Below are 71,268 nucleotides of genomic sequence, written 5' to 3'. Positions count from 1 at the left end.
GAAATAAACACAGACTACATCAGGCTGCTGAATTCTCTTTGTCACAAGCCAGGCTCCCGCAGCTTTGCGTTCAGCGGCCTCAATACCCAGCTCCCTGTCTACCTCTGTGTGCAAGAGGCCCCCACTCCACACACACCCCCAAGAGAGCCCTCCACCTAGACTCCTCCGGGTTCAGATCACAGAGGGTGAGGCCCAGAGGGATGCAGATGCTGTCAAGGTCGAAGAGGAGAGGGTCAGGGAGACCAAGGATGCAGTTCAGGGAAATTCATCCCCAAGGACAAAGGTCATCCCCCAGGACCCAGGGCAGTCACTGACAACTTAAGAATGGCTATTTGTGACCTTTATTCCAGGATACGAGCCTTGCAACAGTCTCAATAGCATTGCTGTTACTTGTTCAGTCACTAAGTCGTGTCTGACTCTTTGCGACCCCATGGACTGCCCAGTGCCAGGCTTCCCTGTCCTTCACTATCTCCCGCAGTTTACTCAAACTCATGTCCATTGAGTCAAGGTTGCCGTCCAACCATCTCATCCTCTGTCACCCCCTTTCCCTGCCCTCAGTCTTTCCCAGCATCAGGGTCTTTTCCAATGAGTAGGCTCTTTGCATCAGGTGGCCAAAATATTGGAGCTTCAGCTTCAGCATCCGTCCTTCCAATGAATATTCAGAGTTGATTTCCCTTAGGATGGACTAGTTTGATCTCCTTGCTGTCCAAAGGGCTCTCAAGAGTCTTCCCTAGCACCACAGTTCGAAAGCATCAATTCTTTGGTGCTCAGCCTTCTTTATGGTCTAGCTCTCACATCTATACAGGACTACTGGAAAAACTATAGCTTTGACTAAACAGTCAAGCGTAACTTGACATAATTTTTAAGGGCTCAGAGCTTAGGTTGCTCCATGGGCTTGTATGATCTTGGACAACCCTCACTCTCTCTGAACCTCAGTCCCTAAATCTTTAACAGTTCTCATGGGGGCAATTCTGCCCCAGGGGCATTTGATAATGCCTGGAGACAATTTTGGTTGTCACAAGTCAGGAGTGGTGAGGTGCTTCTGGTATCTGGTGGGCTGAGGCCAGAGATGCTGCTAAACATTCTGCGATGCGCAGGACAGCTCCCCACAAGGAATTATCCATCCCTAAATATCAACTGATATCAACTGATATCAAATATCAGTATCATCCATAAATTCAATGAGAAACTCTGCCCTGTAATAAGAGGATAATAACCCATCTCATAGGATGGTGGTAGGGGTTAGATTCAATCATATGACAAGCAAGATTGTGTACTGCAAATTTAAAGTCACTTGTGTAGCTAGTTGGTGAAGGAAATGGCAACCCACTCCAGTACCCGTGCCTGGAAAATTCCATGGACTAAGGAGCCTGGTAGGCTACAGTCCATGGGGTTGAAAGTAGCTAGTTGGTCATAACTTACAGGGGACCAGGAGCCAATTGCCAATTGCAGTTTATCAGAATTTGTATCATTGTGGGGTTTTGTTGAATTTTGCTATCATTCCTATCTTAGGGATGCAAAGCCCAATTTCCCATGGGATACATCTCCTCCTGAGTGCCTCTTCATTCTTTATTTCCAGCTTGTGCCTTCTCATCTGAGAAAGGTGGGTTTCAAAACCATCATATGATGCTTGTTGGATTTGCTTGTAAACAAAGAGTTACTAGGTTAAAAATGAGGACCAGAGGTTACTTTCAGAAGAAAAGCCACAGGTATCAGCGCATGAACTTTATGCTGTCTGTTTCGTGTGTTCAGAGGTCTTTTTTTTTTTTTTTGCTTATTTCCTGATTCACAGATGAGGCTGCCTGATATGGAGTCTGAAGAGCATAGGTGCTATCATCACCTGAATAAATTCTATCTGCTTTGGAATGTACAGTATGGTATGATTTTGTGTGTGTGTGTGTGCGCCTGGAAACGACTTTCTTAGCTTAGACTTAGAAGAATTATTTTGACAAATATATATTAGGTGCCCTCGCTGTGCCAGCTGAGATCCAGAACTAAGTACGCCTCAGCGTGGTAAAGTGTTATCCAGCTGTTCATTCATTCATTCACTCATTCATCAAGAAATATTTAATAAGCACCCATGTGTGCCAAGCGTGACTCTAGGAATTTACTCACATTAAATCCCTTTATCTTTAAAATGACTAGGCAGGGTAGGTCTAATAATCCCCACTTGACAGATGAAAAAACTGAGAGTCAGAATGGTGAAGTCACCTGTGCGGGATCACACCTCCAGGAAGGGGTGGAGCGGGGCTTGAGCTCTCAACCCCTCCCCCACGCTCCCCCATCCTGGGTTCTGACTCCCCCAAGAAAGCTTTGCGTAACTGCTCTCTAAGAACCTTGAACGGGGAGCGCTTGGCTTTGCCTGGCTCCGGGAGCTGGGAGACGTGAACCGGGTATTACCTTAAGCTCTTTACAAACTTAGGTGGTTCCACCCTTGAGAGATGCCTAAGCGCCAGCCTCCCATGACAAGCCGGGGTGGGGGAAGTCAGTAGTCCTGGGGCCCTGGTGACGCTGGCTGAGTGCCAGCTCTCTTGGTCCCAGAGTAAAGCCTGACCCAGCGCTAGCAAACAGAAGAGTGGGTGAGGGGTCAGCCGTCAATCAGAAAGGAGGGGAGGTTTGCCTCCCGGGAGACGCCTGCGTTCTGCCTTTGTTTAGGGGACTCTGCGCCCCAGAATCTCCTCTGCCCCATGAGCTGAGTAAACGACTAGGCAAGCTATGTAACTTTTCTGTTCCTCGCTTTCCATATTTATAAGGAAATACAGATTTAAAAAAACACAGAAAATAAAATACAGATGATGAGCCCTACCTATGAGGATTAAAAGAAATCATGTGTTAACTGTATTCAACATGAATCGGCCAGACATATGGAAAGTGCAGCCCAGGAAATAACTCTAGTACTCCGCTCCGTACCCATGGCAGACATCGCTAATAGAGCACAGACCCCTTGCAGCATCTTAGTTCCCTGACCCGGGACTGAACCTAGGGCCCCAGCAGTGAGAGCTCCGAGTCCTAACCACTGGACCACCAGGAGGTTCCCCAAAGTTGGTGGTTTTAAACAAGCATTTTATGACATCTCGTGATTTTGTGGGTCAGGAATTCAGACAGGGGTCGGTGGAGCAACGCTTTGGCTCCACATGGCGTTACTGAGATTGCTTGATTCAGCTGGCAGCTGGGCTCATCTGAAGGGTCCATCCATTTTGCCCACATTCCTGGCGACTTGATGGGCATCGGCTGGGCCCAGGGGGGTGGCTCTCCCTTTCCACGGTCTTGGGACCTCAGTGTGTGACCTCTCCAGCCAGGACGAGGGCGGTAAGACGCTGCAGCCTCTCGAGGTCTGAGCCAGGGCCTAGAAGGGCACCGCTTTTGCTGAGTTCTGTTGGTCAAAGCAGTCGAGGCCCATCTAGGCCCACCTTGACCCCACCTCTCCACGGGAGGAACGTCAAAGAATTTGCAGCCATCTTTAATCTGCTACAGCAAGGGAGGTGAAGTTTGTCTGCCAAGCTCCAGAAATGACCAGCAAATCACAGGGCCCTTCTTACCCCTCCCTAGGTGCCCACTGTCCCCATCCGTATTTATTGTGCCAAGCTCACGGGGGATACAGAAATAAGCCTGTCCGGGTCCCTGCCCTCCAGCTCACAGTAAATCTGGAGAAATGGGCCATTTGCCATAAAGAAGTAACAGGGCCATGACTTCCTTAGAGGCCCACTGGCTAAGACTCTGTGCTCCCAATACAGGGGGCCCCAGTTTGATCCCTGCTCAAGGAACTAGATCCCACATAATGCAAGTAAGACCCATCACAGTCAAATAAATAAAGAATATTTTTTTTTAATAAAAAGAAAGTAATAGGGCCAAGTGATTCAGCCAAGGGAGAGAGACAGATCCTTCAGAGACTCAGAGGAGGGGAATACGGCTTCCACTGAGGGACGGGCTACAGGCAGGTGGCCTCTGGGCTGCATTTGAAAGATGATGAAATTTTACAACTGGATTCACGTATCCGTCGAGCATTTCTTGGATGCCTGCTGTGTGCCAGGTGCTGTCTCTGGCCCTGAGGATGCAACAGTGGACAGGACTCCTCTCCCAAGAAGCTGACCATTCTGGTTGGGGAGGACTATTAACAGGCAAGGTTGTAAATAAATAAAGAGCATACTTTCTGATCATGATAAAGACTGTGAAGAGAATGAAGTGGGATAAAGGGACCAAGTGTAACTGGGGGCGGGGAAGGTTGCTGTAGGTGGGGACTCAAGCAAGGTCCCCAGACTGCACTGGAGGCGGGACAGGATGGGTGTGAAGGTGCCAGCCAGTAAGCACTGAGGCCTGCGTGCCAAGCAGAGAGTCCACCAGTGTGAGGGCCTTGGTGAGACAGCCGTGGTCACAATGCTGTCTGAGAAACAGGAAAAGGCCAGGGAGGATGCTGTCCGCTGGGCAAGGGGTGGGAAGGCAGGGCCAGGCAGGAGGCTCTAGAGGTCCTGGTATGGAGTTTGAGGTTAACTAGAGTTTGACTCGAGTTTGTTGTAAGAAGAACCCTCTGGCTGCTGTGTGGACTGTGGACTAGACAGCGTAGAATCTGGAGGCTGGCAGGGAGGCTGCCGTGATGCCCACAGTGGAGACTTGGGGTGAGTGAAGTGGAAGTTGGTAGAAGGGCTGGATTGGGACTGGTTTGGGAGGTGCTCAAAGCTTTCACAAATGAACAGATGTAGAAATCAAAGGTAGAAATCAAAGAAGACTCCAGAGTTTGGGGCCTGACAGTACTTAGGTAGAAGGCCAGGGGTTCATTTCCTGAAAAAAGGAGACAGGGGATGAATTTAGTCTGAGCAGAAGGCATGGTTGCTATTTGAATCTTTGCTTCACTTTTTCAAGCATCTATCAACATAATCTTACAACAGTTATCATTTTAAAATGTTGTCTGGAGACTTCCCTGGTGGTCCAGTGGTTGAGAATCCATGCATGGGGCATGCATGCTTCCACTGCAGGAAGCATGAGTTTGATCCCTGGTTGGGGAATTAGGGTCCCGCATGTCACACGACATGGCTTAAATAAATGAATAAAAATAGATTTAAAACACTGTCTATGAGACAGGATTTCTGGTGCCTGTTTTGCAGCTGAGCAAACCAAGACAAACCACCCATCCCCCAGCTAGCAGGAGCAGAGCAGGCTGTGAACCCAAGGTCTAGCCAACTCCAAATCCCTTGTCATACATTATATACCAGTGATTCTCAACCCCACCCCACCCCAGGGGACACTGAGCAATGTCTGGAGACATTTGGGGCTGTGACACCTAGAGAGGTGCAAGAGTGGGTAGGAGCGAGCAGTGATGCTAAACGCCCTGTGCACCGTGGGGCAGTCTCCGCAACAAAGAGTTATCTCGTCCCAAAGGTCAGGTGTGCTGAGGCTCAGAAACCATGATGCAGACCCTCCAAGAGAGGCGAAGAACAGTGCGAGTGGGATGGGGGTATGGTTTAGGTGCTGGGACTCGAATGAGCAAAGACACTGGGGCCAGAAAGCCCAAACGATGGGTGAGAAGACATCCAGGCTGGCCGAGGGGTCACAGGGGGCATGCACACTGAGAGGTGGGCTTGGACCAGATCCTGACGGGGTTTGCGGGGGGCCAGTGCAAGGAAACCGGACTCCCCTCAGGGGCAACAGGAGAGCCCAGGGCAGGGGGCATAATGGGTGAGCATGTTTTTCCTTCCCGTATCCCTCTCAGGAGAATCACTGATGAATGTCCTCACACTGAGGAATAAAAGACAGAATATAGAACTGGTGACCCTTTCCCTGGCTATCTGTGCTTTAATGATGGCAAAGCGTTCAGTCAAAGAAGTGAGGCAATAATGGTGGAATTTCAGGCATCAGCAAGATAAGTCTGGCCTGAGAAGTCTGCCAGGGAGTGATCTCAGCCTGGGCTGAGGAGGTCAGAGGCCTGGGCCAGATTTAGAAAGCCCAGATAAGAAAGTGCACTGATTTTCCATTAAGTCAACATCCACAGAGCACTGAGGATGCGTGTCAGGCACTGGTAAGGGCTCCGCCTGCAGCACTTGCACAGGCCCCCACCCCTGTGAGGACAGCTCTGCCCTAGACAAGACCCAAGGCACTCAGGGATTAAGTGGTAAGTTGTGGAGCTGGACCTGGAACTCAGGCAGTACCCCCTCTGGGGCCTGTGTTCTTTATCTTGACCTAATCCAGGGAGATCATAATTATCACCATTCTAGGCTTTACCTGTACTAACTCATGCACACCTCACAACAAACCTGACAAGTAGTACTATTATTGTCCCCATTTCACAGATTAGGAGACTGAGGCACAGAGAGGGAAGTAACTTGCCGAAGGTCACACAGCCACCATGCTAGGACTGAAATCCAAGCAGTCCCACTCCAGGGCCCACACTCCTTCCCGGCACTCCACTGGAAGCCCGGGCTTTGTGGGAGGGCAGAGGAGGGACCCAGGCCAGCTGTGCAGCTCCAAGCCATTTCTGAGATTTCCCAGTCTCGTGATGGGAGATTAACACTCTGGGAATTGCAGACACCAGGGATGGGGTGGGCGGTGGGGAGGGACCAAAGAAGAAAATACAGGACACATTCTTGGCTTGAGGCCAGATAAGAAAGCTAAAGAAAAGACCAAGAAAACTCTCCTTTGAGGGCCTGGTGCAATTTTGAAAGGTGTTGCCTTTCTCCTCGGCTGTATTTGCTCTGCCAACCTGGAACGCTTTTCTGAAATACAGCAGCCCAGGAGGCCCAGGGCTGTTTGCCAAGGGAATGGGGCCAGGGCAGGTGGGGGAAACGGTGGGCAGGGCTCTGTGTCACCCCAGAGACCCACCCCCACTGCCTGCTCCCAGGAGGATCTGCCAGGGAGCTGAGAGAGCAAGAAAGAGCCAGACGGAAAGAGAAACAGTGGAAAGAGCACTGGGCCAGGAGTCTAGACGCCACCCTGGTCCCATTTGTAAGCTGATGATTCCCAAGTGTGTACCTCTTCAGACCCCTGCCCTGGGCTGGGTTCATACTCTGTCTGCTCACTGTCTTGGATGTCTTGAGTTTAGCATCTCAAACTTAACATGCCCCCAGACTCTGATCATCACCCCACCCCTGTTCATTTCCCAGATTCTGCAACCCAGTAAAAGGTGCTCAGGGCAAAAGTCCAAGAGTCATTCTGGATTCCCCTTTTTTCCCTCACACCCCCCCCAACCCCCGCTACCCCCAGCCTATTTATCAGCACCTCCTGTAGGTCTGCTGTCAAAATATACCCACGTCCGACCCCTTCTTCCCCCCACCACCACCCTGGTCTGAATCACCCATCTTTTCTAACCTATGTCCCATCTACTCTTGCCCTTTCACAGTCCATCTGCACATGGGGGCCAGAACGGTATTTTAAGACTATAAATCAGATTGTATGACTCTGCTGCCCAGAACTTCCCACTGACTTCCCCTCACAGAAGGCCAGATGGAAGATCAGCAATAGATGCAAAATGAAAATGATAAAGGTGTAGTTTTCTGCAGAGAGTAAAGGAAAGATTGAGAGTCCAGGTGTGAGAAGTATCAGAACGGGAGGTGGGGTTCAAGTCCTGCACCCGGCCCATTTACTTGCTGAGGGATCTTAGTCAAAGCAGGTTCCTCTTCCAAACCTCAGTTTCTTCCTCTGTAAAATGGCTACAATACCGTTGTTTACCTTGCAAAGTCATAGGGAGAGTCAAACGAGAACATATCTTGGGACTTCCCTGGTGGTCCACTGGTTAAGAATCTGCCTGTCAATGCAGGGGACACGGGTTCAATCCTTGGTCTGGGAAGATCCCATGCCATGGAACAACTAAGCACGTATGCCACAACTACTGAGCCAGCAAGCCTAGAGCCTGTGCTCCACAACAAGAGATGCCACCGCAGTGAGAAGCCCAGGCACCGCAACGAAGAACAGCCCTCACTTGCCGCAACTGGAGAAAGCCCGCACACAGCAATGGAGAACCAGTGCAGCCAAAAAAATAAATAAATAAATAACACATTGTATGGGTTAGGGTTTTATGAACAAGCATGTGGTTTAGTCCATGGGGTCACAAAGAGTTGGACCTCGACTGAGCGACTCAACTGAACTGATGTGGTTAAAGAAAAAAATCCAATGAATCTTTACTGAATGTCTGGAAGCCAGACATTGTGCTGGAACCTGAGTTCCATGGGGAGGGGCCTTGGTCTTCAAAGGGGAGGATAATCACATAGACAACTGTGTGCTCAGCAATAGTGAGGAGTGTGCTGAAGTGGGGGTGGGGAGTCCTCTGAGACCCTAGTCTGGGGGTGCATCAGGGAGGGATTCCTTGAGAAAGTGCCATTGGGCTGGGAGATGAAGGATAAGCAGGAGTTAAATAGGTGAAAGGGTAAATTAAGGGCTGGAAAGGGTGTTCCAGGCAGAGGGTACAGCTCGTGCAAAGGCCCTGAGGTGGGAAAAAAACAGAGAATGCAGGGCACTCACAGGGAACCAGTGTGGCTGCCGAGATTGAAGGGTACATGCATCAGAAGCAGCTGGTGAGGTGGGCGGAGGCCAGATCCTACAGGCCTTCCAGGGCGTGGGAAGGACTCTGTCTTTAACCCAAGGGCAGTCTGACCTCAAAGGGGCTTTTTTGGAGGAGGCGACAAGTAATGACATGATCAGATCTGTGTTTTGAAAAGGCAACTCTGGCTATTGTGAGGAGAAAAACTGGAGGGTGGCAGGTGAATGTGGACAGGGAGTTGAGAGGCTCATGCTCATATCATAGCAGCACCTGATGATGCCGAGATGGGGCAGGGGCCTACATGTGCCCTGGAGGGTACTTTCTGAGGGCCACTGGCAACCTGAGCAAAACAGTAAATGAAGCAGCTCTGCTCTGGCCCATCAGTCCTACAGAGATGATGTCTCAAAAGTTTGAAGATACACCAGGTATATGAGATACCCATTTTATCTCTGCTTAAATAGTAAAAATTTGAAGCCACTCAAATGAACACTAGTACAGGGCTTGTTAAATAACTTGGACAGAACCATGCGAGATACTTTTAAGATGGTAAAAAGAATGAATTAAGTTCATTTGTATTGATGGAGAAAAAAAGGCCCAATACATTGCTAAGTAAAGGAAAAACAACAACAAAAAACAGGTTACAGGACAGCATATATTATCAAACCATCTATTTTTTTAAGTTTATATCCTCTTGCTGTTTTTTTTTTACAGAAAGGCTAGAAGATTGCACCCATTAAACTACTGGTAATCTCTGAAGTAAAAGAATGGAGGGATACTTTCACTTTCTATTGTTAAAATTATTTTTTATAATGGATATGTATTTTACATTAGTCACTCAGTTGTGTCCAACTCTTTGGGTCCATGGACTGTAGCCCACCAGTTCCTCTGTCCATGGATTTCTCCAGGCAAGAATACTGGAGTGGATTGCCATTCCCTTCTCTAGGGGATTTTCCCCACCCAGGGATCCAACCCAGGTTTCCTGCATTGCAGGCAGATTCTTTACCATCTGAGCCACTTGGAAAGCACTTTTATAATGGATATGTATTTTTTTTTTAAAAAACAGATGTTTCTTTTAAAATATTAGATGCTATAAATGAGATGGCTTCATCTATCACCACCCCACTAATGTTTCCTCCCTACTATCATTACCTCCTTCACCACCACCACCATGACCACCATGGACACCACCATCACCATCACCACTGTCACCACCACCACCACCACCACCACCATCACCATCACCACGATCACCACCACCACCATCACCACCACCACCACCATCACCTCTGTCACCACCACCACCACCTCCATCATCACCACCATCACCACTGTCACCTCCATCATCACCACCATCACCACCATCATTACCATCACCACCACCACCACCACCACCATCATTACCATCACCACCACCACCACCACCATCACCACCGCCATCATCACCACCACCATCATCATCATCACCATCATCACCACCACGTCACCAACAAATCACCACTATCACTGTGACTACCATTACCACTCTCATCACCTGCCCCACCTCCCTCCTCCCAAGAAGCAGACAACTTAACAAAGCGCCCATGAGCACAGAGTTTAGAACAGCACTGTCCAATAGAAATATAAAAGGGCCACATGTATAACTCTAAATTTTCAAGCAGTCACATCAAGAAGTAATAAGAAAAAGTGAAATTAACGTTAATGATCTATTTTATTTAATTCAATAAGTCTAAAATACCATTTCACTATACAAACAATGCAAAAAATACTAATGTGATATTTGACATCCTTTGTGTCATACCACGCCTTAAAACCTGTTGTGCATTGAATGCTTACAGTGCATCTCAGTTCACACTAACCATATGTCCAAGGCTCAATAGCCACATGTGGCTGGAGGAGGCTCCCTCATTGGACAACAAAGCCCTAACAGCCATACCAACTGGGTTTGCATCCCAGCTTCAACACATACTGGCTGTGTGTCTGTGGGCAGGTTACTGAATCACTCTGGTTCACTTTTCCCATCTGTAAATTGGGAATAAGTACAGAGGAGCTGCTGTGAAGATTAAATGAGTCAACATCCAGCGTTTAGTACAGTACCCGGCACATAAGCATGCTATATTGTATGAGCTGTTGTTAATCTTCCCGAAGCCTGGAGAAAGTTCAGAGGCTCTGGTTCCACAAGTGGAAACCATTGGAGAGAGTGAGGCTGGGATAGCCAGAAGGGCTCTAGACTTCTAGGAGGAGAAGCGAGTTTAGTCAGATCTTGCAGCTCTGAAAGAAGGGAAGTGCAGAGGAGAGAAAGAATGATGTCAGGGTAGACACAGCCCAGGATCTGGTTGAAAGAGAGGGTATCAGTTGAGAGGCAGTGGCAAGATTGGACCATGCTTGACTTTGGGGACAGGGCCAAAAAGCAATCATGTCTCTAGCGCCCCCATCAGACAGATGGGAAGGCTGAGGCCAGAGAGGAAAAGTGACTTATCCATGGAACCTTGCAGGTCCAGCAGTGCCTCAGCCGTACATACTGCCCGTGGTGCACTTCTGGGACCCCCAGGTCATCCACGCCTCCGCCTCTGAAGCCAGGTCACAGCTCAAGCCAACCAGACGGGCGGTACCACTTCTCTTCTCAACGTACAGAAAAAGCCCTGTGGCTCCCAGGGCTCAACACCCAGAGAACTGAACCAGATCCCTCTTGCGGGGTTAACGTTGAATGCACCCTCCTCATCACCCCAGAGATCCTTGCTCCTACACTCAAATCTTCCAGGTCTCCTCACAATCCAAAGAGTAAAGGGCGAATGTTTACTACGCAGGAATCTGAGATCTCTGATAAATTGATCAGTGCCATGTAGGTTGATAAGTATTTTGAATATCACTTCAGATAGTGCAGAATCCATAGTTTAGGAGATCGTCATGAATTAACCTACCAAATGACTCAGAAAATCCTCTTTACTTCCAAAATAATATTCATCTCACGAGTTGTTCTGAGAATTTGCTAAGATCTATCACATCAAGGTTTAGTACTGAGCCTGACAGGGAGTAAGCACTCAGTCCATGGAAGTATATTGTGTTGTTGATATAAGTTATTGCTCAGTTGTGTCAGCTCTTTCTAGAATATTCCATATCCCAATGTTCTCCAAAGGGTGCTCAGTAGCACGCTAGACATAAGATGCTCCACTATACAAAATTTCTAAGGTCAAGTAAATTTGGGAAACGGTTGACACTCGGAGATTCACAATGTGCATTAACTGTTAAAGGATCTGAGAAGGCCTGCAGTCCAGAAATCAGATTAGCATTGTTTAATCCCTAAATCTCAAGGCTCCAAGTCTCTCTGACCACAGGACTCTCTGTTCTGGTGGAAGAGTCAGGTGGGTGGATTAACATCGATGGACAGTCCAGAATTCACTTTGGAAACATCTGTTCCTGGCCAAAACCAAGATAGGACAATCAAGAAATGATAGAGGTACTTGTGTGCCTCTGTGTGTGTGTTATCTGCAAACTGGTTCAGAGGGTCATTTTCAAACATTTGTGCAAGAGATGGAAAGCAGACCAAGCCCTCTGAGATGTGTAAGCTCCCAGCTGTGAGTGTATGCAGTACTGGGTCTTAGTCTCACCTCCTTCCCTCACAGAAGATGCAAAGCGATGCCAGGCAGTGGGAGGTGGGGTCAACCCGGGAAGGCTTCCTGGAGGAAGGCAATGTTGAGCCAGCTCTTTAGGAGGGGTGAGGCCCAGATAGGCAGGGAGGAGGGTGGAGGTGAAAATGGCACTCCCCTTGAACACTTGGCACTTCCACACCATGCGGAACCCTGTCAAAGCCCAGCTGTTGGCCCTCTGCCCTGGCTTCCAGCCCTCCTTCCTTCCCCCTCCTCCCCTCCCAGGTCTGGAAGGTGTCCTGAGTCAGCTCTGGGCTTCCTGCTAGGGGGGTGGGGTCAGACCCCTTCCTGCTCAGGGAAGGGAGGGTCAGCTTTAGGACTGCAGGGGCCCCTCCTCCCCTCCTCTGGGGCAGGCACAATGCGTAGAGTGAATGGAACAGAGAGTGCAAGGCTCCCTGTCTGTTCCTCTCCACCGGGGAAGTTTGACCTCAGCCCTGGAGTCAGACCTGAAGCTCAACCCTCTCCCTGGGATCTCTCCCCCAAGGGAAAGGGCAGACGGATAGGGAGAGCCCCTACCCAGGCTGGAGGAAGGACCAGAGAGGGCCTGGGCCCCACAGGAGGCCCCAGAACCCAGCCTGGGAGTGAGAGGCGAGGCGGGGTGGGAGAGGCCCAGCAGCAGAGGCGCCAGCAGGGTTCCTCCGCCCCAAGCCCAGGGGAGCGGTCTCGATTCCTCCCTCCTTCCCTCCCAGCCGACAGGGCAGGGCCAGCGAGCGTGCAGGGACCTGGAACCGAAACTCAGCAGAGTGCGCACCCCAGGGACCCTCGCCCAGGCCGAGCCCCAGCAAGCCCCGAACTCTGGGGGAGCCGTCCACGCCTGCGGCCGTGCTTCCCAGGAAGAGGGGCTAAAGTGGAAATCACGGAGCCCCGGCAGCGGGCAGTGGGAGGGGGCTTGGGGCCGGCCAGAGGCACACGCTCGCCGAGCATCTGTTAGGCTTCAGGTCCCCAGCATGGTCCGGGAGCTCGGTGGGGACCCAAGCCAGGCCTGGCTTCTTCCGGGCTGTGTGGCCTTGGCCAAGTCACTCAACCTTTCTGAACCTCAGCTGTGTCATCTGTGACAAGGGGCCCCTAATCTCTCCCTCACCCTGGGTGGCTGAGAAGTTGAATGAGCTAAACCTTGTGCTCTAAGGTATGTGACTCCCTACAAAGAGCAGCTGATCAGTAAAGGCGCTGCGTCAACTGGCCTGAATCTGCCCCCGACCTGGCCCTAGGTGGGAAGGCCGGGGCTCTCCGTGTGCCCCCGGCAGGACCTGCCCTACCCCTCTCTGGTCCTTAGCTCCCTCCTCTCTGACATAGGTCACAGTGCCTCTACCAGCTACTCCTAGGATCAAAAGAGAAAGACTGTGAACCCATTAAAAAGGCCTCCCGCCAGGGGCAGAGAAGGGACTGAATAAGCAATGGTTCTCAAACTATGGGTCACGACCCCTTTTGAGCCCAAATGTAGTGGTTGCAGCCAGGATTTTTTTTTTTTTTTTAATGGAATAGAAAAACAACATTGAGAGCATCTCACATGGTACAGATATGATTTTAGCTCATGAAATTTGTATCCCAGTTAAATTTTGATATGTGTGTGTTTACCCAGTCAAGAGGTAAAGTGTCTGTCTTCCTATGGGTAAGGAAGCATTCAAAAGCAACCGGGGGTGGTTAAGAACACAGGTGTGGGGCTGACTGGATCTGGGGTTGAATTTGGACACTGACCCTTACTCATGGAATGACATTGGGCAAGTTTCTCTAGCTCTCCATGCCTCAGTTTCCTCACCTGTCAAAGCGGGCGATGAAAATAACCCAGGTTTTCTTAGGACTGTAGGGAGGATAAAAAGAAGTGCTTAGAATGACTCAGTGAACATGAGTGATTGCCGTCAGCCTCAGAACAAGGGTGAAGTAAGGCCTCAGAGTAGGTGACCTCTGTAAGTGGGGAAGGGGTCTGCAACCCCCTCCACATAGGGAAAGTCGTTCTGGCCCTGCTCCCCCGTTTCTCAGGTGAGAAGACTGAGGCCCTGAACCAGGGAGAAGATGAGCTGGAGCCTGGTCTCCCAATTCCCAGGCCAGCCTTCTGCCTATCTCTTAACTGCCTTTTAGGGTCAAAAGAGCACTTGACTCTGACTTTCTGACTCTGTAAAATGGGCCAGTAAATAATCTTACACAGTTGACTAAATGAAACTCCATATACAAAGTCCTTCCACTGCGCCTTACACAGAGTCAGTCTTCGCAAGTGTTAGCTATTTTCACTTATGATATATTGTTCCATTTTTCTTTAAAAAGACAGCTTCTACAGTAAGAGTTCATTGTGTTAAAGAAAAAAGAAGCGTGTGGTTTGTGTGAAATTCTCAGGAATTGATCAATTCTACATGGCATGTTTGGTGTTAGTTGCTCAGTCATGTCCATCTCTTTGCAGCCCCTCTTTGCAGCTCCTCTGCCTACGGGATTCTCCAGGCAAGAATACTGGAGTGGGTTAACATTTCTTTCTTCAGGGGATTTTCCCAGCCCAAGGATCAGACCCGGGTCTCCTGCATTCTGGTCAGATTCTTTACCATCTGAGCCACCAGGGAAGCCCCTACTGTATGGTTGGGGGGCCCATACGCCTTTATTTTTTGTTTGTTATACCAAAAATGTCTATTTCCTTAAAAAAGAAAAGAAAATGTCAAGTTCCTAGTTTCTCTAACATCTAATGTATATCTTTCTTTGTGAAGAAATAAAGAGATTATTTTGATTAATCTATAGAATAACTGCTACCCACTTCAACTCATGTGACATCCCAGCCAGCACCTACGCTGATGCCATGCCTCCTTCCACTGAAAACTAGTAGGCGTGTCATCGTGGTTTGGGGCACCAGAGTCCTGAGAAGCAGTCCACTTTTTGTTGTGTTTTTTTTTTTTTCTCGTTTGTTCATCTTGACAACCAATGACCTACTGGGAGCATTCTGTGTAGCAAACACATGCCAAAGATTGCAGATTTCATATTTGGAGGGCGGGGGGTGGGCAGGGGCGGGCGGCAGAGGCATGCTGTAGTTCATCAGGCCATAAGTCCTGGCATCTTTGTGTACAAACTGGGGTTACCAGAGGAGAGGGATAAAGGTTGGGGACAGATATCCTCTAGGCCTTGGATGCCAAACCGTGGAGGGGGCCCATGGAAAGGGATGGTGGGCAGGGAAGCAGGAGGGGAGGGAGAGAAATGGGGCAGTTTCAGAGGCTACTTCCCAAGCGACTGGCCCTCTTCCAGGGCTTTCCCATGAGGTCATCTTACTCTAAGCATCAGTGTGTGTGTGGTCCATATGTGTCTAATTGTGTTGGGGGTGCGGAAGACAGTGGGGAGGATGTGATATTTGGCCAAGAAAGGGATATGGAGGCTGAGGAAGGGTCCATTTTGGCCACAGAGTGTGAGAAAAGATGGATCCAGGAGGGACCCTTTAACATAGGCACACGCTCCACGGAATCTGCTGTTTAGACAGTCAGAGGTCACCCCCAGACCGCGCACTGGGGGCCCATCCTTCCACTGTAGCCCACTGGAGGGCTGTACCCATCTCCCCCACGCAGGACCGTGCCCCTTGAGGCCTGGCACACAGTCTTCCTCCATCTCCATTTGACCCAGCGCTGGGCACGGGGCCTGGCAAATCACAGGTGCTCAACTCAGGCCAAACGAGAGTCTGAGTCGGAAGATGAATGCGGTCTGGGTGGCAAGTGACTCACTCACGCCTGAGGCTGGGGAGACCCGGGTTCTGGTTTCCTCCTGAGCTCACCCACGACCGAGACTGGGCGGTTCAGGGAACACGTGTCTGGCTTCTGTCCCTACTAACCCACCTCTGTCTCTTTCCTGCCCCGAAGAGGAGGAATTGAGAAAAGGATTCCTACAGAGCTGGGGGGAAGAGAGAGGGCCCGAGACACATACCAAGTGGACACGATGTGCAAAGGGAAGGCCGCCGGCGTGCACTTGGTCGCCTTGGGAAACTGGACAGCGAGGCGAGGTTGGCAGGGGCCTGGGATGCCAGATTCAGTAGCTTGGATGGACCACAGCAGGAGGTGCCCAGGAAGTATACCGGGGAAGATAGAACAGATCCAGTGAGAAAGCTGAGACATTGTGGTTTGGGAAGAACCAAGAGCTGAGGGGAAAAAGGGTCTAGGCAGAGCCAGGACAGTCCTTGGAGGACGGTCCCCCACAGAAAAATTTTCCCCACTTCCTGAATCTCTGCAGGCATTAGAGCTGTAAGTGTCAACAGTGCCTCCTGCTGGAAGGATGCAGCATTACAACGTCTCTGGCCTGGAGGTCAGAAATACCAAGCAAGAAATCTTCTAGACTGGTTCAGCTGGAACAATACAGTCAATGACATTACTGCTGCCGCTGCTTATATGGATAAAGAACTGACTTCGTCCCTAGTGCTATGCTAAGAGCGTGCGTGCACGCTTATCGCTCAGTTGTGTCCGATTCTTCGTAACACTGTAAACTGTAGCCTGCCAGGCTGCTCTGTCCATGGGTATTCTCTAGGCAAGAAATACTGGAGTGGGTTTCCATTTCCTCCTCCAGAGGATCTTCCCAATCTAGGGATCAAACCCAGATCCCCCGCATTGCTGATGGATTCTTTAGCATCTGAACCACCAGGGAAGCTGTGCTAAGGAGGCCTCTTGTATCATCTCATTTAATCTTCACAACAAACCCATGAGATAAGATCTATTATTAGCCCCATTTTTCAAGTGAATAAACTGAGGCAGAAAGGATAAATTCTTTTTGCTGAGGTCTCAAATTAGTCTGTGGCAAGATTAGGTTTCTTGTCCAGGTCTTTCTGACTCAAAACCTATGGCTTTTGTGCTCACTTTGGCAGGACATATACTAAAATTGGAATGATACAGAGAAGATTGGCATGGCCCCTGTGCAAAGATAACATGTAAATTCATGAAGTGTTCCATGTTTTTAAAAAAGGGGGTATATGTGTATGGACAACTGATTCACTTTGTGGTACAGTAGAAGCTAATACTAAACTACCTAAACTAACACTAAATTAATTAACTAACTAAACTAACGCAAAGAGTCGGACACGACTGAGCAACTGAACTGAACTGAACTGAGAAATTAACACAACACTGTAAAGCAACTATACTCCAAAAAAAAATTTTTTTAATCTATGCTTTTAACTATTTTCTCAGTTGTTGTTTAGTCACTAAGTTGTGTCCAACTCTTTGCAACCCCATGGACTGCAGCGTGCCAAGCCTCCCTGTCCATCACCAACTCCCGGAGCCTACTCAAACTCATGTCCACTGAGTTGGTGATGCCATCCAACCATCTCATCCTCTGTCGTCCCCTTCTCCTCCTGCCCTCAATCTTTCCCAGCATCGGGGTCTCAAGCCCCCCATCAAGTCCAAGGATGATGGAGAGCGTTCCCCTTGGCATCGCCTCCACTTGGTTGATAAAACCCTGGGCTGAGAAGGATTCTGGGTGTCATGATGAGTCAATGAGTCTGCCAGGGAGGCTGGAAGGGATGTGACAGCGTGTATGTCAGGTGTGTTTTCATCTCTGATCTAGTCTAATCTACTATGTAGAGTGACTTTTCTCAGTATCCGAGGAAAGGGATCGGGGCTCAATCTTCTGATCTCTATCTTCTCTCAGTGACCGAAATGGCGTCTCAAACTTACCATGTCCAAATATGAACACTCGACATGCACCTCCAAGCCATCCCTGCACCATCCTCCCCATCTGAGTACCAGGCATCACTGGTCTCTGCTCAGGCCAAAAGCTCTGATATCACCTTTGACCCTGTCCTTTTCTCACACCCCATATCCAATATTTCAACAAATCTCATTGGTTCTACATTTGAAACATACCCGGAATCCAGCTGCTGCTTGCTCATCTCCTCCACAGCTCCCAGCATCCTCATCTGCCCTGCTCTGGTGGAGCAGCCATCTAACTAGTCCTCATACATGCACCCTTGCCCTCTACTGTTCACACTGCAGAGCCCGTATGCCTTGGTTCCAAAGTATCGGGTTGGCCAAAAAGTTAGCTCGGGTTTTCCGTACCGTGTTCTGAAAAACCCAAACAAGCTTTTTGGCCAACTGAATACTTTTGCATAACTTTTACACAGAATTTAAAAAAGAAAGAAAAGGGGAAGGGGGCAGGGAATTGTCACTCCCACTTGACAGATGAGAAAAACTGAGGCTCAGGGCAGTGGTGTGATTGGCCCAAAGACACACAGCGGGGAAACTGCAGACCTTGGCTCCCACCACCATCCTGCCCCCTGCCATGGTGCTCCCAGACATGCCCCTCCAGCTCCCAGAGCTTCCCATGGGCACATCTGAGGGTAATCCTCCCCAGAGGCTGCAGGAGGTCCCCTAAGGAGGATGTCAAGGAAGTCAGGAGAAGTGACCTTCTTTCTGCCTTGTGCTAAGTCACTCAGTCGTGTCCGACTCTTTGCGACCCCATGGATTGTAGCCCACCAGGCTCCTCTGTCCATGGGGATTTTCCAGGAGAGAACACTGGAGTGGGTTGCCATGCCCTCCTCCAGGGGATCTTCCCAACCCAGGGATCAAACCCAGGTCTCCCGCATTGCGGGCAGACTCTTTACTGTCTGAGCTATCAGGGAAGCTCTCCCTGCCTTAGAGTGGCCCAAGAAAGCTCTTGATCCAACACATCTCCCAGTCAAGGTTACTTTCCTTTGGTGTGTGGTGCCTCCTGGTGTTCACTATTGTGAAATGCAGTTGATTTTCTAAGAGTATTTGGGGGAAAGTCAGCAAAAACAAGATCAGGAGTTGACTGTGGCTCAGATCATGAACTCTTGATTGCCAAATTCAGACTTAAATTGACGAAAGTAGGGAAAACCGCCAGACCATTCAGATATGACCTAAATCAAATCCCTTACGATTATACAGTGGAAATGAGAGAGATTTAAGGGACTAAATCTGATAGAGTGCCTGATGAACTACGGCAGAGGTTCGTGATATTGTACAGGAGACAGGGAGCAAGACCATCCCCGAGAAAAAGAAATGCAAAAAAAAGCAAAATGGCTGTCTGAGGAGGCCTTACAAATAGCTGTGAAAGGAAGAGAAGCAAAAAGCAAAGGAGAAAAGGAAAGATATACCCATTTGAATGCAGAGGTCCGAAGAATAGCACAGAGAGATAAGAAAACCTTCCTCAAAGATCAATGCAAAGAAATAGAAGAAAACAATAAACTGGAAAAGACTAGAGATCTCTTCAAGAAAATTAGAGATACCAAGGGAACATTTCATGAAAAGATGGGCACAATAAAGGACAGAAATGGTATGGACCTAAAAGAAGCAGAAGATATTAAGAAGAGGTGGAAAGAATACACAGAAGAACTGTACAAAAAAGATCTTCAGAACCCAGATAATCATGATGGTGTGATCACTCACCGAGAGCCAGACATCCTAGAATGTGAAGTCAAGTGGGCCTTAGGAAGAATCACTACGAACTAAACTAGTGGAGGTGATGGAATTCCAGTTGAGCTATTTCAAATCCTAAAAGATGGTGCTGTGAAAGTGCTGCACTCAATATGCCAGCAAATTTGGAAAACTCAGCAGTGGCCTCAGGACTGGAAAAGGTCAGTTTTCATTCCAATCCCAAAGAAATGCAATGCCAAAGAACGTTCAAGCTACTGCACAATTGCACTCATCTCACATGCTAGTAAAGTAATGCTCAAAATTCCCCAAGCCAAGCTTCAACAATAGGTGAACCGTGAACTTCCTAATGTTCAAGCTGGTTTTAGAAAAGGCAAAGGAACCAGAGATCAAATTGCCAACATCTGCTGGATCATCGAAAAAGCAAGAGAGTTCCAGAAAACATCTATTTCTGCTTTATTGACTATGCCAAAGCCTTTAACTGTGTGGATCACAATCAACTGTGGAAAATTCTTAAAGAGATGGGCATACCAGTCCACCTGACCTGCCTCCTAAGAAATCTGTATACAGGTCAGGAAGCAACAGTTAGAACTGAACATGGAACAACAGACTGGTTCCAAATAGGAAAAGGAGTACGTCAAGGCTGTATATTGTCACCCTGCTTATTTAATTTATTTGCAGAGTACATAATGAGAAACACTGGGCTGGATGAAACACAAGCCGGAATCAAGATTGTCAGGAGAAATATCAATAACCTCAGATACGCAGATGACACCACCCTTATGGCAGAAAGTGAAGAAGAACTAAAGAGCCTCTTGATGAAAGTGAAAGAGGAGAGTGAAAAAGTTGACTTAAAGCTCAACATTCAGAAAACAAAAATCATGGCATCCAGTCCTATCACTTTATGGCAAATAGATGGAGAAACAGTGGAAACAGCAGCTGACTTTATTTTTTTGGGCTCCAAACTCACAGCAGATGGAGACTGCAGCCATGAAATTAAAAAACACTTACTTCTTGGAAGAAAAGTTATGACCAACCTTGATAGCATATTAAAAAGCAGAGACATTACTTTGCCAACAAAGGTCTGTCTAGTTAAGGCTATAGTTTTCCCAGTAGTCATGTATAGATGTGAGAATTGGACTATAAAGAAAGCTGAGCGCCAAAGAATTGATGCTTTTGAACTGTGGTGTTGGAGAAGACTCTTGAGAGTCCCTTGGACTGCAAGCAGATCCAACCAGTCAATCCTAAAGGAAATCAGTCCTGAATATTCTTTGGAAGGACTGATGCTGAAGCTGAAACTCTAATACTTTGGCCACCTGATGCCAAGAACTGACTCACTAGAAAAGACCCTGATGCTGGGAAAGATTGAAGTCAGGAGAAGGGGATGATAGGGGATGAGATGGTTGGATGGCATCACTGACTTGATGGACATGAGTTTGAGCAAGCTCTGGGAGTTGGTGATGGACAGGGAGGCTTGGCATGTTGCAGTCCATGGGGTCACAAAGAGTCAGACATAACTGAGCAACTGAACTGCACTGTGAGCTTGACCGGGCTTTCCCAGTGGCTTGTGAGCTTGAAGAGCCAGTGGATGTGGTACCTGGGCTCCTCTGACCACCCTCTCAAAGGAACTCTCTCCTAAATAGAGTCTTCCAATCCTTAGAGACCAGAGTGGATGAGGGTCATGCTGCTTCTTTCAAAGCTTACCCATCCAAACCTCCCCAGGGCAACCCAAACTGATATAACTTTTCTGAAAGCAGTTCAAAACAAAATCGAGATTTTAAAAACTATGGTTTTTCTTTTTAAATTTTACTGGGATATAGTTGATTTTTTAAAATGCTTTAAATGACATGCTCATCATATAATGGTAAGGGAAAAAATAGTATCAAAATGTATATTAAAATGCAATCTATGTACACATAAATCAAAGATAGACACATAAATGGCAGCAAGGAGTCTCTTTAGGGAGGGGGATTATATTTTTTAAATTTCCTTTCTAATTTTATACACTGAGCACATTCTAGTTTTTATAGTAAAGTCTTGCTCATAACTGGTGGCACTAGTGATGAAGAATCCACCTGCCAATGCAGGAAACATAAGAGAGGCCAGTTCGATCCCTGGGTTGGGAAGATCCCCTGCAGGAGGGCATGGCAACCCACTCCAGTATTCTGACCTGGAGAATCCCATGGACAGAGGAGCCTGGTGGGCTATAGTCCATGGGGTCCCAAAGAGTCAGACACGACTGAAGTGACTTACCAGACCGCCTTACCTGTCTCCTGAGAAACCTGTATGCAGGTTAAGAAGCAACAGTTATAACCGGACATGGAGCAATGAACTGGCTCAAAATTGGGAAAGGAGTACGTCAAGGCTGTATATTGTTAACCTATGTATTTTTTTAATAACTTATATGCAGAGTACATCATGAGAAATGCCAGGCTGGATGAATCACAAACTGGAATCAAGATTGCTGGGAGAAATGTCAATAACCTCAGATATGCAGATAACACCACTTTATGGCAGAAAGTGAAGAGGAAGTAAAGAGACCATTGGTGAGGGTGAAAGAGCAGAGTGAGAAAGCTAACTTAAAACTCAACATTCAAAAAACTAACATCATGGCATCTGGTTCCATCACTTCATGGCAAATAGGGGAAAAGTGAAAACAGAAACATGTTTTCTTTTCTTGGGCTCCAAAGTCACTACAGGTGGTGACTGCAGCCAAAAATTAAAAGATGTTTTCTCCTGGGAAGGATAGTTATGACAAACCTGTTAAGTGAAAGTCATTTAGTCGTGTCTGACTCTTTGCAACCCCATGGACTATATAGTCCCTGGAATTCTCCAGGCCAGAATACTGGGGTGGGTAGCCTTTCCCTTCTCCAGGGTGTCTTCCCAACCCAGGGATCGAACCCAGGTCTCCTGCATTGCAGGCAGATTCTCTACCAGCTGAGCCACAAGGGAAGCCCATGACAATCCTAGACAGCATATTAAAAAGCAGAGATACCACTTTGCAAACAAAGGTACATATACTCAAAACTACAGTTTTTTCAGTAGTCACATACAGTTGTGAGAGTTGGACCATAAAGAAGGCTGAGCACCAAAGAACTGATGCTTTTTTTTTCATTTATTTTTATTAGTTGGAGGCTAATTACTTCACAACATTGCAGTGGGTTTTGTCATACATTGACATGAATCAGCCACGGAGTTACGTGTATTCCCCATCCCGATCCCCCCTCCCACCTCCCTCTCCACCCGATTCCTCTGGGTCCTCCCAGTGCACCAGGCCCGAGCCCTTGTCTCATGCATCCCACCTGGGCTGGTGATCTGTTTCATCATAGATAGTATACATGCTATTCTCTTGAAACCTCCCACCCTCACCTTCTCCCACAGAGTTCAAAAGTCTGTTCTGTACTTCTGTGTCTCTTTTTCTGTTTTGCATATAGGGTTATTGTTACCATCTTTCTAAATTCCATATATATGTGTTAGTATGCTGTAATGTTCTTTATCTTTCTGGCTTACTTCACTCTGTATAATGGGCTCCAGTTTCATCCATCTCATTAGAACTGATTCAAATGAATTCTTTTTAACAGCTGAGTAATATTCCATGGTGTATATGTACCACAGCTTCCTTATCCATTCATCTGCTGATGGGCATCTAGGTTGCTTCCATGTCCTGGCTATTATAAACAGTGCTGTGATGAGCATTGGGGTGCATGTGTCTCTTTCAGATCTGGTTTCCTCAGTGTGTATGCCCAGAAGTGGTATTGCTGGGTCATATGGCAAGAACTGATGCTTTTGAACTGTGATGCTGGAGAAGACTCTTGAAAGTCCCTTGGACCTCAAGGAGGTCAAACTAGTCAATCCATAAAGGAAATCAACCCTGAATATTCATTGGAAGGACTCATGCTGAAGCGTCAATACTTTGGCCACCTGATGCAAAAAGCCAACTCATTGGAAAAGACCTCAACGCTGGGAAATGTTGAGGGCAAGAGGAGAAGCGGGTGACAGAGGATGAGATGGCATCACCAACTCAGTGGACATGAGTTTGAGCAAACTCCAAAAATAGTGAAGGATAGGGAAGTCTGGTGTGCTGCAGTCCATGGGGTCGCAGACACGACTTAGAGGCTGAAAAACAACAACACAGTGAAATTTTACAAAAGAAAAAAATAAAACCCTTTCTGTCTGGTGTCCCGCCCCTGTTGTCTGTTGTAAGCTGGTCAGAATTCAGTGAGCAATGGACAAGTTGAAGATTTGTCCACTGGTGGCACATATGTGCATTCTAACAAGAACTTCTGGACACTGTGCCTTACCCATGCATTTCAGAGTCCTGGTAGAGAGAAGAGAGGGAAGGATGGGCTCCTTGGGGACCAAGAAACCTTGGATCCCAGAGACAAAGAAACAGGGAACCCGAAAGAAAACTCATAACCAAGCTTCTGAGGCAGCAGGAGAAATACAGATGCAGAGCGATGGTGTATGTGAACACGCCTGGACCAGAGAGGTGACTGGCATGGTCAAGTCACACAGCAGATGCCTAGCATTCAGGCCACTGAATCCCGATTCCTGAGTTCTTCCCCCACACTGGCAACCTGGACTTTCAAAATAATCTCCATGCAAATGCAAATTAGCACTACAGTAAGGAAACACTATTGACAAAAAAAAAAATTGCTTGATGAAAGCAAAGGTTGACAAAGATGTTAGGGAGAGGATAATCTCATGTATACTCCAGGTAGGGAATAGATTGGCTCCGCCTTGTGAAGAGCAATTTGCCATGTCTGTTAAATTATGAAATGTACACGCCCTGCGACCCAGCAGATAACACGTGCCCAAGCATGTGTAGTGTACAAACGTGATTGTCAGGGCATTTTGTCAACACGAATAATTTAAAACACCCTAAATATCCAACAATTGGAGACCAGTTAAATAAAATATGGCACATCCAGACCATCAAATTCTTTGCTGTTGTTCAGTCGCTCAGTAGTGTCCGACTCTTTGCCACTCACGGACTGTAGCATGCTAGGCTTCCCTGTCGTTCACTGTCTCCCAGAGTTCACTCAAACTCACGTCCATTGAATCAGTGATGCCATCCAACCATCTCATCCTCTGTCACTCTCTTCTCCTCCTGCCCTCAATCTTTCCCAGCATCAAGGTTTTTTCCAGTGAGTCAGCTCTTTGCATCAGGTGGCCAAAGTATTGGAGCTTCAGCTTCAACAGCAGTCCTTCCAATGAATATTCAGGACTGATTTCCTTTAGGATGGACTGGTTTGGTCTCCTTGTTGTCCAAGGGCCTCTCAAGAGTCTTCTCCAGCACCACAAATCAAAAACATCAATTCTTATGGTTTAACTCTCACATCTGTACGTGACTCCTGGAAAAACCATAGCTTTGTTTATAGGTACTTTTGTCAGCAAAGTGATGTATCCGTTTTTCTAATATGTAGTCTAGGTTTGTCATAGCTTTTCTTCCAAGGAGCCAAGCATTTTTTAATTTTATGGTTGCAGTCGCCATGCGCCTGAAATATGAAATACTTTGAGCAGGGAGGGAAAAAAAGTCTCTGTGTTACAACGTGTAAAGTTCTCATCAAAGTCTTGTTGAGCGAAAAATGCCAGAAGCAGGCAGAGTAGGACAATTTATGGAAAACAATATATATTAAAAACCACACACAGAGACACACAATATCATATTTTCTATGGGTTCATGAAAAATCACCCCCAAACTGTTCAGTTACTCTGTCTATGTATGGAGGGGTAGGGAGGAGAGGAGAAAGGACAGAGGATTATGCATTAAAAGGAACACGTATTCATCTATTGCGGGTGTAATTAAAACATCATTATTAAGAAGAGATACAAGAAAGAGTTAAAAGGGAGGAAAGGAGTAAGTAATTAAGGATAAGAGAGGGAGGAGGCCCCAGGAAGATGGAGCGCACAATCTGTGGGCCAGGACAGGCAGACGGGAACGGGGTCGGAAGGAGGAAGCCGCTGGAAGCAGAGGTTCCGGGCCGAGATGCGCAGATCGGACCGCAGGTGCCGCCTGGCACTGCCGCCTGAAGGAGCGGGCAGGCCGCCGGTCTGGGCAGGCGCAGCGTTGGCCCCTGCACGCCCGGAGCCCAGCACACCTGGGAACCGCGGCCGGGAAAGAGCGCTACGGGCAGGTTTGGAAGGAGCCAGGCTGTTCTTACAGGAAAGGGAGGGGTTCTGGGCAGAGGGCTGTCCTGCCCCTTCTCCCCAACTCTCTCTGTGCCCGCAGCCGCTGGGGCAGTCCTATGAGGCAGCCCCACACTTGGAGTCCAAGGGACTGGACTGGACTCCTTTGGACAGCAAGGAGATCCAGCCAGTCATCCTAAAGGAAATCAGTCCTGAATATTCACTGGAAGGACTGATGCTGAAGCTGAAACTCCAATACTGTGGCCACCTGATGTGAAGAACTGACTCACTGGAAAAGACCTTGATGCTGGGAAAGATTGAAGTAGGGAGGAGAAGGGGACGACAGAGAGTGAGATGGTTGGATGGCATCACCGACTCAATGGACATGAGTCTGAGCAAGCTCCAGGAGTTGGTGATGGACAGGGAGGCCTGCCATGCTGCAGTCCATGGGGTCCCAAAGAGTCGGACACAACTGAGCGACAGAACTGAACTGACACTTGGAGTCTACTCACCTCAGGCCCTTGAGGGATCACACCCTCTCACCCTGTTGCAGAGGAGGCTGAGGTCAGAAGGGGTGAAGCAGGGGCCTTACCTAAGACTAACGTTTGATCCAAGATCCTTAGCCATGGGCTCCTTCCAGGCTGCTATAAACCCCTGCGTTCAATTCCCAACTTCACCTCTCTCTAACTGTGTACCCTTAGGAACCCCGCCCCCCTCTATATCTGAGTATAATTTGCCTACCTACTGTAAAATTCACCCTTTTAAAGTGTACAGTATTTAATATATTCACAAAGTCTTTGCAACCATCACCACTAATTCCAGAACATTTTCATTACCTGGGAAAGAAACCCCATACCCACTAAGAAAGTCACTCCTCTATTCTCCCGCCCTCCCCCAGCCCCTGGCAATCACTAATATACTTAATGTCTCTATAGATTTGCTTGTTCAAGACATTTCGTATAAATGGAGTATAGAAGTAGAATACAACATATGGCCTTTTGTGTCTGGCTTCCTTTGCTTAGCATAATGTTTTCAAAGTTCACCCTTGTTGTAGTTTGTATCAATATGCAATTCCTTGTATTACTGGATAGTATTCTGCTGTATGGATATAACACATTTTGTTTATACTTTCATCAGTTGTTGGAAAGTTGGGCTGCGTCCGCTTTTGGCCAACTATGAATAATGCTGTTCTGAACATTCGTGTGCAGTCTTTGAGTGGAAATGTTTTCAGTTCTCCTGGCTGTATACCCCGGAGTGGGATTGTTGAGTCATACCATCGCTCTATACAAACGTTTTGAGGAACCACCAGAATTTGTTCTACAGCGGCTGCACCTAACTACATACCCATTAGCTCAGATTCTTAACCTTTCTGAACCTTAGTTTCTCACTGGCAAAGCATCAGTATTGATACTTACTTTATAGACTGGCTGTAAGAGGTAGATTTGATAAAGTAGCGAAGGCAGTTGGTACACAGTAGGTGCTCAATAAGTGGAATTATCATACTTAGAAAACCTATAAGATTCTGAACATGTTCCTTTTGTTTCTCTTCAGATATGAGCATTAACTCCACATTATCCCCATTTGTTTACCTACTTCTTGAATTTCCCTCCAATTAATTTTATTGTGGAGCAAAATTCCTGCTGACTGTTCCCTCCTCCTCTCTCTCTCTCTCTCTCTCTCTCCCTCACACAGACACGCGCGCGCGCACACACACACACACACACACACACACACACGCACGCACACACACACACACACACACATGCCATTTTAAAAGGACTATGTGCGTCCTAAGCCGCTTCAGTCGTGTCCGACTCTTTGCGACCCCATGGACTATAGTCTGCCAGGCTCCTCTGTCCATGGCATTCTCCAGGCAAGAATACTGGAGTGGGTTGTCATGCCCTCCTCTATAGAAAGGACTAAGCTAAGCTAAATGGGAAGGAAAAAATTCTCCCCTCCTGTAACCTGCATGTTAGAGCTGGAATCCATTACTATGGTGGTTCTCAAAGTGTGGAACCTAGACTGGCAGCACCTGGGAACTTGTTAAAATGCAAATCCTGAGGCCCCACCCCAGAAACACGGAATCAGGGACTCTGGGGATGAGCCCCAGCAATCTGTGGTTTAACAAACCCTCGGAGTGATTCTATGGCACACTAGTGTTCCCAAATTACGATGGGAAAACTGAGGCCCAGAGAAAGGATGTAACTTGTGTGTAAGGCCATGGAGTGATTAAAACTAGAAGCTTTGGAATCATGTGGTCCTGGCTACAAATTGCAGCTTCCCCATTTCCAACTGCGGGAACTTGGGCCTGCCTCTCCCTACCTAAGTGTCTGTCTTAGTCAGTTCAGGCTGCTCTAACAGAATACCACAGACTGGATGACTGAAACAACATTTATTTCTCACAGTTCTGGAGGCTGGAAAGTTCCAAGTGAAAGTCGCTCAGTCGTGTCCAACTCTTTGCAACTCCATGGAATTCTCCAGGCCAGAATACTGGAGTGGGTAGCCGTTCCCTTCTCCAGCAGATCTTCCCGACCCAGGAATCGGACTGGGTCTCCTGCGTTGCAGGCGGATTCTTTACCAGTTGAGCTACCAGGGGTTAGTTCAAGATGTCAGCCAATTTGTCAGCTAATTCTGTTCCTGCTGAGAGTGCTCTTCACGGTCTGCTGACAGCAGAAGTCTTCTCCTCTTACCCCCACATGGCCAAGAGGAAAACGATCTCTCTTGTGTCTCTTCTTCTTAGGGTGCTAATCCCATTCACGAGGGCTCCACCCTCATGGCCTTATTACCTCCTAAAGGCCCCATCTCACAACTGCATCACTCTGGGTGTCAGTATTTCATCATATGAATTTGGGGTACAATCATCTGTAACATGGGAACAGTGTATACCCGCTCCCAAGATGGCCATGATTCTGCATTAAAGGCAGAATGAGGTCTGGAACTCAGGCCCCCAGATTTCCAGACTGGTGCTTTTACCCCTAGAAAACTAGCTGTCACCCCAACCATCCAATAAGAAGGTTCAAGAGATAACATTTGAAAAGCTGACATGGAAAGAAAGGCTTTGTTTTATTTTGAGAGACCCCAAAAGGAAGAGTCAGAGGACTAGTGAAAAATTACAAGGTGGTAGATCAAGTCAAGAGAGAATTTCCTACATGGAACTGTTCAGAAACAGAATTGGAAGCCCCAAAGTATTCATCACTGGAGAATTCCAAACCACATCTGGATGCCAACATTTCCAGGGTGGGAAGTTGCTGTGGATGATCTCTGAGGTCTCCTCACATGTAACCCTCTGTAGTGGATATGCGCTATCCCCTCCACATCCATTCTTTGGGAAACTGCCCATTCACCACCTCCTCGTGGTTGAATGGGCTGTCAATCAGGGCGTTCCATTCATGCCTCACACCCCAGAGGAGGGCGCACTACCCAGACTAGTCAATTAGACTTTCCCATGAATCCCTTGGACTGCAAGGAGATCCAACCAGTCCATCCTAAAAGGGAATCAGTCCAGAATATCCATCAGAAGGACTGATCCTGAAGCTGAAACTCCAATACTTTGGCCACCTGATGCGAAGAACTGACTCATTTGAAAAGACCCTGATGTTGGGAAAGACTGAAGACAGGAAGAGAAGGGGACGACAGAGGATGAGATGGTTGGATGGCATCACCGACTTGATGGACATGAGTTTGAGCAAGCTCTGGGAGTTGGTGATGGACAGGGAAGCCTGGTGTGCTGCAGTCCATGGGGTCACAAACAGTAGGACACGACTGATCAACTGAACTGATCCTGACCACACTGATTGGCTCAGGGAATGGCACCTGACCCAAGCAGAATCTTTTTCTGCCAGAGCCTTCTCAGAGCCACATCCATTCTTGAATTTCCCAATCTGGTGAGCCTGCAGAATTTCTTTTTGGCTTAAGACAGTTTGGGGTTTCTGTCCCTACCATTGGAAAAAGTTTTAAGTAATTCTATCATACAAAAATGGGCTTTCTGTCCTTGTTTTGAGGCCTGCTTGGAATTGCATTAAAATAGCAAGAGCAATAGAAACAGCAGACAAAACAACAATAGTTTCAAACCATTTAAAATCTTTACTCTCTTTAAGACACGTGCACCCCAATGTTCATCGCAGCACTGTTTATAATAGCCAGGACATGGAAGCAACCTAGATGCCCATCAGCAGACGAATGGATAAGGAAGCTGTGGTACATATACACCATGGAATATTACTCAGCCATTAAAAAGAATTCATTTGAAGCAGTTCTAATAAGATGGATGAAACTGGAACCCATTATACAGAGTGAAGTAAGCCAGAAAGATAAAGAACATTACAGCATACTAACACATATATACGGAATTTAGAAAGATGGTAATGATAACTCTATATGCAAAACAGAAAAAGAGACACAGATGTACAGAACAGACTTTTGAACTCTGTGGGAGAAGGTGAGGGTGGGATGTTTCGAAAGAACAGCATGTATGCTATCTATGATGAAACAGATCACCAGCCCAGGTGGGATGCATGAGACAAGTGCTCGGGCCTGGTGCACTGGGAGGACCCAGAGGGATTGGGTGGAGAGGGAGGTGGGAGGGGGGATCGGGATGGGAAATACGTGTCACTCTATGGCAGATTCATATCAATGTATGACAAAACCCACTGAAATGTTGTGAAGTAATTAGCCTCCAACTAATGAAAAAAATTTAAAAAAAAACATTAAAAAAAAAAGAAAAAAATAAAATAAAATCTTTAGTCTCTTTAAAAAATGCCAAAACAGATTCCAGTCCCAACACAGAACAAAAAGTTTTAAAATCTATTTTCTCCATCTCTCTCATCTCACCGTCACCGCAGCTGGCTCCTAAATTTGCTTCTTTCTTCTCCAAACACCTAAGCCCCAGTTGGCTCTTAGCTTTTTCCTTCTCATCAGCCTTTTTCAATGTTCACTGATCCTGATCCAACCTTGCTGGATCTTGGAAGCAGGAAGGAAAGAAGAAAGGTATAACTCCTTGTACAGTAATGTGGATTTATGCAGATCAGTCTCGGAGTCAATGGAAGAGGTGTGATTGTAAAATCCCATCTATGGAGTGAGGCATGACTGTGAAATCATACTTTCAGAAGAGATACTGAGGTCTTTCAAGCATGAGTCATAAGCCAAGTACAGCCTAATAAACATTTACAGAATAACTACCATGTGACAGCTAAGAGCCAGGAGTGGGGCTGAGTTGTCTCAGGCATCTGGAAATGTGGTTGCCTGAACTCCAGACAGTCTGTTAGTGAACTAATTTATGGTTGCTGAGTGGGGAAAATGGGGGGAAGGGATAGTTAGGGAGATTGAGATCGACATGAACACACTGCTCTATTTAAAATGGATAACTGGGACTTCCCTGGTGGTCCAGTAAGGTTAAGAATCTGCCTTGCAATGCAGGGGACACATGTTCAATCACTGGTTGGGAGCTAAGATCCCACATGCTGCAGAACAACTAAGCCCATGTGCCAAAAGTGGAGAAGCATGGGCTGCAACTGAGAGATCCTGAATGACACAATGAAGATGCCACGTCCCACAACAAAGACCTGATGCAGCCAGAATAGACAAGTTAAAGAAATAAATATATTAAAAAATAAAATAAAATAAAATGGACAACTAACAAGGACCTACTGTATAGCACAAGGAACTCCACCTAATGTTATCTGGCAGCCTGGATGGGAGCGAGATTTGGAGGGAAATGGATACACGTGTATGCATGGCTGAGTCCGTTTGCTGTCCACCTGAAATGATCACAACATTGTTATCAGCTGTAGGCCAATATAAAGTAAAAAGTTAAGGGGGAAAAAAGGCTGTTACTCACTCATCACTGAATAGCTACTATGTCCTAGGCTGTGAGGATATATCCAGGCAGAGAAATATTAAAGGCACAAAATGATTTCTATGAAATGGTGGTTAGTACTGCCGGAGGAGACATGTTTGGGGGCTGAGAACAAACCAAAGTCAGGGGTTAAGTTCCCTGAGAAAGTGACTCATGAGCTGAGACAGGAGGCAAGAATAGGAACTGGCTAAAAGACTACAAGACTCGGGGGGAGATAAGCTAGGGAAGGGAATCCTGGGCATAGGAAGGGAAGCCTGGGCACAGTATTTGAAAGATGAGAGAGCGTGAGAATGAAAGCGAGAGCAAGAGGAGGAGGAGAGAGAGAGAGAGAGACAGAGAGAGCCTCCAGGAGGACTCTCGGTGTGGGTGGAGAACAGAGAACTAGAGGAAGGTTCAAAAGGTCAGTGGAGGCCCCGCTGTAAAAGCCTTTGACTGCCATGTAAGGGATCACGAGCCAGGACCAGAGACTTCAACACGATCCCTATGGGCCACCTAGGTCTTGAGATAGTGGTTTGTTCGAAACAAGGAGAAGCTCAGTTCTGGTTCTTCCACCCTGTGTTGTGTTGAAGCAGGCTACCGCAGACTCAGGAGAGACCATGGTGTGCATTTCTTCCCAACTTTGCATTCAGTGACTTCAAACCGAAATTGATCATGATGGAGGTATGTATACCACTGAAACTGGCAAATGCTACCAAGCAGGGCTTTCCCCTGCCCCACGAGACCCAGTCCTTAAACACCAGCACCTCTGCTTTCGCCAAAGAGGAAGCTGGCACCCCAGCACTGGTGAGTTCAGTGCTAATGATCTTTGCAAATCAGGAAGTGATCAAGATCGGGGCATTTCATTTTCATCTGCCCTTAACCATCAGGAGACTGAGTAGAAGAAGTTTTAAACCCATAGGTCAGACTGAGACCCAGATGCCAGCCCCGTCACTAATCCTCTGTGTGACCTTGGGCAAGCAGCACCGTCTCTCAATTTCATCTGTTAGAAGAGATATTGATACCCACTCATGGGATTGATGTGTGTACTAAATACATGTAAACTGTAATGCCTGCTGAATAATAAGGACTATTATGGACTGAAGGACTAATGCTATTGAACGCTGTTTTAGGTAAAGAGCTCTTGATAGAGATACACTCATTTTATTCCAGAATGGACTTATAATCATTGTTTGAGATACTGGAAAGAAACGGAAGGAGCTCCCTGAGGACCTACATAGAGGTTAGGTCGTGGTAACTAGCTGAGATTTTCTCTTTCCTCTTTCTTTTTCCTCAAGATGACGTCTTTTAACACTTTGAGAGATGCAGCTTACCCGACTTCTGCGGTCACAAAAAGTCCTTTCGAACTGTTGCAGCAAGGCATTCAGACACACAACTTCCTACTTTGAAACTATGGGGTGGGGAGAAAGGGAACTAGGGAGAGCGAGTACGTGGCAGGTTTTGTCAAAAAGAACAGGTGCCAGATTCAGATGAGCCACGTATGTGGAACAGGTGGCAAAGGAAGACACTTCTGTGCCCCCTGCTAAACTGCTCCCAGTTCAGTGGGATGCTGGGTCTGAAAGAACTGCAGTTGGTCAGATGAAGCCACGGTTCCATAGACGATTCAAAGATACTTAAGTATGCTCCCAGATGAAACTGCTTCTATTTTCCTCGCCTTTGAGGTCTGGAGCCCATGTTCAGCTTCTGGGAGCCCATGTTAAGGAATGCTGATTGAATTCAATGCATGATGCAAATCCCAGAAGTCTCCTGAAATGTCTGAACATCTGCACCCAGGGACAAATTACAGGGCAACCAAGTCCCCAGAAGATGCATTCTCTCTCCCAAGAACTGCCGGAACCCAATCAGACGAGCCCCAGGATTCTCTCTGCAACTTCATTGGTCCTAGTTCATGGGCTTGGTCACAACTGATCAACAGTTACCAGGCCCATTACTGAGACCCAGAGAATGAACAAAGCAGTTACCCTGAGGCAGTGTAGCCATGAAGTCAGACAGGCCTGGAACTGAATCCGGAATTCAGCACCTGTGTGAGCTCTCTGGGTTCTCAGAATGGCAGATTCCTCATCTGTTAAGAGGAAGCAAAACCTCCTTTGAGAGTTGTGGAAGAACAGAAAACAATAGTGTTCATAAAGGAAAGGTATGATTATTCTTTAGAATACAAGTGACTTTTCTTGTTGGAAAACCAATATATATTAATTAGAAATTAGTTTTGGATTAATTTAATTACTTAACTTTAGAAGTTAGACGTAAACAGAAAGAAGAAAACTTAAAAATATCCTCATCATTGAGAGATAACAAACGCTAACGTATTGGTGTTCAGTACAGTTCAGTTCAGTTGCTCAGTCCTGTCCAACTCTTTGCAACCCCATGGACTGCAGCACACCAGGCTTCCCTGTCCTTCACCATCTCCCAGGGCTTGGTCAAACTCATGTCCATTGAGTCGGTGATGCCATCCAACATCTCATCCTCTTTCATCCCCTTCTCCTTCTGCCTTCAATCTTTCCCAGCATCAGGGTCTTTTCCAACAAGTCGGTTCTTTCCATCAGGTGGCCAAAGTATTGTAACTTCAGCTTCAGCATCAATCCTTGCAACAAATGTTCAGGATTGATTTCCTTTGGGATGGACTGGTTGGATCTCCCTGCAGTCCAAGGAACTCTCAAGAGTCTTCTCCAACACCACAGTTCAAAAGCATCAATTCTTCGGTGCTCAGCTTTCTTTATAGTCCAACTCTCACATTCACACATGACTACTGGAACATACTGGGGTTATACCCTTCCAAATCTCTCTATGCCTATGTGTGTGTGCCTGCTCAGTTGTATCCAATTCTTTGCAAACTCATGGACTGTAGCCCGCCAGCGTCCTCTGTCCATGGAATTTTCCAGGCAATAATATCAGAGCGGGCCATTATTTCCTACTCCAGGGGATCCTCCCGATCGGGTTGAACCTGAGTCTCTTGCATCTCCCGCGTGGGCAGATACTTTACCACCCGTGCCTCCTGGGACGCCCACAAATGCCTATAGGCACACATTTTTTTAATGCGCTTGTATTTCAGTACTTGCTTTTCTGCTACTGAGTAAATATCCCTGAGTGACTACGTATGTCTTGGCAGCATCTTTTTTTTAATGACTGTAGACTCTTCTGTGGTGAGGCTTGTTCCATTGTCTGGAAGCGATTACTGATCCGGTGACAGGCACCACGCCACAGGCTTTGGCATCAGAGGGACCAGTGTTCCCGGGAACATGCCCAGGAAGCTCTGGAGGCTGTCATTCCCACGTGAAGGGTGTAGAGAATAGCAGGACGGACCCCGCCCCCCCCCCCCCCCATTGTCGCTGGAATTAAAGTAAATAACGGGCCGAAGTGCCTGACCTGGAACCTGGCACTGGAACGCACCCGGAACACCCAGTGGTGTCTCAGACTACCTTCTTAAACTGGCCCTGAACTAGTTTGTCTTGTTTCAAGTCCCGTGTTGAAATTCCTGTGATTACTAACTATGAACAGTTTTCCTCTTCTCCCCTCCCTGCATACGCGGATTTACTGATCTCCCCCCACTCCATCCCCTCGCCGGGATCGGGCAGAAAAAAACGAAGCAGAGGCTCTGGGGAGCTCCTGCAGGGTTTGAGCGGGGCGGCCCCAGGGGAAGCCCCGGGCGCCTCCCTGGCCACGCCCCCGGAGGGGCGGGCCCGCGACTCGGCCTCCTATTGGCTGCCAGTCGCATCACCTGCCCGGTGTGAACCAGGAGGCCGGAGGTGCCGGAGGCCTGACCTGGTGCCCCCCGGGGCCGCGGGAGGGCCGGCATGACGGGGGCCCGACGCTGGGCCCCCCTGCTCCTGTGCCTGCTGCAGTCGGCTCCAGGTAAGGGCTCGGGGCCGCGGGGCGGGCGCGGGGCCGCGGGGGCGCTCCATCCGGTCTGCACCCCATTCAGACCGACCCAGGGAGGGAGTGCCCGGGCAGAGGTCTGTGCGGGGTAACCCTGGTCGTGCGAATCAGCAGAGCCCATCCCTCCCCGCCCCCAACCCGCCACCGCCAGGTTCTTTCTAACCGGGGACTAAACAAATTCGCCACTCCTGTACTCCTGCCGGGAAAATCCCTTGGACGGACAGAGGAGCCTGGCATACTGCAGTCCATGGGGTCGCAAAGAGTCGGACTCGACTGAGCGACTTCACTTCACTTTCTAAACAGACTCGAGTCTGAAATTACTTTACGGGAAGGAACTGATCCAATTTTCTAGTGCCAGTTCAGATACAGGTGAACAGAGAAAAACAGATAGTGACAGTTCAAAAGTCAGCTGCATTTGTCTTTTATAAAGCTCTTTTTAAGGTTTCCTAAAAGCCCTGTCCGCTGAATGAATACCACCACACTTGACCCTCATTGGTACAGGAAACCAAGCAAAAGTGCTCTGCCCTCGCTGCCTGGGGGCAGGGCGGGGGATGGGTGGCCAGTGGTTGGGGAGTGTGGAGGGGTTGGGGGAGTCCCCTATCCTCCCCCTCCTCCCAACTCGAGGTGTCAAAAGTTCCACCCAGGCCTGAGGGGAAGGACCACCCGCTTAGTCTAAGCTGTGCTACTGTTCTAACAAATCACATTTTTTTTTTCTGCGCCCTCACTAGTAAATAAGTTGACAGGGTACAAAATACCTTGGGTGGTTGGGATCCAACCACCAAACCCCAGCTAATCCAGGGAGAAGGAGCCCAGATTGGCGCCAGGATATCGCCCTGATCTTAGACTAATAATTTAAGAGCTTAGAAGGGCCCTTAGACATAATCTAATATTGATGCTAAAAGCCAACATTTGTCTGAGCAACTTCTTTGTGCTCGGCACCACATTATTCTAGTTGAGCGTCACAACCCAACTGTCCTAAAGGTAGGTAGTATTTTCTCCCTTTTCAGATGTGGAAACTGAGGCTCAGAGCAGTTAAGGGAATTACCCAAGAAGGAAGGCGTTGGTGAGACACACAGAACAGGCAAGACTGAGGCTGAAGCGAGCATGGCCAGCTTTGGCGGTCGGGCGGGCGGCTGGTCCTTCCACCCGGGTCAGCTCAGGGACGCCCCAGCTCCTGGTGCCTTCGCCGCAGTGTTACAGCGGCTGATGAGGAGCGGGATACCTACGTGGTGGGAGGGGAGGGGTCCTCTGTACTCCCCTTTTCACCATCAAACTCAATGGTTTTGCTGTCTGGCCCTAGCTATCCTTACACTCGATGAATATTTAATGTACAGAACACAAGCTGTGGTGTGAAGGTTTAGGGTGAAGCGAAGCTGAATCCAGGTTCTGGTCCTGGCTCCCACACATAATGGGTGTGCAGCCTCAGGCAGCTGGGTTGTGATGCTTAATTAGAATGATGTGGTGCCCGGCACAAAGAAGTTGCTCAGACAAATGTTGGCTTTTAACATCAATATTAGTTTATGTCCAAGGGCCCTCCTAGCTCTTAAATTATTACTGTGTAATGGGTGTGTAGCCCCTTCTGTGGAAGGGGATTGACGCCTACACCACAGAGTGGTTTGTCCTGAGGACTGAATGAGGTTTTGATTGAATGGGGATTTGACTGAATGCCACCCTTGTGCCTGGCACCTTTCGAAGGCTCAGTAGAGGGTAACGGATTGCCAGGGGGCTCAGTGGTAAAGAATCCGCCTGCCAATGCAGGACACACAGGTTCGATCCCTGGGTCAGGAAGATCCCCCAGAGAAGGAAACGGCAGCCCACTCCAGTATTCTTGCCTGGGAAATCCACGGACAGAGGGGCCTGGCGGGCTACAGTCCAGGGTCGCAAAGAGTCAGATGCCACAGAGCAGCTGAGCACCCAGAGGGCAGCTACTCTGGCTGCTCTTTCTCCACTGCGGCCAAGCTCAGACTCGAGGCCTAGTCTCAGATAAGCCACTGGTAGACGGATTTTGGCCTCCTGCCAGCCACCTGCTAGAAAGTCCAGAAACTGGGAGCCCTGTCAGCATCAGCGTCCTGGTGATACAGTTCCAACGACAGGACACAGGTTGGGGTGAAACAGGAGCCCACATTTGGGTCTAAAAAGGCGGGAGTGTGGACCTGAACTGAGGGCCATCAACAGAATGGGCCCCATCTTCCCTGATGCCCTTCTGTATATTGTATGGATTTCTATCATGGCGCATGTGACCCTTCAGGTAACTGAATTCTCCATGGGACCGTGAGTACTTAAAGGGCAGGCGTGGAGTTGTAGCTCTCTTTGAAACTTCTGGCATGCAGTGGTCAAGAGATGTTCTTGACCAGCAGTGAACCACAGATGTTGGAAGAATAATGGTGAACATAGAAGGAAAAAGTGGAAACAGTGGCAGACTTTATTTTCTTGGGCTGCAAAATCACTGCAGATGGTGGCTGCAGCCACAAAATTAATAGACACTCACTCCGTGGAAGAAAATCTATGAAAAACCTAGACAGCATATTAAAAAGCAGAGACATCACTTTGCCAGCAAAGGTCCATCTAGTCAAAGCTATGGTTTTTCCAGTTATGTACAGATGTGAGAGTCGGACTCACATAAAGAAAGCTGAGCGCCAAAGAATTGATGTTTTTGAATTGTGGTGCTGGAGGACTGTTGAGAATCCCTTAGACACCAAGGAGATCAAACCAGTCAATCCTAAAGGAAATCAACCCTGAATATTCACTGGAGGGACTGATGCTGAAGCTCCAATACCTTAGCCACCTGATTTGAAGAACTGACTCATTTTTCGGATGAGACCCTCATGCTGGGAAAAATTGAGGGTGGGAGGAAAAGAAAGCAACAGAGGATGAGATGATTGGATGGCGTCACTGACTCAATGGACATGAGTTTGAGCAAATTCCGGGAGATGACAGGGAAGCTGGGTGTGCTGCAATCCATGGAATCGCAGAGTTGAACATGCCTTCGTGACTGAAGAACAGCAGGCCCTGTGAGAACCTACGGGAGGAAATGTGATCAGAGTTCAGACTTTGGGGATTTCCCTGGTGGTCCCGTGGTTAAGTATCAGCCTGCCAATGCAGGGCACATGGGTTCGATCTCTGGTCGGGGAAGATTCCACATGCTTCAGAGCGACTCGGCCAGTGCACCACTCCTGAAGCCTTCGTGCCCTAGAGCCAGTTTGCTGCAACAAGAGAAGCTGTGGCAATGAGAAGCACGTGCACCAAAATGAAGAGCCCAGCCCCCCACAACTCCAGAAAGCCCTCCCATAGCAACAAAGCCAAAAATAAAAATGAATTAAAAAAAACCTTTTTTTAAAAGAGCCCAGACTTTGGGATTCACTAGGCCTGAATGGATTTGAATTCCATTTCTGCAACGTATTAGCTAAGAGGGCCACAGTTTCCTCATCTGTAATGTGATGCTCACAATTAGTACCTGCCTCCTAGAGATGTGGGGCAGGTTGAAGGAGAAAATGCAGATAACATAGCTTTTGCATCGTGCCTGGCACATAGTTAGGACACAAGACACATTAGCTGCTCTTGCTAGCAGCAGCAGCAGCATCGCCACCACTTCTGACAGATGTCAGGAAGACTCCCCAGAGGAAGTGACATTTGAATCAAGTCTTTAAAAGACTGGATGGTGAATACCATGCTGTCAAGAATGCTTGGGTTCAAGGACACCCAGAGGAATGCTGTGGTTTAAGGGCGAGAAGGAAGATTGGCTGCAGCCTAGTGAGGTGTGTTGGTGAGCTGTCAGGAAGACGTCAACGAGATGGCCAGGCCAAGCTGGGCAGGGCTGCACGTACCCTGATAAGAAGCATGGACTTTATTCTGAGAGCACGGGAAGGGCAGGAGCTGGGCAGCTGGGTAAGCAGATGCATATTTCAGAAGCTGAGCAGTGAGAAGGAAGGAGTGCCGAGGAGGGCGGTAGGGGCAAGTTAGAGGCGGTCAGGGAAGGAGCCGCTGGGACAGTGACGTCTGAGCAGAGATGGGAAGGAAGCAAAGGAGTGAGCCAGATGGAATATCCGGGGCAGAACAGTCTAGGCGGAAGGAACAGCTTGTGGAAAGTCCTGGAGGTGAGTGCAGGCCCATCGCACTCTAGGAACAGGAAGGGACCAGTGTGGCTGGAGGGGACAGAGTCCCGGGAGTCCTGGGTCGGACTGGGTAGGGCCCTGTGGGTGACTGTAGAGACTTTGGATTCTACCTGGAGTGAAAGAGAAGCCACTGGGGCTTTAAAGCAGAAGGGTGACATGGTTTAGCTTTCGTTTTAACCCTTGCTGCCATATGGTAAATGGATTGAGAGGACAAAGCTGGAGGCACAGACAGCAGTTAGGAGGCCTTGGGGATAATCCAGGTCATCACAGTATTCATTCATTCACTCAACAGATTTTCGCTGTGCACCTACTATGTGCCTAGGGACCTTTGCAGGCAGACTCTGGGGACATGGCTGAGGACAGGACAGAGCCTCCGTTCCATGAGCCCCTCAGGGCCGTTCCCTCCTGAAGGCCAGGGATCTATCAGATGGTTCTGCTCTGTGCTGTTTTGCTGGAATCCTCAGGTGCCAGGGTGGGCACAGATGGGCACAGATGGGCTGCTGAGGTCTAAGGAGGGGAAGGGGCTGCAGTACAGCCAGTAGGTCACACAGCTATGACTGGAATCATGCCCCCCGGGTCTCCCGCCTACATCACATCCCGTCTGCTTCCGCCACCCCAGACAATGCCTGCTTCTCAAACTGAGCAAGCACCCGATTGCCTGCCATGCCACGCTTCTGCTCAGAATTGCTCCAGGCTTCATGACCTCTTTCTCCTCCGCAGGGCGGCCCCTCCTGGCCCCTCCCCAGAACGTGACACTGCTCTCGCGGGACTTCAGTGTGTACCTGACGTGGCTCCCAGGGCCTGGCAACCCCCAGAACGTGACCTATTTTGTGGCCTATCAAAGGTGGAAGGATGCCTCTGAGCTTGTGGAGTGGGATGGGGGGGCGGGCAGTGGGCCTGAAGAAGTGGGCAGGGGCCAGAGGGGATTCTCTGCAGTAAATAGCTACATTCAGTGTGGGCAGCACCTGCCGGGGTCCATCCAGCCTTGGCAGGATCCAGGGGGTACCCTCAGGATGAACAGGGTCGGCGAGAGAGAGAAGACACGTGAGACCAGCCTTGATAGGGCCAATTCTGCGAGGGAGAGAGAGAGAGAGAGAGAGAGAGAGAGTGACCAGACAGGGGGTGCAGAGTCTGGCAGAGTCTGGCAATGCTTTATTTTTTACCGTAGCTTTTATACCCTAAATTAGTACATTTCTAAGGGGAAGATAGTTTAACATTACATCAGCTTGTTCTTCACGAAACCAGGGTGTTTTCTGCATACTTCTTTGTTTATGAGGGTCTTGTACATTATCTTCTGGCCTTGGGGCCTATTAACATTTTATGCAAGTCAGGTGAATGTAAACCTATTTTCTGTTTCTGTGGTGACCTTAACTGAAGGATAGCAGTCTCATAGGGCAACAGTACAGAGTAGAAGTATAACCTTGTTAACACAAAAATTAATCCTTCTGCAGAAGTTGTCAGTTGCGTTTATCTGAGAAGTTTACCCCAGACTGACTCTGCGACTTTGATGAGGCAGCCTCTGCCTAGCACTCCTGGCTGACAGTTAACAACCATCTCATTGTTACCACACTAGGGCTAAGCTCTTATTTCTCTAGATCTTTAACTATATCAACAATGGTTTCTATAACACAACCTTAGCACATTAAAAACAAAAACACAGCAAACAAAACACAGCAAGCAAATGTTAACCCAATAGCTACATTTAGAATAATTTTTCTTGTGTTTTCTAATAGGGCTTCCTCACCCCCCGAAGGGCTCTATGTCTGTTAGGGCCTTTATATGATCAGGTTCTTTATGTTATTTTATGATTAGGGTATTATAAGCAGTCATGCATATTAGTACCAAGGGCATAAATGCATTTGCCAAACGAACTAAAATACCAGCAAAGAAGTTTAAATTAAAACACTCCTTTCACCCTGGATAATCTCATAAAATACCACCACCTGGGAAACTTATTGATTAAAGTTCTAAATCGATTCTCAGAGATTGGGGAAGGCCTTCTGCCTGTGTCACAGAAATTAGGGAGTAGTCTATTGAGGCAGGCATCAGAAAGACAGACATCATCTTTAAGGTGAGCGCCGGGGGCAGCTTTTTGAAATCCCTGAAAACCTGATCTGCCTTGCCTGTCAGGCTTTCTCCTCGTGACCTTGTCATGGGTGGGATCTCGTGAGCTGGCCTTTTCGAAAACCCCTGAAAGCCTGATCCGCCTTCCCTGTCAGGTTTTCTCCCTCATGACCTTGTCATGGGTAGGGTCTCGTGTGTCGGTTCCCAGCCAGCATTCACTGGTTCTCTGAGTCCCACGGGTGACAGCATGCAGCAGGTACTGGGAGAGGATATTCACGAAAGTTCTGGAGGTGGGGGTGATGCTGAGTGGAGAACAGTGCCCAGGTGATGGACCTGCCAGGAGCGAGGCAGGATCTTTGAGAAAAGTCAGAACAGGGCATGGATGGAGCTGTGAGGGCCTGATAATGGAATTCTTGAGGGCCTGGATAAAGTGCTTGACACTGGAGCAGGTAAAGGAAGCAGGGATATCTCTTGCAGAGTTGTGACAGGCATCACGAAATGATCACCCTTTTCCCCATGGAGCCTGCACAGAGCCTTGGGGTCCTTCTCACCTTGGCAGCCCAGGCATCCACCGCTGATGCAGAGGAGTCTAAAAGTGAAAGCAGATTTGTCATCTTTGCACATAGGTGGAAGTTATCTGAAGATCTTTCATTAGAGAGTAAGCTAATAAAAGCAGATACTCAGCAGCATTAATCTAGAACTGGCGGGAAGGAGGAGGCAGGAAGGAGAACTGCCATATACTCAGGACTCTTCCTGTGCCAGGCTGAGTGCTAGGAGCCTGGCGTGAGTGCCTCCCTTCTGCCTCCCTGTATCGGCAGGCAGGCTCTGCATCTCCCCTGTGTTGGAGGTGAGGAGGTACGCAGAGGTGCCGTGACTTGCCTAAGGAAGTCAGTGATGGAAGCAGAGGAGAAACCCACGTCTGTCTGACCCCAAAGCTTGTGCTCTTCTGGTTCTATCACGGTGTCTCCATCTGTAGCCTCCAGATATGAACGGTGGGGGCCTGGCTTGGGAGAGGACAGACTGTAGAGAGCTTTCAAAAGAGAGGATGGGAACTTCCCTGGTGGTCCAGTGGTTAAGAATCCACCTGCCAATGCAGGGAGCTTGGGTTCAATCCCTGGTCTGGGAAGATCCCACATACTGCAGGGCAACCCAGCCCGTGGGCCACAACTACGGAGCCTGTGCGCCCTAGAGCCCATGCTTCACAACGTGAGAAACCACCATAAGGGGGAAGTAGCCCTGGTTCATCACAACCAGAGAAAGTCCGCACGCAGCAACGAAAACCCAGTGCGCCCAAACTAAAGAAAGAAAAGAAAAAGAAAGAATGGTGCAGAACTGTGTCAGGAGGCAGAAAATACCCAACCTGTCCTGTGTGTTTGCTGTGCGTCTGCACGTGTCCATACATGAAACATATTTAATCTCACACTGCCCTGCAAGGAAGGATTCAGTGACTCCGCTCTACCAGTGAGGGAACTGAAACACTAAGAGGGTGTTTTGCTCAAAAGCACACAGCTAGGCATGGTGGAGGTGGGATAAATTGATTAAAGAATTGAAAGCCTAACCTCAGACTTTTATGATATTTTCCTTTCCTTTCACACTTTTGAAACACCTGTGAGGATTCCAAAACTGTGATATTCTAATGGTACTATTTTCTCATTTATTAGCTAGAATTATTTTATAAAAAGATGCTTCCTTTCATGTAGTATTTGATATTCAGTGGTACTGTTCATACAGGCAAGACAGAATAAATGCTTGGAATTTTTTTCTTGACCAGCTTGGAAGATAACGAATTGGTTCCCTATCATGCCCCAAAGGGGATTGCCTTGGTTTTTGTTTTTTTTTTTTTTTTTATTATCATCACCAACTCAAGTAGTTAAACATATCTAATGGTTTAGTCCATTGCAATTGATTCTACTCATTGAAGCTTGAATTGTCTCACCAAGTTGGCTCCTGGGTCCTTTGAACTTGACCCTAGTAAGTCTTGATATCTTTATTGTCATTTGTTGCAAATAGATGTTCCAGACTCATTTGCACAATTCCTCACCTGAAACCTGAAATCAGCCATGTCTCCATTTGGTTAAAAAAAATGGTTTTAAAGAACAGTGTGGCTGTCTGATCAGTACTGCACTATTGCTCTGAGATCTTTTCAGTGCACAGAATTGAGGTAATATGTTTAAAAATCCCATCTCTATTCCTGGCTTCTACTGAGATGGCTGATTAAATCTGCGAGTCATACCCATGATCTCTTTACCAAATGATTTTCAAGCCACAACTTTTGCATTCTCTCCAGAACATGCTTTCTTATCTTTTTTCGCAATATTCATAGGCTGAGAATTTTCCTTATCTTCAAGTTCTGGTTCCTTTTGGCTTAGCGATTCCTTCTATCTGTCTCTCTCTCTGTCCTTTCTCATTTTACTGTAACCAGTAAGAAGAAATCAGGTTAGATCTGCAGCATATTGCTTAGAAATCTCCACACTAAGTATCGAAATTCATCACTTTCCACTTCTGATTTTCCATAAAAACACTAGGATGTAATTCAGCCACACTCATTGCTACTCTATAACAAGGATCAATTTTCTTCCAGTTTCCAATAAGATATTCCTCCTTTCCATCTGATCACTCCCAGAATCACATTTTGTCAGAGCTCTTAACCATGACTCGTCCATCCTAGGTGACCCTGCATGGCATGGCTCATAGCTTCATTGAGTCACATAAGCCCCTTCACCATGACAAGGCTGTAATCCATGAAGGGGGTCTATATTCCTACCAAAAGTGTTTTCAAGGCAATTTTGGCTTTTGCTCACATAAACTTTAAACCCTTGCAGCTTCTACCCATAGCCCAACTGCAAAGCCACTAATGCATTTTTAGGTATTTGTTATATTAGCTCCCCTGAGGCCTTTCTCGGGAGATGGTCACCTTCCTTCTCCCTGTGTCCTCACCTGGCCTTTTTTCTGTGTGAGAGCAGCCCTGGTGTCCCTTCCTCTCCTCATAAAGGCACTAGTCTTATCGGTTGAGGGCCTCACCCTTAGGACTGCGTTTAATCTTAATTACCTCTTTAAAGGCCCCAGCTCCAAACACAGTCACATTGGGGTGTTAGGGCTTCAACATATGAACCGGGGCTGGGGGCGGGGGTGGATGCTGTACAATTTAGTCAGTAATACTGATAAACTGAATTTCAGTAAATTTAAAACTTTTGTTCTTTAAAAAAATAAAACCCCAAAGAAAATGAAAAAGCCAGTCACTGAGAAATATATATTCACAATACATATACTGACAAAGAACTTATATCCAAAATAGATAAAGAACTCCTACATCTCAAAAATAAGATGAACCACCCCAAAATATTTGAATAGTCACTTAACAAAAGAAGATATATAAATGGCCCAAAAGCATATGAAGAGATGTTCAACATCATTAGTCTTTAGGGAAATGCAAATTAAAGCTGCAAGGAAATACACACACCACTAGAATGGTTAAAATTCAAAGATGTGACAGTACTAAATGTAGACAAGCATGTGGAGGGCATTTTGTTGTTTTGCTGCTAAGTCGTGTCTGACTCTTTGCAACCCCAGGGATTGTAGCCCACTGCCTGCTCTGTCCATGAGATTTCCCAGGCAAGAATACTGCAATTGGTATGGAGGGCATATAGCCCTCCATATTTGGAGGTTTTGCAGCCACAGGTTCAACCAACCATGCAAAAAAAATATTTTTTAAAAAAATTCAGACAGCTCCAAAAGACAAACTTGAATTTGCCACACAGTAGCAAATATTTATGTAGCATCTGCGTCATATTTACAATTATTTACATAGTGTTTGCATTTATATTAAATATCATAAGTGATCTAGAGATGATTTAAACTATATGAGAGGATGTGCAAGTGTTGTTTGCAGATACAAAGCCCCTTATGTAAGGGAACTTAACTCTGCAGATTTCTGTATCAGTGGGTGATCCTAGAACCAATCCCTTGTGGATACTGACTGTGTATTGTTGGTGGAAACTACAATGATATAGTCACTTTGGAAAACAGCTTTACAGTTTCTAGTAAAGTCACATGTTCAGTGACCATGCTTCCCAGATTCCACTCCTGGATCTATATCCAAGAGACGTGAAAACATATATCCATATGAAGACTTGTATGTGAATTTTCATAGCAGCTTAATTCATAATTCCTTGTCATGGACTGAATTGTGTTCCACCCCTTAGTCACTCATGTGTTAAAGCCCTAACACCCTTGAGACTGTATTTGGAGATAGAGTCACAAGTATACCGTATTTAAGATGTAAGAGGCAATTAAGATTAAATGCGGTCCTAAGGGTGAGGCCCTAAGCCAAGAGGATTAGCACCTTTATGAGAAGAGGAGGGAACACCAGGGCTGCTCTCACACAGAGAAAAGGCCAGGCGAGGACACAGGGAGAAGGAAGGTGACCATCTCCGGAGAGAGGCCTCAGAATACAGCAGACTTGCTGACACCTTGATCTTGGACTTCTCGTCTCCAGAACCGTGAGAAATCAATGTATTTGTATCATTTAAGATTACACACATAAGTGATACCATATGACATCTGTCTCCCTCTGTCTGACTTAATTCACTTAGTATGACAATCTCTAGGTCCGTCCATGTTGCTGCAGATGACAACAACAACCACCACATTTCATAAATGAAGAATAAATTAGAAGAAATATAAGAGCAAATACAGCAGATAGTGCCTTAAAAGAAACAGAAGGTGAAAAGAGAGAAAATTTTTAAAATAAAAGAGAACTGAAATGTAAATGCTCAAGTTATAAGACTCATAGAAGAAAGCACAGAAGAGCATCTTCATGACTTTGAAACAGGCAAACATTTCTTCAGTTCAGTTTAGTTCAGTTTAGTCGCTCAGTTGTGTCCAACTCTTTGCGACCCCATGGACTGCAGGACGCCAGGCCTGCAGTTGTCCATCACCAACTCCAGGAATTTACTCAAACTCATGTCCATTTAGTCGGTGATGCCATCCAACCATCTCATCCTCTGTTGTCCACTTCTCCTGCCCTCAATCTTTCCCAGCATCAGGGTCTTTTCAAATGAATCAGCTCTTTGCATCAGGTGGCCAAAGTATTGGAGTTTCAGCTTCAACATCAGTCCTTCCAATAAACATTCAGGACTGATTTCCTTTAGGATGGACTAGTTGGATCTCCTCGCAGTCCAAGGGACTCTCAAGAGTCTTCTCCAACACCACAGTTCAAAAGCATAAGTTCTTCGGCGCTCAGCTTTCTTTATAGTTCAACTCTCACATCCATACATGACCACTGGAAAAACCATAGCTTTGACTAGACGGACCTTTGTTAGGATTAGGACACCAAAAGGAAAGAAAGCTGATGTGTTAGTCTGCCAGGGCTGCAGTGACAAAATGCCAGACTGGGGGCCTAAACTCAGTTTAAATGCTGGCTTATCAGAGTGATATTTTAAAAACGTAAATCAGATAACTTCAGTCCCCCTGTTCAGAACCTTCCAGCGGTTTCCTATGACATATGGAATAAAATCCAAACTCCATACCAAGATGGTGAGACTCTGCCTGCTCTGCCCACCCACCTCCATCCTCATCTCCTGTCTGCCCATCCTCTCTGTTCCTTGTCTACTGGGCTCTGGCCACCCTGGTCTTGCTCTTTTTCTGGACTGATCAAATCCCTTCCCATCACAAGGCTTTTGCTTTGGCGATTTCCTTCCCCCCCCCCACCCCTTCTGGCTCCCTTCTCAGTATCCCAGCCTCAGCTTCAGCACTGTCTTCCTGACCTTTCCTGAGCTGCCTTCAGAAAGTAGTCACCCCACCTTCCCCTGTTTTCACCGCACTTACCAGCTCCTGGGTTTATCTTGTCATGTGACAATGGTGGGAAAGCTCCTTCCTGAGTCGGTTCCCGAGGGCAGGACCTCGTCCGCCATGAATTGCCGATTCCCCAAGAATAACGCCCAGCGAGCGGGTCCCTCCTTTGCACCTCAGTGTTCTCAGGAAGTTGGAGTCATGGACTCGGGTGTCCCCTCCAACATTCACGTAGCACCCAGCACGGACTGGAACACACTGGCGGGGGGGCCTGTAACTGTCTGAATGAATCAACGTGGTGGAGAATGGTTACTAGCAGAGCGGCCCTGTGAGGGAGACATCACAAATGAGGATATTCAGGCTTAGGGACTTTAAGGTCCCAGAGCTAGTGATGGGCAGAACCCGGGTTCCCACCCTCATCTGTCATTCTTGAGTCCAAGCTCCTAACAGGACGGTCCTTCTTCTGTCTCAGTCAATGGCTGGCTGGTCGGACAGATGGATGGATGGACAACCAGGTGGGATGGAGGGACAAGTAATCACGTATTCTCCAAGTTTCCTCGCTCCAAGAGGCCGAATCCATGACCCACACTCTTCTGTCTCCTCCCTCAGCTTTGCACCCCCCAGACGGTGGCGGAGAGTGAAAAAGTGTGCAGGAACCAAAGAACTGGTGTGTTCTCTGATGTGCCTGGAGAAGCAAGACCTGTGCAACAAGTTCAAGGGGCGTGTGCAAGCAGTTTCACACGGCGCCAGGTCCCCCTGGGTAGAGTCCAAGTCCATGGATTACTTCTTTGAAGGTGGGTAAGGGGCCTGTGAGAGGGAGGCTGTCTGCCCAGGAACTCAGCTCGGTGACACTGCTGTCCTAGCCATCTGCCCTCCACTTCCCAAAGCGGTGGGCAGCTCTGGAGCCATCCGCCATGGGCCCCAACCTATAGTCCCAGTAGTCTGACTCTGCGACTGGGAATCAGAAGAGTTCGCCAGCCCCAGCAGTACGGGTGTGTGTGTGTGTGTGTGTGTGTGTGTGTGTGTGTGTGCGTGCATGCGCCACTCAGTTGTGTTTGACTCTTTGTGACTGAATGGACTGTAACCCACCAGGTTCCTCTGAGCACAGAATTCTCCAGGCAAGAATACTGGAGTGGGTAACCTATCCCTTTCCCAGGGGATCCTCCCAACCCAGGGATCAAACCCGGGTCTCCTGCATTGCAGGCAGATTCTTTACTGTCTGAGCCACCAAGGAAACCCAGTTCTGTTCGTACCTCCAACTAACATGGTTCATGATCTTCTACTGTGTACAACCTTGGTTATGAACTACACAAAGCACTTTACTTATTCCTATTTTTATTAATGTTCAATCTCTCTCTTTCAGAAATTTTTTTAAAATTTTGGTTGAAAAAACAATTTTTGTACACCATAGAAATTTCAGGGGAAAGAGAGAGAAGAATAGGAAGGAAAACATTCCCCATGCTTATAACCTTCAGGAATCACCATTGTTAACATTAAGTGAGGAGAGCAATTTTTTCTCCAATGTATTTTATTTCTGACCCTCACAACAGGCCTGTGAGGTTCATTTTAATCCACCCATGTTTTTTAAAAAATTAAGACTTAAAAAAGCTAAGAAACTTACTGGCTAGTAATTGATGGAGATGTGATGTGAAATAGCTCTTTCTGATCTTGGACAAGATGCTGGATTGGGTCAGGAGCAAGAAAGGGAGCATAGATACTCAGACAATAGCTTCATGGAGCTGAAATCTGTGATTTATCATTCAGGCTTCTCAAAATATTTGAGGACAAAACAGGGTTTGAAGGGAGGGGAGGAAAGGATTGAATGAAGGATGGCAGGAAAGAGTGGCAGAGAAGGAAGAAGTGGTGATTGGGATGGGAGGAAGCTGGCAGGATGGATTGACAAATAGAGGAAAAGGATGGATGAATGAGAAGAAAGGAAGTGTGGAAGCAATAGGGAGGAAGTGATGGATGCGTGGGAAGGATGAGGCTAGAAGGATGGTTAAATGCTTACTATGAAGGAACTAGTATGGGTGGAGAAGTGCAGGATAGGAATGAAACTCAGATGGATGGGTCAGTGGCTAGAGACTATAGAAGAAAAGCTGGCTGCCTGGCAAGGGAGGGAAGGGTGAGAGGGAAGGAGAAGCAAAGGAGAAAGGAAAAGCAAGAAGAAAAGATACATGGAAAGAAAACAATGGATGGATAGGAAGGATGGAGGGATAGCAAAGTAGGCTGATTGGCTAGATGACAGGAAGAAAGAAAGTATAAATGGTTAGGAAGACAGGATGGATAGGAAGGAAGAAATGTCAGCTGGAAAGAAAGGAAGATTGGATAATTAGAGAGAAGGAAGGATGGCTGAGAAGGATGTATGGATGAGAAGGAAAAGAAGCATAGTCACGAAAGATGGACAGATGGACGAAAAGGAAAAGAAAGTTGGGAAGGCAGACAGAAAGGTTGTCTGCCTAGAAGAATGATGGATGAATAGGAATAAGAATTAGAACAATAAAGGGACAGATGCAGAGACATGCTTACTTTTTTATTTTTTTAATTAATTTATTTTGTTTCTTCCTCCCTAAAGCTCTTCTGATTCTCATAGAGCACACCTCAGGCTTGAATGATCCTTCCTGTCTTTTTTCTGCATTCAACCGTGACCCTGGTCACATTCTCTCTTGAGTTTTGTTAGTTTGAATATTTCATTTTCCCTCTAATTTCCTCCAACTCCTTGAGGTCAAAATTTATGGGGGCCTCGTCTCCCCACTTCTCTCAGCTCCCTGCCCAGGGTTTAATACATATCAATGTCGAGTGGGTGTTTCCTGATCACATAAGTAGTGGCGCCTTGCAGAAGCCCCATGCTTTCCCTGAGCACAGTCAGAGCAGGGAAGACCAATGTGGACATGTCTCCTGCCGTTGGGTGCTCAGGTAAGGCAGCATGGAGAAAGTGGCATTTCAGCTGGACTTGGAACAATGGTATATTAATTTTCTCTTGTTGTTTTATTCCTTGTCACTGCCCCCTCCATCTTCAAACCATCAGTCAAACCTAGATAATCTTGATCAGACTGTCGGTAGAAATCGACATTAAAGATTCTGCCAGAGAGGGCTCAGAAGGAAGTGAAGAGCATCATAAAGGAAGCCTACATCCCCTTCAGGTTCATGGGATTTTCCAGGCAAGGATACTGGAATGGGTTGCTATTTCCTCCTCCAGGAGATCTCCCCAACCCAGGGGTCAAGCTCGTGTCTCCTGCCTCTCCTGCGTTGGCAGACAGATTCTTTACCACTGAGCCACCTACGAAGCCAGAAATCTCTTTCAAGAATAGCTAAATCATCATGAGCAGACTGTTAGTAGAAGTATGGATACTAAAGGTACTGCCTCACAGAAGGAAGTGAGGAATATGTTACTGAAAATTTCAGGAAGGGGGCTGCCTCTTATATACTGAAAAACGATGAGCAAATTTGTATCCTACATGTGTATGGAAAACAACTCATAAATGACTAATTTGGTCCTTTATCAAGGAGATTTCCAAACAAAATATTGAAGGCATGGTCTGGTTTATTATTGGCAACTATAGCAAAATGCAAGGAGGAAAGAGAAATTGAGGAAAGAGCCTAAACAAAAAGGAGCTAGGACTCAAACGTCTGGACAACTCTCAACCTATCCAGACGGCAAAAGATGCTAAAATTAAGAAATTTCTTCCAGGAGTGTGACACAGAGAAATAGCCAAGGGTGTAACTATACACCTGAACTTCCTGGTGGCACCAGGGATAAAAAACCTGCTTGCCAATGCAGGAGACACAGGTGACACGGGTTTGATCTCTGGGTGGGGAAGATGCCCTGGATGAGGGCACAGTGACCACTCCAGTATTCTTCCCTGGAGAATCCCGGTGGACAGAGGAGCCTGGCGGGCCACAGTCCATGGGGCAGCAAAGAGTTGGACGTGACTGAAGCAACGAAGCATTCATACACCCACGTGATTGTATAACCACTTATTAAAACCTCAGATCAATGTGTTTGGCCCAGGAAAAAGGCTCTTGGAAGAGATTTAAGGGTATGACACACAGTCCCCTCAATCAAATCAAGGGGCCTCTAGAAAGCAGAAGTGTTATCCCTCAGCCAGCTCAGCTAAAGCCAAAACTAGAAACAGCTCTTCCCAAAAAGATATGTGGAACTGGCTTCTGTCAGATGCAGTAGGTCCCCATGACATCTGTAGGAGATCCATAAGCTTCTTGAGCATTTTATATCAGCAGAAACAGCGTCAGTTTGGATGAAAAGGAGCAGAGAGAATATGAAATGAAAGAAGGCTATTGGTGCCCCCAATTTCTACTGGGAAGAAGCAGACTGTAAACTATTTAGCTGCAAATATCTTTCATGAAAAAGAAGGATTATTCAGAGAGTGGAACCAAGATCCTAGAGAGCAGTGTTGAAAGCCAAGGAAATGTAGTTCCCAGGCCTAAAAATCTAATACAGTTTGTGTAGCTAGATTTCACACCTGCTTCGGCTCAGTGAGCGTTTTACCTCCTGTTTCTCCCCATTGGAACCAAAATGTCCATGATGATTGTCCGATGCCTACCCCACCTCCTTGTACTGGGAGCAGATAACTTGTACTTTATTTTCACCGGCCCACAAGTGGACAGGAATTGAGTCCAGGTGTCATGCTGAGTGCACTGTACCCAGACTCTCACCTGAACCTGATTTAGATACTTTAGAAGATGAGATTTTGGAATTTGAGTTGATGCAGTAATGGGATGAGACCCTGGGGGGCCTTGGGACGGGGTGGGATGGCTTAATGGTAAAAAATTCGCCTACCAGTGCGGGAGACACAGGAAACACAAGTTTGATCCCTGGGTGGGGAAGATCCCCCGGAGAAGGAAATGGCAGCCACTTCCAGTATTCTTGCCTGGAGAATCCCATGGACAGAGGAGCCTGGTGGGCTACAGTCCATGGGGGTCACAAAGAGTCGGACACAGGTGAGCGACTGAGCCTGCACGCACAGGATGGGGTGGATGTATGTTGCCCTTGAGAGAGACAGGAATTTCAGTCTCTCAGGAATCATACGGAGAACCATGATAGGCAGAATGACTCCCCCCAAAGATGTTCATGCTTTAATCCCTGAACCTATGAATATGTTAAATGTTAATGTTAGATGGCAAAAGGGATTTTACTTAAGTTTACTTAAGATTATCTTGGATTATCCAAATGGGCCCAATCTAGTCCCTTGAGTCCTTAAAAGCCGAGACCTTTCTCCAGCTGGAGGCAGAAGACATGTAGAAGAAGGGGAAATCAGAGAGAGTTGAAATGTGAGAAGGATTCAATATGGTGTTTCTGCTTTGAAGATGAAGGGGTAACGTGATTAGAAATGCAGGTGCTGGGACTTCCCTGGCAGTCCAGTGGTTAAGACTCCATGTTTCAACTACGGGGGACATGGGTTCAGTATCAGATCGGGAAACTAAGATTCCCATAATGCTATGCAGTGTGGCCAAAAATTTTTTTAAAAAGAAAAAGAAGAAAGAAGCACAGGTGTCTTCAGAAGCTGAGAAAGGCTCCCAGCTAACAAACAGCATGGAAATAAACCTCATCCTCACAGCTACAGGGAACCGAAATCTGCTAACAACAGTAATGAGTATGGGAGTGAATTCTGCCCCCCAAGTTCCCAGAGGAGAGCCCAGCGTTGAGAACCCCATCAAGCCCACCTAGACTCTTACCTCCAGAACTGTGACATGATAAATCTGTGTTGATACAAGCCACTAAGGTTGTGGCAATGTTACGGCAGCAACAGAATACTGATCCAGATGGTCAGGAAGCTGATAGACCAGGGACAGGTGAAGGGCACCCCGGGGAAGGGACAACACGCGTCAAGGCGGGTTAGCTCTCCGCACTGGGTGAGGAGCAGGCCTGCCTGGAGGCAGCGGCATGCGTGCTCTGTGACCTGCGGAAGGTCCTGACAGGTCCCGTTCTGTTTCCGCCAGTGGAACCAGCCCCGCCTGTCCTGGTGTTCAACCAGACAGAGGAGATCCTGATTGTCAATGCTACGTACCAGCTGCCGCCTTGTGTGCCCCAACCGGATCTGAACTATGAGGTGGATTTCTGGAAGGAAGGGACTGAGAACAAGGTGAGAAGCCCCCTTCACGCCCCCCCAGGCTAAGTCCGCTTCCCCAGCCTCCCAGCAGATCCCCTCCGAGCTCTTCACCCTCCGAGCCTTGCCCCTGAATGCCTCCTCCAGGAAGCCTTCCATGCCTACCCCTCACTGCTGCAATCACCCCCTTGACTTTGCAGTGTGATTGACTTGTGGCTCACATCTGCCCCAAACCCCCACCCAAGGGGCCAAGTCCAGGACATCCTTTCCCTGAGTATTACAGCTAGTAACAACAGGGCAGTTTTGTTTTTGTTTTCATTATAAAACTTTTTTAAAAAAATAAAATCTGATTGAAGTATGATGGGCTCTGGGAGGCCTACTTGCTGCGGCACCAGATTCCTTAGGAAAAAAAAAACTAGAAAATTCAGATAAATTCTAGGAAGAAAACCGAAAGTATCCAGAGATGATTTCAAATAGCTCTTTGGTGTATATACAATTTGGAGAAGGCAATGGCAACCCACTCCAGTGTTCTCTCCTGGAGAATCCCGGGGACGGGGGAGCCTGGTGGGCTGCCGTCTATGGGGTTGCACAGAGTCGGACGCGACTGAAGCCACTTAGCAGCAGCAGCGTGTATACAATTTCAGACTCGTTTCTGTGTATGCATGTGCTTATGTCTGTATCTATTTGTTTATGGTTAGCAAATTTATTTATGGTTAGCAAATTTTTTCTGTAAATGGCCAGAGAGTAAATATTTTTGACTTGGCAGGCCATAGTGTCTCTCACATCTATTCAGCTCTATCTGTAACATGAAAAGAGCCATAAGTTAATAGGTAAACAAAGACACATAGCCTTGTTCCAGGAAGACTATTTTCAAACAAAGGTGAGGTTAAAGTCTATGGACCCCTGTTCTTGTTCATTCTGTCGTTTACTGAACCCAGACTCACACTCCTGACCTCCTGCATACTCTGGATCCCAGAGACAAAGATCTTCATCTGATGTGGTCCTTGCCTTCAAGAACCTCATAGGTGTTCTTCTGTTCTTTCTACTGTCCAGTAGAAACATAATGCAGAACACACTGTGTCGCTTAAACGTTCCACATTCAATTAAGTAAAAAGAAACAAGTGAATTTAGTTTTCACAGTAGATTTTATTTCATTCAATAGAATGTAATCATCTCAACATGTAGTTAATATAAAAATTACTGAGATTTTTGGGTTGGTCTCTCATGAAAGTTGGTATGCATTTTATACTGGAGCGCATCTTGGTTGGTACCAGCCACGTTCCAAGTGTTCAATAGCCCCATGTGGCCAGTGGCTACTGTGTTGGACAAGCAGCCCTAGAGTTTTCTGTGTCTGTAATGGCTGAGTGAATACCCCCGTGTTGTTGTTTAGTCACTAAGTCAGGTCCAGCTCTTTGAGACCCCATGGACTGCAGCACATCAGGTTCCTCTGTCTTCCACTATCTCCTGGAGTCTGTTCAAATTCATGTCCATTGAGTCCATGATGCTATCTAACCATTTCCTCTGTCACCCCTTTCTCCTTTTGCCTTCAACCTTTTCCAGCATCAGGGTCTTTTCCAATGAGTCGGCTCTTCCCATCAGGTGGCCAAAGTATTAGAGCTTCCGCTTCAGCGTCAGTCCTTCCAGTGAATCTTCAGGGGTGATTTCCTCCACCCTAATATTTTGACATGCCCTGAGGGTAGGAAACGTGAGGCATCTGCCCCTAAAAGTGAGGACCACTGGGCCCTGGTGGGGTGTGCCTGGAAGTAACCCTGAGTGTCAGGGCTGCTTTTGAACCCAAACCATCTCTACCTTGAGACTCAGTGAAGAAGAGAAGCCAGATAGTGTTGGGAAGTGCTCTCACTTAATGCTTAAGCCTTAATGCAAGTAAAGAAGTTGTGGGAATCCCAGCTGTGCCATACCTGCCAAACCCACCCCATCCTGACTGCATGGAGCCAGTTCCCCCCACAGGTCCACTCTCCTCTGTTTCTCTCTCCTCACAGACCCAGTTTCCAGCCACTCCCCATGGCCAGCCAGTCCAGATTCCCCTCCAGCCAGACACCAGCGGGTACCACTGCCTCAGCGCCAGAACCATCTACACCTTTGGCAATCCTAAATACAGCGAGTTCTCCGAGCCCGCCTGCTTCTTCCTGGAGGCCCCGGGTGAGTGCCAAGTGGTACAGAAGTGGGGACTTCCCCCCTGAGCTTTAGGATCTTCATCACATGGTGGTTAAGAGCCCAAGTCTAGAGACAGACTCGCCTCCATTAGAATTCCAGCTTCGTCTCCGCTCACTATGTATCTTTGGGCAGTTTACATAACCTCTCTGAACCTTGCTTTCCACCATCTGTAGGATGGGTTTAATTCAGTTTGTTTTTTTTTTTAATTTTATGTATTCATTTATTTTGGTTGCATTGGGTCTTCACTGCTGCTAGAGGGTTTTCTCTAGTTGCCACAAGTGGGGGCTACTCTTTGTTGGGGTGCAGGGGCTTCTCATTGCGGTGACTTCTCTCATTGAGAAGTGGGCTCTAGTGTGGGCTTAAGCAATGGTGTGCAGGCTTAGTTGTCTTGAGGCATGTGGGATCTTCCCGGACCAGGGATTGAACCCGTGTCATCTGCGTTGGCACTTAACCACTGGATCACCAGGGAAGTCCTGAGTTTATTCTTATGAGCATTAAATAGGATAATGTATGTGAAGCCTCAGCTCAGATGCAACTGATAGACAGGAGCCCCTGTTTCTCTAGTCGTTATTTTTCTTTCTTCCTAGGATCTAACTGGGCCCTCCTGTTGCTGCTACCGCTTCTGCTACCACTGCTGTTGGCCGTTGCCGTAGGGCCTGTGATGTGGAAGACCTTCAGGGGGAACCCCTGGCTTCAGCAGACAAAGATGCCACAGGCCCTGGTATGGCAAATCTGGGGGCGTGGGACAGGGAGGGAGGGTTGTCCAAGAGGAAGGAAGTGGAGCTAAACTTGGTAGATAGTTCAGGTAGAATATCAAGATGGCCTAGACTGCAAAACGTCTATCTACCCATCTAAATTTTCACCATTAGTGATTCATTCCTTTGGCACCAAATTAAAATAGCAGATAAGCCTGGGAGGGACAAGTGCCTTAAATCCCTTTTTAAAATAATTTCATCTCTGCTAAGAATTTGTCAAGTGCCAAGAGCAGAACCCCCAGCCTTGGGATTCAGGAGAGATGCCGGGAGGGGAGGCGGGGAGGGTGAAACTGAAAGGAGACATCTTAAAAAGGTTCCAGCACTTTGTTCACCGTCTAACTGAGGGTAAGTCTTATGCAGGCAGACCCTGCAATTTCTTCATTGGTCTGCTGGCTCACTCACTTAGAGCCTGGGGCCACTGGGACAAGGGAAGCCTGGAGAGGCTGTATTTGTTCAGTGGAGGCCTGGAAAGGGAAGCTGAGTCATACATGGGGCTCGGTAGGCGCTTGGGTTGGGTGGGAACTTTGAGGATGGGCTCTGAGCGTTCGCCACATGGAAGTGTTTGCCATTCCTGGACCTGCAGGGAATTCCCACTCACTGGAGGACTACCTCTGTGTTAGACATCCATACCTGCCTCATCCCTCTACCTTCCCGAGCATGCATGCATGCAAAGTCGCTTCAGTCGTGTCCGACTCTTGGCAACCCTATGGACCGTAGCCCGTCAAGCTCCTCTGTCCACCTTCCGTTACATGGTAGATCACCAGCCCGACCTCCTAAAGCTAGCGCCTGCAACCTGGACGCTTTCTCTGGCCTCTGGTGCCCTCTCTGCCTGTGCACATCACAGGCTGCGTGTGCCAGGGAGTTCACGCCACCACCCGCTCCATCCCTCCCCCACTGGTGCTCTGAGGCCCCGGTTCTGCAGCCGCTTGAAGTCCCCAGCAAGGCTCAGCTCCAGCTGCCCTCGAGGTGACCTGACTCATCATACCCCGCTACGGGCTGCTGCGCCTTGCTGGCACTTCCCGGGATGACTTCCCAGAGAAACGGCTTCTGTTTGAATCACTTGTCTCTTTCCTTGTCTATTTCCCGGGGAACCCAAATTAGAACAGTCATGCTTCCAGAAAGGCTAATCTTCTGTTCTTCTCTCCTCTCCCCAAATCAGAACTTCTCCGCACACAGACACTACAGGGCAACTTTTCAGCCCAGTGGCCCAGAGTGCGTGCACAACCTGATCCTCTGTCCCCAAAAGGAACTGACCAGAAGGGTCAGGCTGACCTCTAGAGTCAGGGCCCCATCCCCCGTCCAGGCCGGACCAGAGAAGGACAGCGCTGAGGAGAAGGACAGTGAGGAGAACACAGATGAAGAGGACTCGGATCCCGGTGTCAGCCTCCAGCCCTACGTTGAACCACCCCCCTTCCTGGGGCAGGAACTCCAGAGTCCGGGGCCCGCCAAGGCAGGAGGGCCCTGGACTCCGCTGGTCCAGGCGGAAGGCTCCTCTGCCTACGATTCTTCAGACAAAAGCTGGGCCAGCACTGCCGGCTCCTCCTCCTCCTGGGATGAGGCTGGATCCTCCGGCTATTTGGCCAAGAAGGGGCCAGGCCAGGGGCTGCATCGGGAGGAACACCAGAAGCCTCTCCCACCACCCAAATTCTCCGAGGACTCCAGTTCCTCAGGAGAGCCCCCCAAAGACAACCTCTCCTCCTGGACCACCTGGGGCTTATCATCACCAGGGCTGAATCTAGTCCCTGGAGAACCCCCGGTTTCTCTTCGGACACTGACCTTCTGCTGGGACAATAGTCCTGAGGATGTTGAGGGGGAGGAAGAAGAGGAGGAAGAGGGTTGGAGGGAGTCAGAAAGTGAGGACAGCGGTGCTGGCAGCTGCGGGGCTAAGAGCCTCCAGAGGACCGAGGTCAGACCCCTGGGGCATTACTTGGCCAGGTGAGCTGTGCCTCCGAGTCTGGCTGCTGCTGAGTTTTCCGGGGACCCAAGGCGTCACCAAGACTTGAAATCCTGGGAGTATCGTTGCTGGGGCAGCAGACGGTCTTCAGAGTACCTCGGGGAACCCCAGCTATTAGAGGCCGTCCACCAGGCTGAGCCATCAGAAGCCACCCGCCCTCTGACCTGCCTGCTTTGTGCCAAGCACCAGGAGGGGTGGAGACGAGAATGGGAGGAGGTCAGAGGTTGACTGGGTGTCAAATCACCCCACTGACCCTGGGGTGATAGGCCAGCTGGAAAGATTATCTCCGGACAACGTGAAACGGGCAAGGTCAAGTCCCAGTGGACACTGAAGGCCGACAGTGCAAGGGCCCATCGGGCTTTGGGGAGAGAAGGAATTGGAGGCACATCTGGTGGAGCAGAGACTCGAATCTTTCTCCAGCATCCGCTGGGCTTCCTCCTCCGCAGAACTCGGCCTTCTGGTTTATGAGTTCCCTAGGGTGGGCCCCAGTGAAGAAAAATCTAGTTGGCCAAGGGTGTTGGAGAGGCAGAGGAAGGGGAAGGGCGTCGTCATTGAAAGCCCAGTCTCTGAGTCACGCGTTTCACAATCTATAATATCAGACAGACCTGGGTCCAGATCCCAGCTCTGCCATTTACCAGTTGTGTGGCGGGTGGGGAGACACCCTCCTCCTCTGTGCCTGAGTCTCCTCTCCGCAGCTACCACCTGGGGCGTGGCGAGAGTTCCGACAGACGTGTGATGCCTGCCACATCGTTGGCACTCACCACGTGGCGACCAGTAGGATTCTCCCATCCACCCAGGCTCTGGGGGGGACCACTGGGCATCTCCCACCTGTGATCCTAAACTCAGAGTGACTGGATTCTCACTCCAAGTCTCCCACCTACCTCCCACCCTCACTGCCCCCTGCCTTGTGGTCAGGAAACTGAGTTCTCAAAAGCTGAAGCCCAGTCAAGGGGATCCCTGGTCCCTCTCCCTTTTCGCAGCAAAGAAAGAACCAAATGGTCCACTGTCTAGGGAGCCTGATTAATTGGTGGTGAAGAAGCAACCCAGCAGGGAATTGGGCCCCCGAGCCTGTGATCCCCAGCTTAGAACTTTAGACCCTTCAATTGCCCATTGTGGTTGTAAAGATGTCCCATTTCCCCTTTCAGTTTTGAGAAACCGCTGTTTCTGGAAATAGGTGACTGTTCTTCCCTGGGGGTAGTGATGGATGTTCTCAAACAACTGATTTGGTAACCTAATTTTGTCAGTTTTGTGGCCCTGCGGGAACCACAGAGATCAGAACAAACCTTGGCTCTGCCATTTCACCTGCCAGGACTTACACATTTTTCCAGTGATGCAAAAAGCATCTTCTTAAGCTTTGTACCAACAGGGCTGTGCTGTTTAGAAGTCAGCATAAAGGTATAGCATAGAGAGAATGATCTGGAAAAGCTTCTCAAACTTCCAGGGCTTCTCAAACTGTGTTCCCAGAAAACCCTGGGCTCCACAGGAGGAGTCTCAATCTCAGGGAAAGCTAGAGGTCCCCCCAGGTTCCACCAGAGGAGCCTCCCTGGACCCCTCATTTTTCTCCAGCACTCTCCATGTGCACTTGTGCTTGGGAGTCTCCACTGCTAAAGAAAAAGTTAACAAACCCCCTTTGAAGCTGCAAATCCTGTCTTCTGTTTCAGATGAGGAAGCAGAAATGTTGACTTCACTGTATATATCGCTAGGAGTGAGGCTGGGTCTCTGGCCCGCCAGGGCAACCCCAGTCCCCTTGGCCAGGTAAACAGTACGAAGGTCTCAGCAAGGGGCGCAGGGTTGCAGGGGCCTTCACCACTGCTGGGAGGCATGCACGTGCCTGCACGCCCAGGCACACACACGTGCCTGTCTGCAGGGGTTTCTCTCCCATGAGGCTTGTCTACATCCGTCACTCAACACAGGAGAAGAAAAACAAGCTGTACCCGTGGCACTGGGGAAGGCTCAGGGCCAGTTTCCAGGGAAATACCCAGACCAAGCCTGGTGTCCTTTCTGGAACCTGTTGAGCTGCTTCAAGGAGGTAATTCCAAGTCCCTAAAAGCCATCGTCACTGTTGTCTTAGGCTGGTGTGATGTAACTAACCACTGTATTCTGAAACCTTGTGTGTTTTCTAAGTATTTTTTTCAAAGTTTAATTTCTGACATAGGCTGAACCCTCCTTGAATTCTAAAAGTCCAGCTCCTTCATGGTCATTAAGTTATAAACAAAAAACTATGGGCAGCATTAGGAAAGAACATGCTGGCCAATATTATTAGTTAGGTGTACTCAGCACTGAACTGTTTACAGAACCCTTTCATAAACTCAGTGGCCAGGAACTGCATAGCTTGAACTCCAAGGCCACATGTGAAGAACAACGGGGGTGGAGCAGGCAATGCCCTAAGTAAAAGCAAGATTCCAATTCTTTTAGGGTACTGAGAAGTTTATATATTGCTCTGAGATATTTGTATTTATTTCTAGCTTTATTTTATGTTTATATCATATTTAAATAATTTCCTAATGCTTGTTGGGACCTACCCTAAACTGTTTAAATAAAGAGCTCTATTTTTAGAGAAAAAGGCAAAATCGAATGGAAAAATGTGTGCTCTTATTTCTCAAAGGCTCTTCACCAGTCTTGACTGTTAAGACTAGAGTAAGTCCCCTACATACGAATGTGTTCCATTCTGAAAGCACATTTAAGTCCAATTTTTTAATTAAGTCCAAAGAAGTTAGCCTAGGTACCCAGCTAACACTATCAGCTATACAGTACTATACTGTAATAGATTTATAATATTTCCTATACAAATAATTCATACAAACAAACACAAAAAAATAAAATATATTTCACCTTACAGTACAATACCTTGAAGCTTCCCAGGTGGCACAGTGGTAAAGAATCTGCCTGCCAATGCAAGAGACACAGAAGACGAGGGTCCGACCCCTAGGTCAGGAAGATCCCCCTGGAGCAGGGAACGGCAACCCTCTCTAGTATTCTTCCTTAAAGAATGGGCAGAGGAGCCTGGTGGGCTACAGCCCATGGGGTCTCAAAGAATCAGACACAGCTGAGAACCCATGCACAGTACCTTGAAAAGTACAACCGCTGGCATACAGGCATCGAGTGAGCAGGCAAGAAGAACTACTGGCCAAAGGAGAGAGAGGAGATGGGAGATGGTGGAGCTGAAGGGTCATCAGCAATAGGAGATGGAGGGCAAGCTGCAGTTTCACTCATGCCTGACGTTGATGACACAGATTCTGGTTCCTGCTGGAATCAGATGCACGTTCGCATCTTTGAAAGTTCATAGTTTGAAGATTCACATGTAGGGGCTTTACTGGATAGGGTCTTGGGTTGGGTCCCCAGCAGTGGACCAGAGATAAGGACTTGGGGGTACACAGCAGTGCAATGATTTCAGAAAGCACCAACAGGAGAGGGGAAGAGAGGGAGGGGAAGCAGCCAGTCCAGGTGCACAATCAGACAGGTCAGGTCTCTGAGCAAGTGGAACTCAGTCCTCCTAGGGAGCTTTGGGAGTTCAGTATTAAACCCTCCAGATATGTTCCCCTACCAGACACAGGAACTGGGGAATTATCCACCAACTCCCAGCAGTCCTGTGTAGAGAGCCACTCCCTCCCAGAGAGGTGCGGGTACTTGCAATTGGGATCCATCAAACTGAGTGCATAAGACGAGTGCGACAGTGCGGCCAAAGCTGTGCCTACCACACTGGCAGCTTGCCTCTTTGCAACAATGGCCTATGGAAGGATATAGAATATCCTACTTGGCAGCCTTATAAGCCCAAATTCATTCTAGTAGCTCTCTACTGGGGAAGGGTCTCCCAGCTCCCACCAATTCTCCCTCAGGGTAACTTCTGAAAACATAAAAAAAGAAAAAAAAAGAAAAAAAAACCAGCCTGTCATTTGACCAGCTAAATGGATTTATTCAGATACAGCAAAGAATTACCATTTGGGACATGCGATTCATGATGAACAACAAGCAAGTCCAAAGAACAAGGAGAGGAATGTTTCTTTATAGGGGAAAGAGGGGCCACTATAAACCATCTATTGGAGGAAACTGGGAGTTCGAAGGGTAGTGACTCTTCATTGGCTGAGTTAGGACCGTCTCTCATTGGCTAGACTGTTGCCAGGCAAAGAGAAATTCCTCCTCCTGCTGAGCAGTAACATAGTAGCCCTCTTCCTGTTGGGGATGCAAGGTTATGTCTCTTTCTGGGGAGTCTGCGATTGACAGCAAGAGGTAGAGCAGGAGAGTTCTCCCTTCTGTCCTCCCACTATTAGTCGTTCAATCATGTCCAACTTGTTGCAACCCCATGGACTATAGCCCACCAGGCTCCGCTATCCCTAGAATTCTCCAGGCAAGAACACTGGAGTGGGTAGCCATTCCCTTCCCCAAGGGATCTTCCCAACACAGGAATCAAACCCAGGTGTCCCACATTGCAGGCAGATTCTTTACTGTCTGAGCCACCAGGAGAGCCCTTAATCCCCTACCTGTAATCTATTGTTTTCTGTAAACTTAGCATCTATGACTGCTTGCTTACAGCTTCCTGGAGTTCATTCCTGTGTGCACAAAATCAAGCTAAAGTGATGGGACTTTGGGGGTTTAAAAAAAACCAGCAACTTCCCTGGTGGTCCATTAGCTAGGACACCATACCCCCAATACAGGGGTTCAATCCCTGGTCAGGGAACTAGATCCCACATGCCACAACTAAAAAAAATACCCCACATGCCACAATGAAGATAGAATATCACTCATGCAGCAACCCAAATGCAGTGCAGCCAAATAAATAAATATTAAAAAAAAAAAAAAAAACTGATGAGAAGTTATCAGTTCAGTTCAGTCACTCAGTCATGTCCGACTCTTTGTGACCCCATGGACTGTGGTACACCAGATTCCCTGTCCATCACCAACTCCTGGAACTTACTCAAACTCATGTCCATTGAGTTGGTGATGCCATCCAACCATCTCGTCCTCTGTCATCTCCTTCTCCTCCCGCCTTCAATCTTTCCCAGCATCAGGGTCTTTTCCAATGAGTCAGTTCTTCACATCAGCTGGCCAAAGGATTGGAGTTTCAGCTTCAGCATCACTCCTTCCAATAAATATTCACGACTGAGTTGATTCAAGAGTTGACTCATTGGAAAAGACCCTGATGCTGGGAGGGATTGGGGGCAGGAGGAGAAGGGAGCGACTGAGAATGAGATGGCTGGATGGCATCACCGACTCAATGGACATGAGTTTGGGTAAACTCTGGGAGTTGGTGATAGACAGGGAGGTCTGGCGTGCTGCGATTCGTGGGGTCGCAGAGAGTCGGACACGACTGAGAGGCTGAACTGAACTGAACTGATTTCCATTGTTTCCCCATCTATTTGCCATGAAGTGATGGGACCAGATACCATGATCTTAGTTTTCTGAATATTGATTTCTTAAGCCAACTTTTTCACTCTCCTCTTTCACTTTCATCAAGAGGCTCTTTAGTTCTTCTTCGATTTCTGCCATAAGGGTGATGTCATCTGCATATCTGAGGTTATTGATATTTCTTCCAGTAATCTTGATTCCAGCTTGTGCTTCTTCCAGTCCAGTGTTTCTCATGATATACTCTGCACATAATTTAAGAGAGCAGGGTAACAATATACAGCCTTGATATACTTCTTTCCCTATTTGGAACCAGTCTGTTGTTCCATGTCCAGTTCTACTGTTGCTTCTTGACCTGCATACAGATTTCTCAAGAGGCAGGTCAGGTGGTCTGGTATTCCCATCTCTTTAAGAATTTTCCACAGTTTGTTGTGATCCACACAGTCAAAGGCTTTGGCGTAGTCAGTAAAGCAGATGTTTTCCTGAAATTCTCTTGCTTTTTCGAGAAGTTATACCTCAGTTTAAATGAGTCAGTCAGTTCCATGAATCAGTTACTCAAGAGATACTGGTTGGTGCCAGGGCCTATTTCTGCCCAGGGTTTCCACACCCCTTGGCAAGCGATGTGATAATATAGGATGCAGAGGTGTGACTGCATTTTATCAATTATCAGCAGTCTGTTTTTTCCCTTACAGTCTCTTTAAGTGGGCTTAGAAGCAGAAGGTGGCGATCCCAAAAGAATGCCTCAGAGTACACGGTCCTGGTGGGACAAACCATCAGCAGGGAATTCGAGGCTGCTCTCCAGGAGCCAGTGCCTCCAAGGTGAGTCCCATCCATTCTTTAGGGTTGCTCAGCACATCCCATCCCACTCTGAGCCTTGGCTTTTCTGGGCACTAAATGGATGTCTTGGAAGCCAGATTCCAACAGGGGCTCAGACTCCCCGACTCCAACTCCTATCTCTGAGTCCCAGGCCCTTTCATGGGATGCATGCTAAGTCGCTTCAGCCATGTCCAACTCTTAGTGACCCCATGGACCAAAGCCTTCCAGGCTCCTCTGTCCATAGGATTCTCCAGGCAAGAATACTGGAGTGGGTTGCCATGCCCTCCTCCAGGGGATCTTCCTGACCCAGGGATCAAGCCTGCATTTCTTATGTCTCCTGCATTGGCAGGGGGGTTCTTTACCACTAGCGCCACCTGGGAAGCCCTTTCATGGGATGCGTGCGGCGTGCGTGCTCAGACGCTTCAGTCGCGCCTCCTCTAAATAGCTCTAATGCAGCCTCAAAGCCATCGCTGGAATTTGGCCTCACAAACTACTGCCAGCTGAAACTTCTAAGTGGATATTTATGACTGTCCTCATTGCCACCTCCTGCCATCTCCATGCCTACATACCCAGGAGGCTGTTTTTTTATGAAGGTTTTTAAGGGCCCTCTCTTGATCCTTGGTTCCTCATTTTGTAACAGAGAAGACTCACTGCAGGAAGTGTCCTCTGAAACAGCCCAGAGACATCAGCTTGTTTAATCCTCCCAGCATCACTGAGAGTAGGGGCTCTTTTGCTCTTTTGTAAATGAGAAAGTTCAGGGTGAGAGCTTAAGCCATCAGCACACTGCAAGCAATTGGCAGAGATAGGATTTGAACCTAGGTATGTCTGCCCAAGGCCCATATTCTGTTCACTTCCTGACTCCCAGGTTACATATAAACCTGTTGCCCCAATCCTGGCATGATATGCAGGATATTCTTAATGTTTTATGAGGAAGCATGATCTTGTTAGCATGTAATAAGCTACTGGAACTCCTTACCCTGAGAGAGACAGCTAAAATTCTAAGCAGAGTCAGTGACTGCTGAGCTAAATTTGTGTTTGTGGTCACTGACAGCAACTGGGTAGGGAATTCCAGGATGTCAGGAGAGGATTCCAACCTCAAAGTGACATAGAAGCAGAGGCCATTTGAGCTCCAGGGGCCCTTAGAGGACTCCTAAACCCCAGCCTCATTTATAGACAGAGGCCAAGAGAGGGACCAAAATCTACTCTAGGTTACCTAGAGTCAGGTGCAGGGGTGGGAGCAGACCCAGGCTCCCAACTTGGAACATCTAAGTCCTTGTCCCTAATTAACACAGCCAAGCTTGGAGGCAGATGACTCCAACTCGAATGTGATGCTCCTTTTCTTTAAGAAAAGGCCGTGGGGTGAGTTGTCAAAGCTTCATCCCTCGTTCTTCCCACCCACAAGTGGTCAGGGACCTCTTTCAAGTGTCTCACCACTGAATCACCATGGAAACAGCACTCCCCTCCCCTAAAGCCTCCCCACTCCTTGCTAATGTTCTTGCTTCTACAGAACAAGCTCTGACATCCCTGGGTGTTCAGAGACAGGACCGGAGCAGGTCACATCCCTGAGTATTTGGCATTTTAGGAAATGCTTTTTCCACACCTTAGGGGTATTCCAGGGAAGCCCTGGCCAGCTCCCTCAGCACATTCATTCATCCGGCAAATATTCCTGAGTACCCACTTGGTGTCAGCTCATGCAGGACGCAAGTTACATGCTCTGTCCCCGAAATGGGGAAACAAATAATGTGGTGAGATACATACCAGGTTGGAGGAGAGACAGGGGGCCATGGGAGCTGCAGCTCCTAATCTACCCAGATGAACTGATCACATGGGGAAGGCTTCCTGGAGGAAGTAAGCTTGAGAAGCGGTCAAGAATGAAGAGGAATTAAAGTGGGATGGACAAGGTGTTCTGGGCAGTGGGTACAGCCTGTGCAAAGGCTCAGAGGCTAGACAATGCAAGGTGTAATTGGAAATTTGTATCAGACAGAAAACAAGTGCATTTTTCTGGCTGTCTGTGTAAAAGAGCTAGCAAGGGCAATCTGCCAAGATAAAGGTCAGTTCTGTAAACCAGTGCTGGAGAGCTGCTCTGTGAAGGATACAGAGAGAGTACAGAGGAGGGTACAGAGAAATACAAGGGGTGCTCTTTATTTCCCTGATGGCTCAGACGGTAAAGCGCCTGCCTATGCGGGAGACACAGGTTCAATTCCTGGGTCAGGAAGATCCCCTGGAGAAGGAGATGGCAACCCACTCCAGTACTCTTGCTGGAAAATCCCATGGACAGAGGAGACTACAGTCCATGGGGTCACAAAGAGTCTGACGTGACTGAGCGACTTCACTTACTTATTTATTGTACTCGGAACATTTTCTTCCTCACTGGGGAGACAAACACCTTAAACTTGACAGGCCAGAGAAGGAGGTCATCTAGGGAGCATCTCCCAGTGGTCCTACCTTCTCACTGAATACCCCCAGCAACCAAGTGCAGCCCATCACAAAGTCGGCCACACCTTCGTGGGGAGAGCTGCTTCCTTAAACCAAAAGGAATTTGCCTCTTTAATATGTCCCCTTACTCTGTACTCTGGTTTTCCTGTTTGGAGGTAGTTACCAAAAAGGGGCTCAACTCTTCTCCGTGCAGCAGCCTGTCTGGCTGGCATGACGATGCTGGCACCCCACTTAGCCCCCACCAGAGTCTTTTTTCCAGTCATAGGCATGAGCACAACCAAGAATAATATTGGACAATGCCAAGTACACAGCATACCAGAGTTCAAGAAGGATTTTTTTAATTTTTAATTTTGTATTGGAGTAGGATTTATTTATAATGTTTCTTTCATTCCAGGTGTACCGCAGTGATACAGCTATACATATACCCAAATCTATTCTTTTACAGATCCCTCTCTTGTATAAGTCACTACAGAGTCCTGAATAGGGTTCCTCGTGCTTTGCAGTAGGTCCCTGTTGGTCATCTATTTTATATTCATTAGTGTATATATGCCAAGCCCAATCTCCTAATTTATCCCTCTCCTCTTTTCCCCTTTGGTAACCATAAATTTGTTTTCTAAATCTGTGAGTCTGTTTCTGTTTTGTAAAAAAAAAGTTTATTTGTATCATTCTTTTAGATTTCACATGTAAGTGGTAGCATATGATATTTGTCTTTCTCTGTCTGACTTCACTTGGTATGTAATCTCTGGGTCTATCCATGAATTATCCATTTGCAATGAATATGCAAATGGAATTATTTCATTCTTCTTTAAGGCTGAGTAATATTTCATTATATATATTCATGTATATACCACATCTTCTGGAAGGATTTTTCAGAGTGAATCTGTGATAGTCTGGAGCTGTCGTGAGCAGAGGAGAAACCATCCCAGCTGGCTTTGAAGAAGTGGGTCTCTGGTTGAGGGAAAAGAAACCCACAGAGACAGGTCCAGCCCAGACAAAGGCATTTCTTCAATATCCACTTGCATTATACTGTCACCTTATTTTTCCTTAATATTTTGTTGTTCAGTCATTAAGTCGTGTCCAACTGTTTGTGACCCCATGAACTGCAGCATGCAGGCTTCCCTGTCCTTCACTATCTCCCAGAGTTTGTTCAAACTCATATCCATTGAGTCGGTGATGCCATCCAACCATCTCATCCTCTGTCATCCCCTTCTCCTCCGGGCCTCAACCTTTCCCAACATCAGGATCTTTTCCAAAGAGTCAACTCTTCACGTCAGGTGGTCAAAATATCGGAGCTTCAGCATCAACACCAGTCCTTCGAATGAATAGTCAGGACTTATTTCCTTTAGGATGGACTGGTTTGATCTCCTTGATGTCCAAGGGACTCTCAAGAGTCTTCTCCAACACCACAGTTCAAAAGCATCGATTCTTCAGTGCTCAGACTTCTTTATGGTTCAACTCTCACATCAGTACATGACTACTGGAAAACCTTAGCTTTGACTAGACCTTGGTTGGCAAAGTGATGTCTCTGCTTTTTATTTTTTTTTTCATTTATTTTTATTAGTTGGAGGCTAATTACTTCACAACATTGCAGTGGGTCTTGTCATACATTGACATGAATCAGCCATGGAGTTACATGTGTTCCCCATCCCGATCCCCCCTCCCACCTCCCTCTCCCCCCGACTCCTCTGGGTCCTCCCAGCCCACCAGGCCCGAGCACTTGTCTCATGCATCCCACCTGGGCTGGTGATCTGTTTCACTATAGATAATATACATGCTGTTCTCTCGAAATATCCCACCCTCGCCTTCTCCCACAGAGTCCAAAAGTCTGTTCTGTACATGTCTCTGCTTTTTAATATGCGTCTAGGTTGGTCATAGGTTTTCTTCCAAGGAGTAAGCATCTTTTAATTTTATGGCTGCAGTCATAAAATAATATATTTCCTATAAGAGCTTTAAAAAATGCAAATGAGCAAAGGAAGGGAAATAAAAATACCTTTAATTCTACTACCACCCAGAGATAATTCCATGAATGCTTTCATATATATCTTTCAGACTCTTTTCTTTATGCATGCATGTGTTTTAGCATGCCTTGTACTGTGCATAGTTTGTGCCATAGTTTCTTTTTTTTTTTTTTTTTTTTGGCCAGTTTATGGGATGTTAGTTCCCCAACCGGGAATTGAACCAGCACTGTCAGCAGTGAAAGCGCTGAGTCCTAACCACTGGACCACCAAGGAATTCCCCAGGCTTCTATTCATCTAGTAAAATATGGTGACCCTTTACCTGGGTCACAAAACAGTTTTCTCCAGCGTTGTTTTGAAGGCCGCATTCATCCTGCACTGGATGGACTTAACAGTTATGCATTTAACCAAACCCCTAGAGTCAGATATGAATGTTGTTCTCTTTTATTTTTATTTTTTTACTATTAGAAATGATGTCTGGATGTTCTCAAGCTCTTCAACAATCCAGGTGTCTTCCTTGTCATTAATAGTCTCTTAATCATAGTCCCTCCTAAGTATGGGGGGCCTAGTTCTCTCACAGATCCCTTCTTCCAGGAGTTTCTGAGAGTCTCCAAAGAAGACTTCACTTTGCACAGACCTACAGGCCTGCAGTCTGTCCTCTCATCCAACCAGCCCAGATTGCTCCAGCAAATGCTCCTCTCCTGACGAGTCCTTCTTGGCATTTTTGTAACCTGTTTCTCTGACCGTGATCTCCCCACACGCCCTTGTCGCTAAAGTCATCACAGGCCCTACAGCCATCATAGTCCATTCAGGAGCACAGAAACCTCTTAAGTCTTTCAAACCAAGAGACTTTCACATAAGGGAGTTGGCTGCCCAGGTGATGAAAGAGCTGAGAATTCACTCAGGAACTGAGAACCAGCCCAGAGAGTCACCACAGAAGGAAGTTGCTCCATCCTTTGAACTAAAGGGGAAAATGGAAGGAGATGCTATCAGAGCCCAGGCCACCTGTCGAAAAGGTGGCGGCTGCCTGGCTGGAGGCAGCGGGAGCTCCAGAGCAGACACTGCCTTTGCGGGAGGCCACTCAAAGTGGAGGAAGAGGGGGAGAAGTCCCCTGACTTCTCTCCTCCAGCTCACCTGTCTGCCTCCCGTGCCTCCCATTGGCGGAAGCTAGCAGGAAGCCGTTGGCAAAGGATTCCGGGAGATGCAGTTTCCTGCAGTTAAGAGGCCAGGACCGGCACAAACCATACCTCCATTCCCCCAAAGCACAGCTCAGCTGCGGCTGTCCAGTCAAACAAACTTTGCCAAGGACTCGGAACGGACAGAAAACAACGACAACACAGCAAAGAAAACCTTAAATACACATCCCTGGCTGTCACAACCTACTAAAGTCCTACTAAGAACCTACTAAAAATCCGAAAACCAAGGCCTCTCTGCCCTCCCTGAGGACCCAGCTCTCCTGCTACAGGACTCAGCCAGCTGCTGTGTGACTGGAACTGGTCAAACTCTCCCCAGAGGTAGAGATCTCTGATAATGTCCACCCTAGCCAGAGTGCAGGCCCCTTCAACCTTCTCTTGAGGCCCAGTGAGGAGGGGAAAATCATTGCCTAAACACCCGTCCCGGTGGATATCATGTAATCCCTATAGATCTAGCTGCACATGATGGGGCAGCTTGGGCGAGCAGTTTGAATCTTCATGGTCCCCAATCAAAAGCCCATTCCTGGATTTTGCCCCCATCTCTAGCACAGTAGAACAAGTCACTGAAATCTCAGATCCTTCTTTTTCCCCTAATGTTTTGCAGGTTCCAAATTCCCAAGGCTCAAGGTAGGAGGGCCTGGGCTTCTCAGCCCCAGCAGCCTCTCTGGGTGGAAAGCTATTCCCAAGCCCAGCATCCATCATGGCGGACCTACATCAATACATAGCACAAGACACAAGCAAAGACATTTATCTCTTCTTGCCAGAACAAAACTAAGGAGTCTAGCCTTTCCTCTGCCACAAGGAACTTTCCAGAACATATCTTCTGCTCCTGCCTCTGCTCCAGTTGCTTTCCTCAGGGTGAATCCCTGTGGATGGAATCACCGGAGCAAAAGGTGGTTTATAAGTTGCAAGCTTTTGATACCCAGTGCCAACTTGCTCCCAGATAAGGCTGTACATCACGGATTATTTTTGTCTTTTCTGCCTATCAGTTCCCTAATAAAGCACTGAAGTCTTAGGATGAATCAGCCACCGGACCAGATAAACAAGCCAGTCCGTCACTGTTGCTGTTTTCTGCACTTAGGAAGGGAACTCCCTTGGATCCCGCCCAGGACCTGGAATTCCGAAGCGCAAGGACCAGGCACCTTTGCACCCAGCTCCCCACTGCCCAGGTCCCACCTTTCCTCCTTTCCCCGCCCTCGTGCCTGGGTGGAGCCAGCTGCCAAGGCGCCAAAGCTTCTCAGCCCTCCCTCTGGGCTCAGTCTGGAGCGGAGACCGAAAGAGGGCTCTGTGCCCGGCCCCGATGAGGACGCTACTGGCC

At 47.7% G+C, this 71,268-nt stretch overlaps 2 protein-coding genes and 1 non-coding gene across 3 annotated transcripts in view; all 3 read left to right on the top strand.

Moving 5' to 3' along the window:
* Positions 1 to 16,902: 16,902 nt before the first annotated feature.
* On the top strand, positions 16,903 to 17,009 carry LOC136165692 (U6 spliceosomal RNA). The gene has a single exon (XR_010662694.1). It is a non-coding gene; the product is annotated as a U6 spliceosomal RNA (small nuclear RNA).
* Positions 17,010 to 35,153: 18,144 nt separating this feature from the next.
* On the top strand, positions 35,154 to 60,749 carry IFNLR1 (interferon lambda receptor 1). Its single transcript, XM_065927526.1, has 7 exons — positions 35,154 to 35,271; positions 40,128 to 40,251; positions 47,871 to 48,055; positions 53,220 to 53,362; positions 55,327 to 55,486; positions 56,089 to 56,222; positions 57,416 to 60,749. The coding sequence occupies exons 1-7, from the start codon at positions 35,214 to 35,216 to the stop codon at positions 58,193 to 58,195; spliced, it is 1,584 nt and encodes a 527-aa protein (XP_065783598.1). The 5' UTR covers positions 35,154 to 35,213; the 3' UTR covers positions 58,196 to 60,749.
* A 10,479-nt stretch (positions 60,750 to 71,228) lies between these two features.
* Positions 71,229 to 71,268, top strand: part of IL22RA1 (interleukin 22 receptor subunit alpha 1) — a 28,337-nt gene continuing 28,297 nt past the window's right edge. The window contains exon 1 of the mRNA XM_065927525.1: positions 71,229 to 71,268. This exon is cut by the window's right edge and continues 25 nt beyond it. Coding sequence (XP_065783597.1) covers positions 71,251 to 71,268 — 18 coding nt within the window. The 5' untranslated portion in view covers positions 71,229 to 71,250.

This window comes from Muntiacus reevesi, chromosome 3 (genome assembly GCF_963930625.1).
Source record: "Muntiacus reevesi chromosome 3, mMunRee1.1, whole genome shotgun sequence".
NCBI lineage: Eukaryota > Metazoa > Chordata > Mammalia > Artiodactyla > Cervidae > Muntiacus > Muntiacus reevesi.
This window is presented reverse-complemented; position numbering and strand designations above follow the sequence as displayed.

What these genes read in the sequence shown, in the direction of transcription:
- IFNLR1 (XM_065927526.1), top strand. Translation starts at nt 35,214, where the DNA reads ATGACGGGGGCCCGACGCTGGGCCCCCCTGCTCCTGTGCCTGCTGCAG. An exon ending in CATGGATTACTTCTTTGAAG is followed by an intron (nt 48,056 to 53,219) that starts GTGGGTAAGGGG and finishes TGTTTCCGCCAG; the next exon opens with TGGAACCAGCCCCGCCTGTC. An exon ending in CTTCTTCCTGGAGGCCCCGG is followed by an intron (nt 55,487 to 56,088) that starts GTGAGTGCCAAG and finishes CTTTCTTCCTAG; the next exon opens with GATCTAACTGGGCCCTCCTG.